At 41.0% G+C, this 72,089-nt stretch overlaps 1 protein-coding gene across 2 annotated transcripts; it reads right to left on the bottom strand.

Annotated features, from left to right (window-relative positions):
* Positions 1 to 11,791: 11,791 nt before the first annotated feature.
* Positions 11,792 to 46,553, bottom strand: RASGEF1B (RasGEF domain family member 1B). Of its 2 annotated transcripts, XM_082653496.1 has the most exons (15): positions 46,444 to 46,553; positions 45,747 to 45,795; positions 34,063 to 34,245; positions 32,250 to 32,372; positions 31,753 to 31,890; positions 26,104 to 26,316; positions 25,538 to 25,612; positions 24,031 to 24,126; positions 23,814 to 23,916; positions 22,048 to 22,127; positions 21,807 to 21,902; positions 16,649 to 16,744; positions 16,156 to 16,279; positions 14,926 to 14,998; positions 11,792 to 13,337 (listed from the first exon to the last, which is right to left on the bottom strand). In XM_082653496.1, the coding sequence occupies exons 3-15, from the start codon at positions 34,237 to 34,239 to the stop codon at positions 13,313 to 13,315; spliced, it is 1,419 nt and encodes a 472-aa protein (XP_082509622.1). In that variant the 5' UTR covers positions 34,240 to 34,245; positions 45,747 to 45,795; positions 46,444 to 46,553; the 3' UTR covers positions 11,792 to 13,312. The 2 variants fall into 2 exon arrangements, with proteins under 2 accessions (XP_082509622.1, XP_082509621.1); XM_082653495.1 differs by lacking the exon at positions 45,747 to 45,795 and having other exon boundaries at positions 46,444 to 46,550.
* Between the last annotated feature and the right edge of the window lie 25,536 nt (positions 46,554 to 72,089).

The following is a 72,089-nucleotide window of genomic DNA, read 5'->3' as shown; positions in this document are numbered from 1 at the left end:
GTGACATTAAACAAGTTTCTAACATCTATATGCCACAGCTTCTCTACCCCTTCAGTAAGAATAAGAATGGTTTCTACTGCATAGGATAGTTGTAACTAAATGAGTTGATCTCTGTCAAGAGTTTAACAGAGAACCTAACATACAGCAGGAAGTTCAATACACGTTATTACAAACTAATGGGCACATTGGGGAGGGGCTTGATGCTTTAGGGGAAGCAATTCTGGTCCCCAATTCAGCGTGTGGAGGGGTTTTCCCCACTCTTACCAAGCAATTCTGCAACACCAACTGGGGCTCCGACAATTCAGCTGAATTCTGAGTCGGATCCCACAGGCTAAGGGCACAGTCCTACAAGGCTGCCTGCCTCCCCCTCTTCAGATGCCAATCGCAAGTCGGGACTGTCACCTGTATTTCTGACCTGTTGGCTATATTTTGAAAATTCCCACAACCTTCTCCTTGGGTTTGATTAATTTGCTAGAGTGGCTCACAGAACTCAGAGGCATATTTACTTACTAGACCACCAGTTTGTTATAAAAGGATATAACTCGGGAACAGCCAGATGGAAGAGATGCAAAGGGCAAGGTACAGGGAAAGGGCAGGGAGCTTCCATGCCCTCTTTGAGCACTCCACTCTTCCCGAATCTCCACGTGTTCACCAGCTCAGAAGTTCTCTGAAGACCCTCTTTTGGGTTTTTATGGAGGATTTATTTCATAGGCATGATTGATCAAATCATTGGCCATTGGTGATTGAATCAACTTCTAGGCCCTCTCCCCTTCCCTGGGGTCAAGGGATGGGGGTGGGACTAAAAGATCCAAACCTTTTGTCCCATGATTGGTTCATGGTTGATTCTCCGGGCAACCAGCACCCATCCTTAAGTTTGATCCAAAAGTCACCTCATTAATACAACAAAAGATGCCTTTATCACTCTCGTCACTTAGGAAATCCTAAGAGTTTAGGAGCTGTGTGCCAGAAACAGGGACGAAGACCAAATATGTAGTTCTTACTCTAAAGCACAGTATCACCGGGGAGGATCAGTCAGAAGGCCTCACTGAGAAGGAGACATCCGAGCCAAGCTGATGAAGAAGAGGGACTGAGCCATGGGGCTGTCTGGGGAAGACTGCTCCAGGCCAAGGGGATGGTTAGGACAAGTCTTAGTGTGTGTGAGGACTAACAAGGTGAGCGTGACTTGATCTGAATGAACAAGGGGGAAGATGGTGGGGGAGAGGCAGGGTTATGTCTTTCTTACAGGACCTCGGATTTCACTTTGAGTGAAATGTGAAAGCACTTTAGGAATGTGAATGATGGGATGGGTGGCATAAGGGGACCTGTGCTCTAAACCACCACCCTAGCTGGTATGTGGCATAGGGACCATAGGAAAGCAAGGGTTTGGGACTGTTGCAATAATCCAGTAAAACATGATAACAATCCAGTAAAACATGATAGCATCTTGACTGGGGAAATGTTGGAGGTGGAGAGAAGTATTCAGTCTCTAGATGTATTTGACGGTGCCGTCTACAGAACTATTGACATACAGTGAAAGAGAGAGGGGTCCAGGGTGAGGCCAAGTGATTCGTTCTGAGCTACCCAGAAGATTGAATGGTATTTATTGAGTGGAACAATGAGAAGAGGCACAGATTGGGGAAGTGTATCCATCAGGTTATGCTGTGGTAACAAACAGACCCCCAAGTTTCACTCGATTAACCCACAAAATTCTCTCTGTCACTCATAGTGCATGTCTACTGCCATGGCAGGGAGCTCTTCTCTGATTATTAATCTGGGGACCCAGGGGGACTGAGGCCCTAGGGAACCTAGTGAATTGTACTCTGGCTTCTCAAGCTCCTGCTGGGAAGTGAAGTCACCTCCCCTCACATTTAATCAGAAAAAGCCACCACAGAGCTCTGCCTAACTTCAAAGAAGATGATGGGAAATGCAACCCTACCACATGTCTGGGAATCCGAGAGGTGGAAATATTTGGTGACTAGTACCAATGACTACCGCTGAAGAGAAAATCAGGAGGTTTTTTGTTTTTGGCTTTTGGACACAGCCATCCAAGTGGAGGTGTAGTGCACAAGTTTGAGGCCCAGGGGACAGTAAGGGGTGGACCCTAGCTTGTGGAACCAAGAGTTATATAATTCTAGGGGAAGTTTTTCTAAGTTAAAGAATTCAAGGGGGAGGGATAAATTAGGAGCTGGGAATTAATATATATACTACCAAATGTAAAGTGGATGGCTAGTGGGAAGCTGCTTCATAGCACAGGGAGATCAGCTCGATGCTTTGTGACCACCTAGAGGAGTGGGATAGGGAGGGTGGGAGGGAGATGCAATAGGGAGGGGATATGGGGATATATGTATGCGTATAGCTGATTCACTTTGTTGTACAAGAGAAACTAACACAACATTGTAAAGGAATTATACTCCAATAAAGATATAAAAAAACAGTATGTGTCTCTCCCCCCCCCAAAAAAAACCCAGATACACAATACTATGTATAAAATAGATTAACAACAAGGCCCTACCATATAGCACAGGGAACTATATTCAATATCTTATAATAATGTATAATGGAAAAGAATACGTATATGTGTATAACTGAATTACTTTACTGTATACCTGAAACTAACACAACACTGTAAATCAACTGTACTTCAATTTAAAAAAAAGACAAAGAATTCAAGACTCAATTCAAAATTAGGTACAGCATCTTAGAAGGGGTGTACAAGTGAGAGGCCCTAAAGGTTAAGCTATGCAAGCTTCGAAGTGAATCCATCTCTGAGAAGAAGGCCTAGCACTGCAGATGGGGAGTCACCCAGTAACAGTCACCGGGTGACAGAGGGTTTTAAAGCAATGAGACTGAATGAAGTATGTAGTGATGATAAATAAAGGAGTCCCTGATCCCTGGGGTAATCCAGTGTTTTGAGATTAAGAAGCAATCAGCAAAGGAAACTGAGCAGTAGCCAATGAGATAGATTTGATAACAAAAAAATTTTTTCTTTTTACATGAACTTTGTGCTTGCTCCCTTATACTCTGCTATTTATTTTTTATTACATCTCTTTTCTTGAACTACTGCAAAATGGAGAGTCCTGGATAATTTGACTTTTCACACCTGCGTTCAAAAACCTGGGGTGGCCTCAGACCAATTCAGTTCAAAGAGAAATTCAGCACTGAACCAGCAGTATAAGGAGAAAGAATAGACTACAGGTCAAGAGAGGAAATCTTAACTTCTAGCCCTGTCACCAATTTATTAATTCACTAGCTCCGGCTCACATAAATCCTCTGGACCTTAGTATATGCATCTATAAAATGAGGGCTATATTATTTTCTCCAGAGTCCTTTATGACTCTGCCATTTCACCCACATATTCTATGTCACCATGGGTTGGAACTCAGGACTGGATCACATCAATTTTCGTGATATGTATTTAATAGAATTCACTGATTTGTGTAAACATTTCAAGTTCCCTATTCATTTTACATTGATTAAGATTGATGCACTTGAAGGTAATAAATAAAGTATGGAACCTTAAAAGGATGTTTGGCAGTAAAATGGAATGATTGTAGTTGCAGAGTTCAAGGTAAACTGTATTTACCTAATACCTTTATAAACCTCCTCTTTATTAGAGGGATTTAATTAACGGCAGACTCCAACTAACACATAATTTAATCATAAAAGAGACAGTTTTCTAGGGCTGCTGTAGCAAAGTACCACAAACTGAGTGGCTTAAACAGAAATGTATTATCTCTGGGCTCTAGAGGCCAGAAGTCTGAGATACAGGTGTCAGCAGGGCTATGATCCCTCTGAAGACACAAGGGAAGGCCTCTCTCCTACCTTCTGGTGGTCCCTTGGCTAGTGGCAGTGTAACCCCATCTCTACATGACGTTCTCCCTGTGTATGTCTGTCTTCACATTTCCCCCTTTTTAAGGATACCAGTTGTATTGTTTTAGGGCCCACGCTAATAACCTCACTTTAACTTGATTACCTCTGAGAAGACCCTGTCGCCAAATACGGTCACGTTCTGAAGTACTGAGACTAGGAGTTGCACGTAGGTACCAATTCTAGGTGCCAGGATTCCAACACATCTTTTTAGGGGGGACACAATTTGGCCCATAACACAAACAACTGCTGCCCCCAGCCTCAGTTCCTCTTCATTCTCAAGGACACCCACACTGTGAGTCGTCTTCTCCCAGGGCTTTTATCTCTGCCTTCTTAACATTTTATGAATCTATTTCCTCCTCTCTATCTTCCCTGTTTCGGCTCAGACCCTCCTAACTTATTGCTTGGTCTAAGACAAGGATTTCCTATCCAGTTCCTCTACGTTATTCTTTTTTATCTTTTTTTTTTCTTGTGGTACGCGGGCCTCTCACTGCTGTGGCCTCTCCCGTTGCGGAGCACAGGCTCCAGACGCGCAGGCTCAGCGGCCATGGCTCACGGGCCCAGCCGCTCCGCGGCATGGGGGGTCTTCCCGGACCGGGGCACGAACCCGTGTCCCCTGCATCAGCAGGCAGACCCCCAACCACTGCGCCACCAGGGAAGCCCCTCTATGTTATTCTTATGATCACCCCTACCGCAGCCCCAATTCTCCATCCTCCCCACTCCCTCCCCTCAGCACCAATTCATCCTCTGCTGAGCAGCCAGTGTTTTCTTGCTAAAATGCACCTCTGACCTTGTCACCTCACTGCTAAAATCCCTCAGTGGTTTCATATAGACCTTTGGATATAGTGCAATTTCTCAGCACAGATCTCCAACCTCTCCTCTAGATCCTGACTATGTCTCAAGCCTCAGCTTGAACCCTAACTCAGCCGTAACAAACACGAGGTGGTTCTTTGAATAGTGCATTTTGTTTGTGCCCTATAGGAAGGCTGCTCCCTGCATATCAAGAGTCTCTGTGTCGGGCTTCCCTGGTGGCGCAGTGGTTGAGAGTCCGCCTGCCAATGCAGGGGACACGGGTTTGTGCCCCGGTCCGGGAGGATCCCACATGCCTCGGAGTGGCTGGGCCCGTGAGCCATGGCCGCTGAGCCTGCGCGTCCGGAGCCTGTGCTCCGCAACGGGAGAGGCCACAACAGTGAGAGGCCCGCGTACCGCAAAAAAAAAAAAAAAAAAAAAAAAAAAAAGAGTCTCTGTGTCAAGTGGGAAAAGGTACCCTATTGGGGAGGATGAATTACAATAAAGTCCCCCTTCCTCCTGTTGGAGGCGGCCTCCGTATATGTTCATACGCAGCTTGGGGCTGGATTTCAGTGCCCACTCCTCCTCTACTCCAGTACAGAACTAAATAATATAACCATGTATGGCTTCCCGGCCCTGTACACACATGCAGTAGGAATTCCCCAGGCAAACATTCATAAGATCTCAGGTTTGCATCTGCCAGGAAAAGCTCTCTGATCTCCCAAGCCGATTAGCTAAAGAATAGAGGATTCTGTGGGAACATCAAGGCAGGACCGACTCCCAACACCTGTTGCGCTGCAAGGTGGTTTCCTCAGCGGAAGGTGAGCTCCTTCAACATAGGTGCTGGGTCTTAGTCACACCCCACTATGTCAGTACTCAGCATAGTGTGTAGCATACTCGGTACATCTCAAGTGAGATTTTTCCATTTTTTTCTTGACAAGTAGAGAACCTGTGAATTCAAAAGTGCTGGAATAGCTGAAAACACCACAAGTTGCTGATGGTGTGAACCTGGGCAAAGTCCCACGCAGGCTGGCCTGCTCTGGAGGGAAGCTGCTTAGTGCCAGGGAGCCGTCCTAGATGGTGGTTCTGGTCCCAAGCCATTCACCAAGCAGCTTGATGGCTAGAGGAATCAATCCCTTGGTAAAACCTTTAAAGCGCTTCTATTTTGTGGTTTTATAAGGTTCTCTTGTCCACATTTCTCCCCTCGCTGCCTAAATTTAAAAATTTTTCTCTACTATATGCCCTAAAACTCTACCAGCTAGAAAGTGAACATGAAATAATGCTCAATCACACAATCATATGAGTTAGATTGATAAATTTAAACCTTCAAATTGCTAGTTAAAATCAACAGTCCTGGAAGAAATGTACATCTTGATTTGGAGAGAGGAGTGAGGGGAATCTCCAGGGCACAGACCATGTGAAGGTAGAAGGATGGGAGCTGGGACTGTGCCAGCCTTACTGGGAATAGTGTTGTCTGTTACTGACAAGGCTGAGTTTCCTCCATTCATCCCCTATCATCTAGGGCACATGACTGCTGACCTCCTGGGGCCCAGGCCCATTCCAAGCAAGGATAATTGATAGGACTCTTTGTTAAGGCAAAGAAAAGAGACCCTATAGATACTACAGCACCTGGGAATTGTGCTGAAAGAGGTGGCCAATCCCGGGGGTAATAAAACACTCTTCCTTCATGCCTTCCATGAGGGCAGAGTAAAACTCCCTTCAGGTTCTTTCCAGATTGACAGAGGACTGGCTGAAAAATTAACACGAGAAAAACCAAGCACTGTTTGTATCATACTCTGAACTCTCTGAATAGAGGAAGTTCTATTTGTAAGATTATCTTGGTAATAGGCCTGCACCCCCATCTCCTTATAAAATTTAAGGGCAGAGCTAAGGGATCCCATCGCAGCAGGGCTGGATTTATCTGTAAACCAAGAGAATACTCTGAAGGAAAAAAAAGCATTTTACAAATCCTGAGCCTCTGTGGGGACACATAAGAATCCTGTGGGTTAGCCTTATTTCTCATCTAAGTTTAAACTGGCTGAGAAAGCAAGCCCCCCGCTAGCTCTTCTCTGCCCTGCCCAAAGGCCTTGATCATTTTTGAATACGTGGAGAAGGGCTGGTGATGCCTATTATTTTCCAGAATTTTATGAACTTTATTTTATGGAGTCGGTTCAGGAAAGTACTGTAATTAAAAATAATCCTCTGGGACTTCGCTGGTGGCGCAGTGGTTAAGAATCCGCCTGCCAATGCCGGGGACACGGGTTTGAGCCCTGGTCCGGGAAGATCCCACATTGCCGCGGAGCAACTAAACCCGTGCGCCACAACTACTGAGCCTGCGCACCACAACTACTGAAGCCTGTGGCCCCAGAGCCCATGCTCCGCAACAAGAGAAGCCAATGAGAAGCCTGCACTCCACAATGAATAGTAGCCACCACTCGCTGCAACTAGAGAAAGCCTGTGCGCAGCAACAAAGACCCGACACAGCCAAAAATAAATAAATTAATTAAAAAAAAATCCTCCTAGTTATCTAGTTCTATCCATTTACCTAATACCTATTTTAACAGCTAATAGTTTGTAGTTTCCCAAGAGAACAGAATTTCTTACTTCATTGTTTTCTTATTAGATCTTAAACGTTGAGTATTACAGAAGCTTCCAGCACTGCTAATGTCACACCTCTTCTTAAACTCCCACTTGCCAAAGATTTTTTATTTACATATCCCTCTACAGTTTTCTCCCTCTCCTGAGTTGTTTGTCTTTTTCTTCTCTGATCTTTTCTCTTTTGCGGAGGTCTTCCTGGATTAGGATTCATGGAGTATTTGTAGCCCAAGGAAAGAAGGTATCCATCCTCACAAGACTGGTCCATGCCTTTGCTGGTTTCCCTCCATGTAGGACTTCCTGTAAAAGGTATGTCAAATTCAGGAGTTTACCACTGTCTGGACAGTCTTCAGAGAAGGTCCCCAATCATTTTCAAAAAAGGAAATTTGACAAAATGCAGAAGGGGACTCTGATCATCACGTGTCTGGGTCTTGATATTTTAAGCCAAATAGTGATTCATTTGTGAATGACTAGGTGTGAACAGGCACTTTATATATGATTTTATCTACATAAACCAGCATAATTACAAGAGCTGCCATGGCAAGGATGTGTTCTACACAACAAAGTGTTTTTGTAGTCTTTGGAAGCTGTGCTTTCTTCATCTAGCACCTTTGAAATCATACAACTGGTTTTGCACAGAGGGTATTTTCTGGTTTCTGGTCTGGGTAGCAATCTCTCTTTACTATAAAGAACTCTATCCAGTGTGTGGCACGGGATTGGAGGGGGTAGCTGAGCCTTTTTCGCTTCTTTGTCTCCAATCAAACAGCAATTAGCCTCTTATCCCTTCCCTCTTCAAACACAACAAACAAAACACAAAATTGCCTGGCAGGAGGAAGGGAAGTTTGAAGCACAAATGCAGGATGCTGTTATTTACTTGCTAATTCACCTTTCTGTCCAGCAAGCTGAGAAAGTGCTTTCCCAAACCACAGACTCTCAGATCCGGACCGGCCAGTCCTCGTCAATTAGTCCAGACCCATTACTTCCTGATGAGGACACTGAGGTCTAAAAGGTGGGGAGACTTCCCCCAAAGCCCCAGAAATCTAGGGAGGGTGAGGTTTAGCCCACAGCCCACATTCTTCATCTAATACCCTTACAGAGTGTATTTCAGATTTATCCCATGACCTTAAACAGTCAGTCCCAGTTTTTCTTTTAATGATGGATTTATATATGTATATATATATATATATATATATATATATATATATATATATATTTTTTTTTTTTTTTTCCCTTGCGGCATGCGGGCCTCCCACCGCCGTGCCCCACCCCCACCGCCGCGGAGCACAGGCTCCGGACGCGCAGGCTCAGTGGCCATGGTTCACGCGTCCAGCCGCTCCGCGGCACGCGGGATCCCCCCCGGACCGCAGGGCACAAACCCGCATCCCCCGCATCGGCAGGAGGACTCTCAACCACTGCGCCACCAGGGAAGCCCCCAGTTTTTCTTTTAATGATGGATTTTTATATTGTTTTTAAAGATGGAGTTCTTGTCATGATTATTAGCTGTATACTAATAAACACAGAGGTGTGTTAATGTAATTACTAATCATAATAAAAACAAAGCCCTCAGTGCTTTGGATTTCCTTTGCTGATCTCTGAGGATAGTACCACCCATGGGAATGGATCAGAATCACTTGAATTTACGCTCATTTCCAAAGTCCAGGTATTGTAGGGGGACGAGATTTATTCAACTCCAATAAAGCAAAAACCTGTGAAGCTCCAAGACCGATAACCGGCTTGCTCATGGGTTCAGCATATATGTACTGAACACACATGAACTCCCCACATGGCTCACCTGCACTTACGAGGATCCATAATCACATTGCAAAACAATGAACGATGCCTATGGTCCTCCAGCTGCTGTGTCTCAACCAAGTTAACAACACACTCTGTTGAACTGACTTTCCCACAGTGATTCATCCAGAGAAAGATGATTTCATGCTAACTTTCATTTTCTCCAAGCAGCGTAGGTGGAAAGAGGGAAAGAAAGCAAACTTGGTTTCATGGTAGAAAACCCAATGGTTTGGCACTCTTCAAGGAACACCTAATTTTCTTGCTTATTCTGAGAAATATTAGTTCCCTTCTTTAATTCTCTAAATTGTGTTCCATAAACCATTACCTAAAAGTCCTAAAATGTTGGATGTTGTGCACGTTTAAACTTAAGTACACTAACAACTAACTATTCTAAGACAGCTGCCTCATGCTGCCTAGAATGTGAGTACACATTGGGATGTTTCATTTCTTATTAGATCGAATCTCAGAGAAATGAAGCAGGGTTTTAGCCTTGTGGAGTGGGGTTTAAACCTGTTGAAGGCTGCTAGCACTAAAGAGGGAATTGGCTACCTGGGAATTTCCTCATTGCATTAAGTAAAGAAAAAAAAAATGCATCCTTTAAGACGAGTTGATTCTTAAGTACAGAATTAAGGCATATTTTGAATTAGGGTCTATTTTGCACGGAGCTGGCCTTATTTGCTAGTTTTGAATGACAGGTCCTTAATCTTCAAGGTTTGGATACATACACCTCAAACCACAACGTCTCTTCTGTTAGCCTTGTGTAGAGTCAAGTGATCTTGATTACATGAAGCAGAGAACTGAGCAACTATCTAACCATTCAAACCCAGAAAATAATTTTGGCTTGACTTATCCAGGAAGTGCCCCAATTTTCTATTAAAACTCTGGAATCCCAGGTCTGACAAAAGTCTTTCCTTTTAAAATGTCTTAAGGGTAAAGTTAATAGAGTCACCATCAGAATCTCTGAGTTTGATATGTTTAGTTAGTTTCTGGGTCACTAAGCACATTTTTCTCCAGGAAGCAAATTCAGGAATTCCTTTGTACCCTTAGCTCCAAAAATATTTAGCCTAACACTCTTTTCTATCCTTGGTTGTGTGCTCTCCATCAGCATATCAAGACACGTTTGGAATAGAGGCAGAGGCTTTTGTTGAGACGGGCTACAGGGTAAACAGAATGCACCGAAGTGGAAGGCAGAGCATGTCAATCATCTACAGTTGAACATTCCTGTATAGTTTAGCAACTCACCTTCCAGTGCTGGGCTGTGCTTTCTTGGGATTCTAAGTGCAGGAGGCAGATGGGCAGCAGTTGGAAAAAGAAAGTACAGAGAGAAGCAAAAGTGTGATAAAGGTACAGGACGGGTGAGGAAATGGCAGGGGTGTCAGAGCCGGGCCCAGTGGAGAGGGAAAGCTGACAACCTTCAAAGACAGAGGCAAGTCAACCCTTTTCCCAATGATTTTCTTTGTTAGATGAAAGGTGGGCCACAGCTGGGGAACTCGGGCCTGTGTCCCCAGAAACAAGGGACATTTCAAATTGTGAAAGGAGCTTTCTGCCTTCCCCACCCAACCCAGCTTGTTGTGAGGCTCCCTCTGGCCTCAGCTCAGAGCCTGCTGCTTAGGAATTCAGGGCGTACCTGGACAGAACTCTTCCTGAATCCACATCTAGGGGCTGACATCACACGATGCTGCTTATGCTTGTGTTTACCCAGGCTTCCACCGGGCCACAGAAATGATCTACGCACCTAGATCCAAACCCCCAGACGGTGCACAGAGGAGAATGGTGACTGATTTCCACAGATAGGTTAGTACCTGGTTTAAACCACTGGCTTATCTGGACATGAAAACAAGAGACAGGTATGAGAATGGTAACTCTTTCTGTGAAGACTTTTTGTTTAAATAGCCTTAGAATCTCTAAGAATCCCTAATTTGTTAAGCCTAACACCATTTTAGGAAGAAATTTCTCAGTAGCCACATTTATGTATCTAATGCCTTAATAGAGACTTTAGAGCATTTTTACAAACTCATTGTAATGCTCAGAACAACCACTTAGAGAGTAGAGGTCAGCAAACTTTCTTTCTGTAAAGGGCAGAGAGTAAATATCTGAGGCTTTGTGGGCCATCCAGTCTCTGCTGCAACTACAAGACTCTGATTTGTAGCAGAAAGCAGCCATGAGAAAGTGTGTAAGCAAATGAATGTGTCTGTGTTCCAAACACTTCATTTATGGATGTGGAAATTTGCATTTCATGTAATTTTCATGTATCATGAAATACTCTTCTTTCCATTTTTTTTCAACAACTGTCACCTTGTGGCTCAAACAAAAGGGGTAGACTTGGCCAGCAGCCCATCATTTGAAGACCCCCAGACACAGAAGGCTGAAAGGTGGACATTGTTGCTGTCATGGCAACACACGCAAGGTGCAGAGTTCAGGGAAAGGCAAGGCGGCAGTGCTGCTCCGAGGGTTCCAGGACCAGCAGCATCAGTATTGCCTGGGTCCCACCCCAGACCTAGAGAATCCACATCTGCAGGTCAGCGAGATCCCCAGGTTCCTTGCAAGCTTGAAGGTTATACTGAAGTCTCAGAAGGCTTGGCAGTGTGATCTCAAGGCTGGGCTCTGGAATTAAAGGTCTAGTTCAAATCTTTGTGTCTCTCATTAGTTATACGGCCGCGGACAAATTATTATTATTATTAATATGCCTGTTTCCACGCCTAAAAAGCGAAGATGATGATCCATGGCAACACTTAGAAGTGCCTGGCAAGTGATGCTTATTGTTTATTATGATTGAGTTTCAAAATATCAAAGGCCCACGCACATACTCCTAAAGGCCACTTCCCCAAGGGCAGACACATTTTCAGCCGGTCACTTGAGTTGAACAGCTGAGACTGCAGCTCCCCCAATACCCCCCACCAATCCCATCCATTAAAGAAAACAAAGACACCACAACTCCTGGCCGCAGAGTGTCAAATATATTGATGGTTGTAAAGGGACAGCTTGGAGACATTTTAGGTCTGCTGAGATGGCGTGCAGCATACAGACATGCTCTGTTTTTCTGAAACCATGTCATTAAGTTTGCAAATACATCTCTGTTTTGAACATGATGTCTTTTTTTTTTTCATTAGCACAGTTTACTACTACAGTTTCTCCTACAGTAAATAAATATAATGGCTATTTGCAGAGCCACTACAGATTTATTTAGATGTTTAACAAGGTGAACTATTTCACAATTAGTTCGACCTCTGAGTCAACAGCAAGATGTTTTTCATTTGTTTTGTTCACTGCTCTCGTGGGCGGGGGTTATCTTTTCCAATCTGTTCTCTGTTCACATGTTTAGTCGCTAACAGACTATGAAAGGTAGTGAAAAATAAGTCTGTTTAAAAAATTAAACTGTAATTAGGCCATGGTTTTTTTCCCAAGACCCTTAAAGTCAGATAATTTAAATTTACAAGAGGAAAAAAAAATAGGCATCATGGAAAACTAAGTAACAGAAACACTACTGAGAAACACATCTGTAGAACACAGTGGTCAGCTGTAAACAGCTCAGAAGGGTAAAGAAAACAGAAGGTCCTTCTAGAATGTTACACAGTCCAATGACAAACTCTGCTTTTTTTTCTAGTGGCTATTTTCCTACCACAGTGTTAGCTTCATTATTATATTAAATAACTTATATGGGTAAAAAGGAGTTTGCTAACCAGCAGCCAACTCAAAACCTTGTAGGAAGAGGGAGGAGGGGAATTCACAACACAGCCCAAGCTCAGGGAAACAAAGTCTGCAGTTGGCATCCAGCCAGCCTGACCCCTCCCGGCAATACCACTGAGCTGCAGTTTGGGATCTAAATGGAGGGCTTGCTTCCCCTCCCTCTTCTCCCTTTTTCTTTTAAGTTAACAAAGAAACATGGGCTTCCTAAGAGCCAGCACTCAGCTGGGCAAGTCCCATTAGCAGCAAATGTTGAACCAAATTAAAAAACACACAGACACACACAAAAGAAAGCTCCAGCCAGATGCAGAGCTGTGATTCACATGGAAATTCCAGGAGATGAATCATTGCAGAGCTGGGATCTTTAGAGGATTCTTCCTCAAGTGTCCTCAGTGAACATTACAGTCTCACAAAATCTGAGTCAGTCTGTCAGCTGTGGGGAATAAGGTCCCCGTCTGCTCTTGAGGGAGCGTGCTTGCAGGGACTTCATGATTTTTTGTGGCACTAGATGCCCGAAAACAAAGGCCAGCCCCTCGATGATCTGCTTGAACGCAGCAGCGGCTAGCAGCAGCCAGCATCCCGTGTGTTAAACTCTGCCCAGGAGGCTGGACCTGAGTAATAAAGAAGATAAGATAAGAAGGAAGGTAGCAAATGATCTGAATGAGGATGAAAATCCTCACCTAATACTAGTTTCATCTTTCCCATGTTTGAAGTTTGATTTTACATAGTTTAAAGTAAGTCAGACACAGACAAACATCATATGGTATCACTTGTATGTGGAATCTAAAAAAATGATACAAATGGACTGATTTACAAAACAGAAACAGACTCACAGACGTAGAAAACAAACTTATGGTTACCAAAGAGGAAAGGTGGGGGGAAGGATAAATTAGGATTTTTGGAATAACATATACACACTACTATATATAAAGTAGATAAACAACAAAGAACTATACTCAATATTTTGTAATAACCTATAAGGGAAAAGAATCTGAAAAAGAATATATATATATATATATATATATATAACTGAATCACTTTGCTGTACACCTGAAATTAAAACACTGTAAATCAACTATACTTTAATAAAAAATAAATTAATTTAAAAAATTTTTTAAAGAAGGACAGAAAAATATTAAGCATTGAAGTCCTTCAGGTTTTCTGGGAGAACTGCTAGTCACTTAAAATAAATATATATTAGTGGAGATGGCCAAAAACCTAGCCCAAGATCAAGTTAATGAAGGCTCCCAAGTGACTATGGGAAGAAAAGAAAATGGGTTTGTCAACCTGGTACAAAAAGGCACATGGGACTTCCCTGGTGGCACAGTGGATAAGACTCCACGCCCCCAATGCGGGGGGCCTGGGTTCAATCCCTGGTCAGGGAACTAGATCCCACATGCATGCTGCAACTAAGAGCTCACATGCTACAACTAAGGAGACAGTGAGCCACAATTAAGGAGCACTCCTGCCACAACTAAGACCCAGTGCAACCAAATAAATAAATAAATATTAAAGAAAAAAAAAAGAGGCACATGTTCCCAGAGTCTCTTAGTAGAAATACACATACAGCAATTTTGGTTATAGTAATACTATATCCTGGGCTACTTTTGCCCATTAAAGCATCTCAGATGGTTAAAATACAAACTTACCTATCCTAGTTTTGTTTGAAAACACTACAGATTAACAACATTTTTAAATTTGGAGAGATTCTGTATTACATTTAAAGTCCCAGCTCTCTCCCAAACCAAAGAGGGGACCAAGATCTAGTGAATAAGTGACACACTCCAATTTACTGAACCAGCTGGTACTTGGGTCTCTTTGATCTCAGGTGAAATAAGATTTTACTGTTAGAGCTATTCAGAAATACAGTCTGAACTTATCTTTTAGATGAAGAAAATGTGTCAGTGCCCTTTTTAACATACCCCAGGGTAATTTCAGTTCCTCATTCCATAAAATAATGGGAGAAGGAAGAACAGGGTCACTATATATCTGCCAGTACTAAAAAAAAAAAAAAGACAATAAAACTGAAGGATGGCAATGAGGATTCCAAGCCACAAAGATTCAGTTAACAGGAGATAAGCTACAGAGAGGACTTGGAACTCGCAGGCGGGGACTCCCTATGACAAGCATGCAGCTTTCTTCACTTAAGGGCAACGTCTTTATTAGATCTGTACAGCAATGAGAAGCAATGAGACCCACCTTAAGGACTTCCATCTGTCTTTCTCTATATGGTTTTCAGGTCCTTCACTCTCATAGGAAGCCAAGTAGAGAGCTACAATCAACCAAAAGTACGAATGCATTAACGCTGAAGCCTTTTCCTGATACATTACCCACCTCCATCCATCCCCCATTCAACCTGAACCAAACCCTACAGCAAAACACACTCCTTAAAATATCAAATTACAACCGGGGAGCTTTAAGAACACAGAATACCACACTTTGCCCCTGACTGACAATCTCAACACAACCCCAAGGACCTCTTAGGCCAAGAAGGCACTTGGTTAACTAAGACAATTTATGAGGCAAAAAAAGCTTAAAAAGGCAAGCCACAGGATGTGATCATACACTCACATTTATGTTCTTTACAAAGAAGGGGGATGTGAAGGGGAGCCTTTCCTGTTAGCTTTTTAAAAGACATTTTAGCAGGTAAAAAGTCAGGTTTTCTAGGCCAATTTTTCACTCTTCTAATGTTTTTCTCTTTAATATTAAGTCAAAAAGAATTCCAAAGATTTAAAAGCTTGTTATTAATCCTGTTTGTAGATGCTAATAATAATCAAGTCCCCTCTGGAATGGGTCATATTAATTCAAAATGTTCTTCAGTCATTATCACAAACACTACCAATCTACTATGAGAAATAGTTAATAATGCTATTGATTTCTATAATATTAGGTTATAACAGATTAATATAATCAATCCCCAAGTCTTTTACAAACTTGAAGTTTCTGGTCAATTTTTTTTGTACACAATCACTGTTTCTGCCTCAAATTCCCTAATGTTTTAACAGGTTAAGACTTTCCACTGTTTGTTTTGACAAACAGCAGGGGCTAGCAATTGTTTTGTTCTTCAAATTACCTTGAATGTCAACATATCATGAAACACCTTTTTTCTCCATTAAAGCAAGCCTAAACAAGGGCAAATAATCCTTCAATAACTTTCCATTTGTGCCCAAAGCTCTGCAGATCTAATATTATAAAGAATGTTTAAACACAGAAACGTACTGCTTATCGGTGAATAGTGAGTGCCTGACTCAAATATTTTAGGGATAAATCATACGGTTTTCTGTGCAACAGAAAATTCTTAAGATGGAATAAGTCAGAAAACAGGCCTCATACTACATGAGGAACCTGGCACCAAGCATTTATATGCTGACTTCCTGATCGTAGGGTCTGTGGATGCTGGTGGCGGCCCCGGCTGGACAGGCTACCCACCATCTTCACTAAAGACTGGTACTGTGAGCAAGTACTGTAAGATCTTCCGGTCCCTCTCAAATGGACACTCCACTTGCTTCCATGTCATGAATTCACTCACTTGTTTGGCCAGTTCCCAAAATTTCTAGAAAAGAATAAAATGAAAGTTGAAGTTAAAGGCAGTTATCAAAAATCATGGGCTTGGATGAGACCACTCCATTTAATGTTCTCCTCTGGCTTCTAATCTTCTGAACTCCATAATTTTCTTAATTTAATAAAAATTAGCAATAGATATTTGCTAGGTAGAGGTCCAAATTTACTCAAGTACCTCTGGATAATAATTTATAATAATGGTGCAGCTAATTTATTCTAGTCAGCATTGTTATCTTCTTACAAATTAGTAGGGAAAGAGAAAACTTGGCTCGAGAACGTCAGAAGCAGCTTAGATGGCCTGGGCTCTCTACAGTTGCTGGAGAAGCTAGCCCTTCTCTGGGCTCAGATCTTGCAGCCTTACCTCAAAGTTGACATGGCCGTTGGGAAGGCGGTTGGCACACCCCTCATTGAGGAAATAAATATCTTTGATTAAAAGACTGAAGAATGGTATCACAATCTAGAGAAAACAAAAAGCTCTGGTTTGTTTTGGGCAAATAAACATTTAGACTCTCATCAAACAATATAAGAAGTTAATGAACAGCATTGACTCTGGATTACAGAGTAGGCTATAATTAATTAAGACAGGTACAGTGTTTCCTTTGTCTCCCATGAGAGCAGTTTCCTTCTTTATATAGTTTTGCATAACATGAAAATGCTGTTAGTAACCAAAATGCAGCAAAGATGGGTGGCAGTGGGAGGCAGATTGGCTTCACATTGTTGCTAGTTTCCCCCATTTTTCTCAGGGCAATAGCATATAATCAAATCTGAGAGTTCTAGCTATAATCAAAGAAAAAACATCTAAAAGAACTCTTACTTTTCATTTAGTTAGAGCAAAATATTAATAGAATACCTGCCACTGCAGATACTAAGAGCTTAAGATGTGTGACCCATCTCTCTGTGAGAATCTGTACTGTTTTTATCATTTAGACATCTACATTTTAGATGAACTTTTTCTTAGAGGAACATTTTCTTTTCCCTTGAAGATACTGCTCAAGATAACATGAGAGCACAGGGTTTTTGGTAATAGTTGCTACAAACTTCCTGTTGAGTAAACCTGGCCTTCTTGTGACACAGCAGGTAAGCACCTGTTCTCATGGGAAATCACCGAAGTGGTACCTTGCACAATATGTTGTGAGGCAGGCCCAGGTGAAGGAGGAATATAAATGTGCAAATTAAAATTAATGGCTGTTTAAAAAACAATGAGCCTTCTTTAGTAAGATTTTCCTGCCTCACATCTTTGGTTTGATATGGTGGTATTTAATTAATTAATCAAAAATAATAATCTCTAAGAGAGTACTCAAAATTCTACGAAGCCCAGAATGAACAAAGAACAAAGCTCTTTGTTCTTCCACTTTGTAACTTCCACTTTCTCTCAAACGCCAACATGCTTTTGAAGATTCTAAGTGTGCTACAATGTAAATAATGCTGCAGACACAAATCGTGGACCTATGTTGTTTACCCAAGAGCAGGTTTTTGAAGGTTCCCTAAGCTTATGACTCATGTGGTACACCTATACTAGATGAATGACAGGTCTGGAAAACAAACATTTTGGCTCGTACTTAAAAACATTAAGTATCAATTTTCACTTCTAGGGGGCAATTCAGATTTTTCCCCTAAAGTCATTTAAAAAAAGATAGGCTTTGATTTTTTTTTGTTTCATTGATCTCTGAAAATAGCCAAAATGAATCTTCAATTTTGACAGCCCTTTTGAATATACTTTTAATCATTTGCTATTGTCTGGAAGTCTCTAAACTGAATTCGTAAAGATTCCCTCATTACCTTCTCCTTCAAATATTACTGACTATATCTCTTATTATTTTAGAACTAAACAGCCATGGTAACAAGGATAAAACACACCCGAACTTCACCTCTTTGCAAGACCACTTGTCACTGGGGGGTGCTGGGCTTTGGCTCTGCTAGACCTCAGTTTAAAATGTGGCTCCACAACTGACTGGACGTACAAGCCAGGAGTCCGCCACCTGTGGCCCGAGGGCCAGACCACCTCACCACCTGTTTTGGAATGGCCTAGAAGCCACACATTTTACATTTTTAAATGGCTGGGAAAATATCAAAAGAATAATATTTCATGAGCATGAAATTAAATGAAGTTAAAATTCCAGTGTCCAGACAGCTTTACTGGAAAACAGGCACACTCATCCGCTCACCTGCGTACCGTCTATGTCTGCTCTTGTGCCACCACATCTGAGCTGAGTAGTTGCAACAGAAACCGTATGGTTTACAATGCCTAAAATATTTAGGATCTGGCCCCTAAGAGAAAGAGTTGGCCAACCCCTGGTATACGCCTAAGAAAGCCTAGTTTCCTCACCTTAAAATGGGAACAGTACCTCACTGACTTGTGGTGAGGATTAAATTCAACAACACAGGTTTGACCTCAATTAAGCATTCCCCCCAAACCAGTGGGCCCCATACAAGGGGACAAGTATTACTGATATATCATCATAAGGAAAATGAGGACTGAATTATTATCAGGATGCAGTATCTGCCTAGTGTAACAGCTTTTAAGCAAGAACTTTACTTCTGGCCCTGTTCTGTAGTGCTGGGCCGTGAGATTCACGTGGTGTTGATCACATGAATCATTTTATATACATATATATATATAATGGAATAAAGAAACTGTAGTATATATGCTTGTATGTATATATATTATATATATGTGTATATATGTGTGTATATATAAATATACAGACACACACACACACACTACAATTTCTTCATCCATTCATCCATCAATGGACATTTAGGTTGTTTCTATCTTTGGCTTTGTAAATAACGCTGCAATGAACAAGGGGGTACATGTATCTTTTCTAAACATATAGTGTTTTTGTTTTCCTCGCATAAATACCCAGAAGTGGGATGGCTGGATTGATCCACTATTAATTGTCTGAACCACTCTTCCAAGAACACAGCAATAGAAACAATCTCCCTTATGATCATTCCTGTGCTGTTCCTTATGCCCATATGCCAGACAGAAGTCTCACAGGCTTCTTCAACGTGTCATTTCCTCATGGATGGTTCCCTTCAGACGTGCAGCCCCCACATAAATCTACCACTGTAAAAATCGGGAGACTATAAGGGCTTCGGATTTCCAGAGTGAAGGTGGATGTACAGGCTACTACAGGAGCAAAAGTTTGCTTTCTGAGAGGTCTTTCAATGAAGGCTTTAGTGGGAGAACGTCTCAAGTAGTAATGTTCTCTAATTCCCTTTCACAATATTCTTGGCAACTACACCCTAAAGGCATTATCAGTTCCACAACTAGAAATGAATACTGATGATCAGAAATGGAATGGTGAAAGGACTGAAAACCATGCACTTGTACGAGAAGTGGTTAAAAACCAGGAGACACAAGGACTCACAGAAAAAAACAGCAATTTAAAGATCATTTAATGGCCCTGATGTGAAAGATAGATTTTTTTCTATATGGTACCTAGAGATGTGCCACATTGGCCACCTAAACATAATTCAGAGAATATCAAAGATTATATTACTTTATTCACACTGCCAGGAAGACTTTAAAATAGGAACTGACTTAGGAATAAAGAGAGTCTACCCTCACTTCAAAAAAGAAAACAGAATCCCAATTCTCTTGAATAAAAGGTGAATTTTTATCCCCAAATGTTTTCATTTATAGCCTTTGAGACCACTTGTGAAAAAGAAATGGCGTATTGCTTTAAATTGGTGGTGGGATCATTTGTTTTACGAACTACAGAACACAATCCATACACTCACACAAAACTGGTTAAAAAACAACAAAACTAAAGCAGACAGAGTTTAGTAAATGATGGAAAGGGTAAATACTGGAAAAAGCTATGAGAGTTCCACGAGTACAACGTTCAGTGAGACCTTTGTGGGAGGGCTGGACTTCAGAATTCCTTTGGCCAGTACTGCAGCTCCTGACCAAGAGAGATGATTCTACAGCCTCTTCCTCGCTAAGGCAGAGGCCCTCTAACTCACGGAGGTCCTGCAGAGAAAGCCTTGCTTCCAACACGGAGAGGTGAAGAAAAGGCTGCAGACAGCCTCCCACAGGTCTTCACACTTCAGGGTACTGGGATCCTCCCATGCATGTGATCATTTCCCAAAGGTTGAAAAACTTCTGATTCGATTTTTCTCAAAGTAGTCACAGGAGCACTGGGATGTGGGCAAATAAACTTTATATTTTTCTTTTTCATTCTCCTCATCCTTGTTCTTTCTCAAAGAGCTTTAACCTTCTTTTTAAATTTTATTTATATTTTGGCTGCACTGGGTCTTAGTTGTGGCACACGGGATCTTCTTTGCAGCATGCGGGATTTTTTAGCTGCAGCATGAGAACTCTTAGCTGCGGCCTGCATGCGGGATCTAGTTCCCCAACCAGGGATTGAACCTGGGCCCCCTGCATTGGGACCTCAGAGTCTTACTCTTACCCACTGGACCACCAGGGAAGTCCCGGGCAGGTAAACTTTAAAAGCTGGTAAACTCCCTCAGGCTAAATCGAGATAGTTATCTCTGCTTCATCCCTTCTCTGACCTTGTTTCTTTATCAAAATAATAATAATAATAATAATGTATTTACAATATCTCGCAAACATTATCAGAACTGATATTTTGGATTTTGTTGAGAAGCACTTTAGCATGTTTAAAAGGTGGGGTTTCTTTTTGTGTTTGTTTTTATTTTAGATCATGGTGGCTGAAGCTTTTTGGGGGAAGTGACTGAGAGGCCCTGAAATTTTTTACCCTCATTTTCGTTTATTTGTTGAAGACATAGTTTAAGTTAGAAGATGGATAGAATCTAAGCAGAAAATAGCTTTCATCAAGCAACCTTCATCAGCCCATTTACTGCAACCAGGTATTTACTTTTCAAATAACATGATCTCCAAATGTCAAAATGACTTATCCTTCCCATGTATGAAATGTGCCAATGAAGGACCCTCTGAGTCAGAAGTACAGTTGATCCAAGATAATGTGAACTTGTTTAAGGGCAGGGCAGATAGAGTGAGGATCATTCATCTCTCAGACATCATCTCTGTACCTTTTCTGCCACCCACATATCCAATTAGTAACAGCAGGCCTAATGCTACAGCAACTAACCTACTTTCTGAACATAAATGACTTAACCATGGGAGGTAAGCTAATTCTTTAAGAGAAAAGGTTGCATTAAGTCAGCCACCTTGTGCAGTGTGTAAATGTCTGTTTTCCATTTAATCAAATTACTCTCCAATGCTATTAGTCATCTTAACATAGGACTTAATACTTACTGCTTGAAACGCAACTATGACACATTACAAAATAGTCATTTAAATAATGCAATAATAACATTTGCAAATTTCTCCACCAAGTTCCCTTTCCCTCTCCTCCTTCCACCCTTCCTTTAGCACTCCCCTTCCCTCTGTGGCAAGTGATAAAAATGTCTACAGCACGCAGCCTTGCTTTCTTAGATCTAAACTAAAAGAAGCTCGGTACAGTAGTTCACATTTCAGTGCAACACATGGCAACTCTACTATGAATAAAACTCCTTTAAACCCATACCTTCTCTCTGCTGCTATGAGCAGTTAAAGACCTTTGTGCCGCCCCACGAAGAGCTGTTCGATAATTGTAGAAATTGCTTGAAGGGTCCATCTGATGCTGAAGACAAAAGAGAGGAGAGTATTAACTACACACTTCTCACCTGCAGAAAGTTTACGAGACCTCACTTTTAACGCCACATAAAAAATTCCAAATAATTCAGGCGCAAAATGTTACGTAACAGCAAAACAGCAGCTCCACGTACCTCAAGAACGTCAAACTTCGCTGTCTTCACTTTGGCCCAAGTTTTTTTCAGTCGAGAGACTGGGCTCATATTCATGCCAGCTTCCAATTTAAAATGGAGGGGGAGAAAAAGAAGGTGGAAATAGAGAAATAAGAGAGGTCATTCTAACCTATGTTCTGAAAAAGTGTTCATTACTAAGTGGAAGGAAGTTAACTTTATACAAAAAACCTGCCAAATGATTTTCCAGAGTAGTGGTCCCATCTCATACCACCACCCATGTCTGAGAATTCTACTTGGTCCACATCCTCACAATATTTGGTTCAACTAGTCTTCTTAATTTCAGTCACTCCCATGTGTGAAATGCTATTTCACTGTGATTTTCATTTTAATTTGTATTTCTCTGATGACTAATGATGTAGAGCATCTTTTCATATACTTACGAGCCATCAGTATATCTTCTTTTGTGAAGTGTCCAAGTATTTTTCCTTTTTTTTTTTTTTGGCAGTACGCGGGCCTCTCACTGTTGTGGCCTCTCCCGTTGTGGAGCACAGGCTCCGGACACGCAGGCTCAGCAGCCATGGCTCACGGGCCCAGCCGCTCCGCGGCGTGTGGGATCTTCCCAGACCGGGGCACGAACCCGCGTCCCCTGCATCGGCAGGCGGACTCTCAACCATTGCGCCACCAGGGAAGCCCCTTTGCCCTTTTTTCATTGGGTTATTTGTCTACTTAGTATCGCTTTGTAGGGTCCTTTATAGATTCTGAGTACAAGTTCTTTTTTAGCTAGATGTATTACAAATACTTTCTCCCGTGAAATGGATTGCCTTGATATTTTCTTAACAGTACAAGAAGGGAATTAAATAATCTTCTATTACCTAGACTGTGGATCTTTCAGGTCTTTGATGTAGATGAACATGTGTTCACTATTCTCATGGAGTAAGCCAGATAGAGACCTGAAGCTTGGCCAGTATTTTTATGGGGGAGATAAAGGGGAAAAAGAATCTTTTTAATGGAAAAAAGAATTGGCGAGAGGGATTTATTAGAATCAAAATTATTGAATTACATCTGGTAGATTCTCTGGCTTCAAACTGACCCTGACTCTGAAGAGTCAGGCAAATATTCAAATATTTACTGAGTACCTAAAACGTGTAGCATAGCCATATCATTTATCATATAAATTAGAATATTTTTAACGGAAGAGTCATTAACCATAATTGTGGCAAGAAAACAGGTATAAATTGGGAAAACCAAGACAGTGTTACCCCCTGCCCTATGTTTATAGAATGAACAGTCACTGGCATTAAAATCCCCATGATACAGAGGAGGAGCAAAGTTTATAGGCTGGGCTAATAAGGTCGGAGGAGGATAAGTACTAGTGACTTGGGTAGTCAGAAATGTTCCAGCTTCTCAGGCTGCCCTCTTGTCTTGCTGATGGAATCATTTGATTTAGTCCCAGATCATATATTTCTATAATGCTTGATACACAAGCTACTCAAACACTTTCTAAAATCCTTAATATAGGCACATATCTCATGTGTAAGCCTTTATACATAAATATTCAGATGAGGATAAAGTGACTAAATGTATTCCATGAATTCTTATATACTTAAAAAAAATTACACATACTTGTACCAATTTGGATATTTAAAGCATTCTGGACGTTCTGAAACAAGTCTAGATTAAACAATACAGTTTTCATTAACAAAACTGTACTATCTGCAAATTTTCAGTGGATACATTTCACAGGATCTATAAAAATAAAGGACTCATATCTCTCAGAAAACACTCACAGATTATTGCCATCAAGGAATTAAAGTTGCCAATGTTAAAACACTCCCGAGCTACGTCAATGAAATACTCAATCATCCTTGCTCGGTGCTTCTTCTTTACAGGCTGTATAGAAAGAGAAAAAAGAGGGCAGTTATCCAATATGTAGACCCAACAGATGTAAAAAGTATGAAAAGATAATATAGAGGGCTAGAAGAAAGAGAAAATTCATTTTCTCACCATGCAGATTTCTGTAGCAACCAAGTAGCTGAGACGATTAAACCATTCCACGTAAGCTTCTAAGTTTCGTGTTTTCTTCCGTTCACTGTAGCAACTCTATAGAGAAAGGAAAGTGAGCAGAGGAGTTGGAGAAAAAAAGAGTGTATTAAGCTCTCCTTTTTTTCAGATGTGGGCCTTTATTCTCAGTGTGTGAATTAGGAAGGCTTTCTAGGATAAGAGTGGGGGTTGGGAGGGGAAAGAGAGAGAGAGGGAAGCACTAACATTCTTGACTCTCCTTACAGGAATATCAAATCTCTTAGTATAGTCCAGTGAAAACCCGAAGGTCTAGAAATCTATTCTGCTGCATGCATGACAATCTATTCTGATGAATTCATGATTTGTGCCTTCTCTCCCAGGAAGCTAAGTTACTCTTGGGGGGAACTGTCCTCAGAAGCACAATTCAGAAACAAAAAAAGGGTCTTGGCTGCATTCTAAAACAATCTTGACTAATTAATGGGGTATGAATACCAATTGCTGTCCGCACAGCACGGAGAAGCTGAAAGCGCAGAAGACTAGAAAATTTTCTCTTAAAATTAAGTCTAGGAGACAATTTTGGAACTTTGTGTAGCAAGAAACTAAATATCTTCCAAGGTAGATAAACAGAAGCCTACATCATCCTGGTCTTTAATAGGGTGAGTGACATATTGTTCAAAAACAAAAAGAAGTTAAGCTCATCTCAGAGTTCAAGGCCAAACTTGAACAGGTTAATTACACCCCTCTTTCCTTCCTTCCAAATGAAACAAACAAATTTCAGAAAAGTCCACTAGCCTCCTATTGCAAAACCTAATCTTGACTTCCTGTACTGAGCAAAACTATTCTAAGGGCGGAAAACAGCTGCTGCCCCTTCTCCCAAAGGAGGGCTTTCATTAGTGGGTGATGCAGTCTTTGCTTAACAATTTGAAATACTTCCTGGAGGTCACTGGGGGAAAAATTTCTTATGTGTGTGTATACCGGTTTCACAGCCCATGCCTAGTGTCAGTTTCTTTCCATATGGGCTGCATCAGGCAACAAACCTGTCATGAGGGATTCACCTTAAAACAAGAAGCAAGGCAGTAAAGACCCAGCCTCAGCACACTGGATGTGCATCCTGTCTTTATAGCTTCTGCTATTGTTGAATCATGAGCAGAGCATCCTTTCGTATTTTCCTTCTGACTTAATCTGCTAAAACCATTACCCTTTTATCTCCTACCTTCACCACCACAAATGCCCGCACCTACTTGCTTATTAAATTTCCCAATAAGGAGGAAGAGAGGTTAAAAGTTGGTGGTAGGGTAAGAATATCGTCAAGGCACTTAGAGACCAGGCTCAAGAAAAAATGTAATGAATCAGGTATGGCTAATGCAAAACAAAAAAAAAGTTTTTAAAACCTAAAACAAAATTGTTCCAATTTCTGTCTCTCGTACCCACTATCGTAGACTAAAGAATTCCATTGCCAATTTCAGGGCTGACCTCTGGGTAGACCAATTACCTTGTCATTGTCCAAAGGGTCCTTCTGCACAAATGCCTGAACAAATTCTTCTGGGCCAATATAATTGAGCCTCTCCTGAAACACAAACCCAGCAGGTCAACAGTATTAAACAAAAGGAGAAGAAATGGTCTTTCCGTTCTGTCTACTGACTTTTAACACTACCCTCATTTTTTAATGTAGCTTGTGAAATAAGCCTTTACCCCTTAAAATTGTCATCATCTTCAAGGTCTGAGCAGAGGCAGTTTTCTGCTTGGGTCAGTGCTACACTAGAGAGTAAAAGGCTGAGCGAGTTATGGAAAAATTAACTAGAGGGGGAACATGAGGAAGGTCAATAAACTCTTTGCTCTTCAGTCTTGCTTAGTATTTATTTTAAAGTGAACTCCCAAAATATCAGAAATAGTCATATTCAAATGTCTAAACAAAACACGTTCCAGCTATTTCATAGATTATTTCCCATTTGGATTATTCTAACCCCTCCCTTGACATTACCGCTGACGAACACACTGTCTGGTTGTCAAAGCAAATCAAGTGTGGGTTATAAAAGACAAGGATGACAATGGCCTTACTAGCTCTATGTGAGTCAGCTGCTGGGCCAACGTGTAAGGGTCACTGCAGACAGTAATAATGTCCCTTTGTATGGACTGTGGCTTGGTCTTGAGAAGTGTGAGCCGATCTGTTGACGTGGAGCTGATTTTTGCCAGGACTTCCTCATACTGGCTGAGCGCGGCAAGTTTGCGGATTAGACATTGGATCATCTGCTGGACATTCTTCCTGTATGTCTGCCAGGAAACAAGCAAAGGATTACCTCCTTGCTCTGCTTGTCTGTTTTCACCACTACGCAAACTCAGAGACTCTGTACTTCAACGCTTTTACCTTCACGTTGGACAGCCACCTTGGTTGAGGGCAGTTAGAGGATTCAGCTTCGCTCTAACAGTTTAAAAGAGACACATACACATAAGGTGTCTTTTCAGATTTGTAAGACTTAGTTCTTTTCTCAGGCTGCTCTTGAGAGTACCATTCAAGTTGGGCCATGAAAACACAAGGATGATTTAGATGAGCTACTGAGGGAATCCAGTATAATAAGAACCACATATAACTAATGTTCTCTGGGCTGGCATAGGAATGTACCGGTTTTCTTTTAGTAGGTTAAAATGTGTTGATCTCAAGTCAGAGCATCCTTTTCCTAATTCTTTTTCTTTAGAGTCCCCGTCTAGATTTTTCTCCTTCTAGCATTCCCAATCTCATTAGTCTAAGGGTACAGACAGCTACTTAACAGAAATACACCATCACTTCCTACTCAGCCCCCAACCACCTTCCTGACTTCCACATAGAACATGAGTTACCACCAAAAAAAAGCAATGGATATTCCTTTTTGGTATCTGACTTCCAGTTGGTTCATGTCCATTTCTTTTGCATTCATGAGTCAGTGCTAATGTTCACCACCAAACTCTTCCACATGGCAATTCTACTCATAATGCTACTACCAGGTGACACCTTGTTTGTTACTACATCATGCTACCGCCACAATACTTAAGAGAAATTGGTTTTAAAGCAATGCGTGTATTATAGATAAATGTCAACCTCTTGACTTTTAAAATAGTTGTTAAGTCCAAGAAAGAGCTCCACAATCAACCAATTCCTAAGGTAGAGTTACATGTGTAAGTTAGGGTATTCTTTTATTCTTCCTTTTTCAGGCAAAAATTGCCAAACTAACACTTATCCTTCTGGGTAAACTGTGACACCTGTTATCAGAAGTTATCAGAGGCACACAGGCTGCTTCGATGCTAACGTGGTCCTTAGGTTAACAGCTCCAAAGGAGGACAGTCCTAGTGAATTTACAGATGAAAGCCCTATGTCCATGCTTTACTAACTAATCAGCTCCTTTTAAAAAGGTACCACAATATCATTTTCTGAGATTAATTATCTGAAAATTAAATGGCATCTTACCTACAAGTCTAAGAACCATCTTTTTTTACGGAAGTAATTTGGTTTACCAGAGCATATTATAAAACTTTAAATGAATAGATATTTGCATACTTAAGCCAAGGAAAATTAAAAATAGAAGGAAATGATCAATTCTCATATAGTCAAGGCAAAAAGGCACACACAACCTTCTTTCTTTTCTTTTTCTCTACTTGTCTGATGTATATTACTGAGTTCTTTAAACTGGTCCATTAGATGACCTTTTTCCCCTCTACATTCACAGACCACCCTGAAGTCACTAATGAAATACCTAAGTGTTTAAAAAATTGAGCCTTCAAGGAACCTATCTTCCACACAGCATTAAGGTTATCAGTTAAGAAGATGGTATCTATTTGGTAATATGGTTGTCACTCAAAGAAAATGCCTCTTTCTTTGGAATTCGAAGCAGTTAAGGCCAAATTGAGGGCTATTTTAAATCCCTCGCTGGGGGTGAGGAAAATGGGTGAGGAGGGTCAAAAGGTAGAAACTTGCAGGTATAAAATAAGTCAGTCATGGAGATGTAATGTACAAGATGGTGACTACAGTTAATAACATTGTATTGAATATTTGAAAGTTGCTGAGAGAGTAGATCTTAAAAGTTCTCATCACAAGAAAAAACTTTTGTTAATTATGTAAGGTGACATGTTAACCAGACTTACTGTGGTGATCATTTTGCAATACACACAAATACTGAATCATTATGTTGTATACCTAAAACTAACAGAATGTTACATGTCAATTGTACCTCAATAAAAATAAATTAATAAAAATAAAATAAAACCTGCATCCCTTGCTTCTTCTACATTCATAATCTTGAGTTACATAAAAATCGATGAACTTAAAATGGTTTCTTCAGTCTTCTGTCCCAAATGTCATAATAAATGCTCCCTGGGTGATTCTGACATGCAGCAAAGCCTGTCTGGTGAAAGACTCTTATTCTACACTTTAAAAAATGCTTTTTAGGGAAAGAGGTAGAGTAATGGATAGTGGAGGATTCAGCTAGTGAGCAAAACGCAGCAAAATATGAGAACATGTATGCAATAGGGTATAGGGGAAAAGCTATTCGAATAACAAAGAACGTGAGTGCGTGTGTGTGTGTGTGAGACAGAGAGAGGATATGTGTGTGACCTCTTTAAAAAGTTTGCTGCTGCCATTTGATTCCATTCGAGAAACCAAAGCTTCGTGTTGTTAAGCATGCTTTCTTACGGAATCATGGATTGCCAAGTATGTACTTATTCTTTTTTATAACTTCAAATGCCAGTGACAGTAATTACCTGGCAAATAAAGACAGAATAAAGACAGGCCCCGTAAGGAAGAGAAAATTGCACTGTACCCACTATAGTCATTTGTCATGTAATTGAATCATCAGTTTCATTTCGGGTTTCTTGCTGTCAAGTCCTAATAAACCTCTTCATTTTGGGCAAATCCTTAGGGGAGGGGGGTAACATATTAAGCCATACTATGTGGAACTGTCCGAGCAGATTCAGAAGAGCTCAACTAAATTATATAGAGGACACACCTGGATCCACTGACTGCCAAAGAAAATCCCTAAAGTCCCAGGCAAGAAGCAGCAAGTCCCAACCCAAGTGCACACTCCTTCCCATGGAGGGAGATAACTTTTCAGCAGAGGGAAATATTTTTTTCCTATTCCAGTAACCGATTCGTTTGTTCATTCATTCGTTCATTCATTCAAACACTCCTGAGTGCCTATTAACTACCAGATACTGGGCTAGGAGTTAAGGATGCTATCTGAACAAAAGGAGCACAGCATGGAGTCTAGTGAGGAAAAACAAGTCATAAAGAAAGTAATTACTAATCACAGAGTGCTCTGAAGGGAAAGGGTGGTGAAAGCCAAGAATGGGGGATGACCATGGCTGGGGAGGCCAGGGAAGGTGTCTGCAAGGAAAGACACTTAAGCACATGGCAGATAAGTGGCCTCCCAAGTACAGAACTGAGGAAAAGAGCATCCACCACAAAATTTTAGGGCTGAAAGGGACATTACTACAGGGAGGTTACCTCTATGATTTAGAAATGAAGAAGGAGCAGAGACTTCAGGGGACTTGCCAAAGCATTCAAATCAACCACTGCCAAACGTGGACCCGATTCTGAACACTGTCTAGAAGTGACTAAAGGAATACAATCTCACTGGAAAACCCAACCTGATCATGGCAGGTGACATCTCTCCACTCAAGCCCTAGGCTTATCTTCTCATATCTTTTCACACTCAAAACCTTCTGAAGATCTCAGGTTTATCAAGGATTTGTTATTAACACAGGATGGCTGATAGGAAGCCCAGGCACAAGGCTATCTGGTCCCCATGCTTGGTTCCATCCAATTCTTGAGTGGCTTGATCCTGTTAAAAAGAGATCGGAACCAATCTGGCCAACACAGATAGAAGTGACCCCCCTCATGGACTCCCATGACAAGAAGAACAAAAAGCCATCCATTTGGCATTGTATCTGAAAAAGATTTTTAAGGTGTTCCTTTTGGGAAAAACAAGTCGTCATTTCTACCTTTTAAAAAGGCAACAGAAGGAAGGGAAGCTGACTGCCACATCAAGTTAAGTACTGACACAGAACTTAACTGAAGTGAAGCACTGCCTGACTCGGAGCTCAGCCTCCACACAAGAAAAAGCCCTTATGATGCCACTAATCTTTTGAGCAGCTTGCCATAAACTTAGGTCACGGAGCCAGCATTGACCCTGTCAAGCAACACAATAGCTTCCCCTCTAAGAAAAGATTTACTACAAAACTGTGATGCTTAACTTTTGCCTTTGTGAGTGACGGACCTACCAATTCCTACCTTGCTAGAACCTGTTACACGCAAACTAGCAAAATGATTAGAATAGTCATAATTTGCAGAAGGACTCAGGGAACCACTCATTCAGGCTTGCAGAAATAATGGCTCTCTTGAGCACCAGTGTTCAATATAATGTCATGGGGAAGTGTAAAAGGGTTAATTCCATTTTCATGAAAACATAATGTGGGAAGCAAGTGAGTATTTTTCAAGTGCTAATCTTATATAATTTGTCTGATTTTTTTTAAAGTTAGGGGAAACAGTATTAAAATGTTTTTGCCAGAAGTAGACAGACTAGATAGGTATCTTGTTGCATGATCTTGACAGCACAGCCCTGAAAGAATGATTTCTCCAGGTAGGTTATTCATAATGGGAAAATGCATCTTAAGATGGATGAAACAAGACATCACAGCCTTTGCCAAATGCTTCATCTGCCTTTTTCTAACACTGTATCTGTGCCTAAGTACAGAAACTACAAAGATATCCTTGCCCAACAAGCCTCAAAACAGAGTAACAGCCTTCCAGGCCTGCTTCAAAGAGGATAACCTTGAATTTGTCACAGCTAGGTAGCTCAATTGAGGGAAGTGATATTTATGAAAGATTATCTAACAGACTAACTTTCCATCTCCATCTAAGTCTAGGTGCTAAGCCTTGAATCAACTTCCAAGCACAAGACTTGGATCCCTTTTTCTTTGTCTTCTCCACTCCTAAAGAATTACCTTTGCTAATTTATATATTAATCTTTTGGCCTCAGTTTTTTATCAAGGAGCATTTGTTATAAACACTATACAGAGCAGTTTCCATGATCTCATTCACAAAGTCCTTGCAGGAAATTTTTTTAATTTTTCATTGAATTTAATGCTTTGAAGGATTACTATGCTTTTTCTTTTCTGACAGTGAAAATTACATAACCAACTGTATTTCCCTTTTACCTGGAGCTTACAGTTAAAATACAGCAATCTTGTCCTACTCTACTGATTCTCAGTATTAGCACATTTGTTTTCTCCCTTCCATGATACAAACTCTCTATTTCTGATTTATTAATATATTACTTATTACCTGTTAATATATAAATATGTTATTTTACATGTATTAGTGTTTATATCTCCTAATGTGATATTTATAATCTAACTTGCTAGGTCAAATCTTTTTGGAAGGAAGAAAGTTATAAATAAAATAAAATGAAAACACACTTGCATCATGAAACCTGTGCTTGAGTTGACATGAACATACCCCCAAATTACTCACATAAAACTCTAGATCACATCCCTTTGAAGTGGGATTGTATAATCATCCCCCTTTGACACACCAAACAGACCAGTATGCTATGGAGAGGACCTGCCCAAAGGCAACAACAGAAAAGAAGCAGTAGAGACGCCAATGCATAATTTAGCACCACTTCTCACCAAGACCCTGCCTGGAAATTCGAGTAATTGTACTAAATTCAGGTTACCAACCTCCTCACCACTGGCTATTCGGTGAGCCAGATCTTTTAAGTTTCTCATCATTCTTTCATCCCGAAAATCATACGGAAATGTTTCTGTCCATTCTGTCAGGAGTTGAAGAATTTTGGGTGCAATTTTTCTTATCTGATTCTAGGGAGAAAAAGCAAATCAAATTCAGTGATATCTATCAAATAAATAATTACAAACAGGGTTAATGGTAAACTTCTAGTGCAAAGTCTTTGGGGTTAAAGAAGACTCTTGTCCCCCTTTCCCAAGTCAATGTCAAGTGCTACCAACTTAAGGCAGGACGGAGGGATCTTCCATGGCACTAGATTTATATTTGTTCTTTATACCTTTCCAATTCCCTCTGCGTAGCCATGATACCATTTATGGACCTCAGCCTGGGGAGAAGCTATGGTTACTTAAGGAAACCAACTTCACAAAATCTAAGCCATAAAGCTACCAAACTTAATGGAAAAAAACGTTAAGTTCAAATAAGGTATCATTACCTTATCACCACTAGGATCACTTAGTCTCTGGTGCTCAACACATAAGTGGCAAACTTTGGCCATTAGCTCATACGGATGCATAAATAACCGAGAACTCAGTAGGAAGGTAAATATGTACGTTCTCTGTGGCAAGAGAAAAAAAAGTCATCATGGTTATATTCTCTCTGAAACTAGTATCTTTCCTATATATTATACATCATATAGCACTAAGTTCTCTTTAGCAAAGTTAAAATGCTACAGTTTCAAAAGTGATGCTTACTAGTAGTAAAACAACCTAAGATGGATTTCTCCTTTACTTTGTGATATATATTTTCCCTTAAACCATACTAAAAATAACAGAAGTACAGGGTAAGTTTAGCTACTAAATTATTCACAGTACAGTTTTACATCCATCCTCTGGGAGCCAGGATACCAGGACATATAACTCAGTCTAGTAAAGAAGAATGAAATTCAGCCCAGGGAGATCAATCTAACTTAAATATACCACCCGTACAGATTCTTGTTCTGTGTCCAAATATTATGGTAACTCAATGAAAACCAAAAAACTCACCCAACCCACATCAGCTCAAGAAATCTCCAGTGGGTCCAGTATGACACACTGGAGCATTTGTGTGCTTGTGTCAGAACATTCAAAGACAGACTTTCAAGTAATCTATTTACTTGCTCAAAGGCTAAGCAATTTGATAAAACATAATATCACACGATATACTTTTCTTTAACCACAATGTCTCCCCAGAAGCCAGTAATGAAGTAAAGCTTATTTGTTATAATACTTTCATACTCCCAATAAGAAGAAAAATTCCATGGGTTCTTCTCCCCCTTCAGTGCCTTTTGTAGCTCATAAACACTTACAGGGCTGAACAAGGGATGCCTTTTACTTTTGATTAGAAGTTTTCCCTGTGTGGCAACATATTTGAAAATGCTACGTAACAAACCTCACACACACAGAGATAACTCAGTAAGAAACATTATGGTGAACTACAGTGGCAAGCACAAACTATGGTGAACTACAGTGGCAAGCACACCAAGGTCATTATTACATTTATAAAAACATTCGAATCTAGCGCCTGGATATTTCCATGAAATCTTTATCAACAAGCAGCTGTTGCATAACAGGGGCAGCCGTAGCACAAGGGAAGGGGGAAGAAACATCACGTGCCCCAGAAATAGAAAACCTGGGTTTGAATGTTGATGCTGGGAGTGAGACCATGTGCAAATTCCTCAACATTCTGAATTTCCATTTCTTCCTCTCTAACCTCTTGGAATTGCTGTAAAGACTGAGAAAATGTAAACGAATTCCTTAAATTAGAAAGGATTATCCATACAAATGTCAGTTATCAAAGTAAAACATAAACAAGTGAGTCTGTCATCTGATGTCGAATCTATAAAGAATTGCATCTTGAATGTAACTCTTGTTCTCTTTTCTGTGAAGTTTCCCTGTGTAACTTCACTTTTCTCAGCATAGTTTTGGAAAACAAAAAGGCGCTAACCATTCTAGGAGCATCTAATGTTCTCTGGCATTTCTATTTAAGGACCAGGGTATGTGCATGAGTCAAACCTTACAGGTATTTCATTTAGATGGTCTCTGACTGACTACAATGTGATACCAACCCTGAAAGGAAAACTGATACACAGACATATCATAACCAGGTTCAATCTGATCTCAAAGCCCTCAATAATCAATATGCAATTTCTTATTAGAAAAATTCTTAGTAACCCAGATAGAATTCTGCAGCATCTAGGGTCCCTGTCTATTCTATTGTAAATTCTGCTGGATACCAAGGACGTGTTGCAGGGGCACATGGATACCTACATCCGGATAGTAATCCACATTAGGTACTAAGTGCTGGATGAGTGCTTCCAGAGATCCGGAGAGGAGGTTGTTGTCATGGTAATACAACCCTCCACAGCTGTCCTCCGCAGACTGATAGAGGTTTCGGTTGTAACCGCTGCTGTCAAACATTGCTGAAAAGGGAGGAGTTTGAGGCATGCTTTCCTAAAATGAATAAAAAAGGAAAAAAGTGTCAGTAATATGCAAAAGAAAAGTAAACTTTAATAGGCATTAGGCTTTCATAATAACGAGGAAACAGGCAATTTTTAAAATAGGTTAGGTTCTGATACAATCTGAGAACCCATCAAGAAGCAAATTGCTCTTTGGATAACACATGCATGTATATTTTTGAGTACCGATGTCATCCAATAAAATACCATAAAACACTTGGATCAAAGGCTCCAATCTGGACTTAAATTCAAGTCTCTGGCTGCCGTGTTTAGATATCATTCCTTCACATTCGGTTATGAAGTCAGGGAGGGGAAGTGAGCTTTAAATTGCTTTAATCCCCTGAATCAAGTATTATCCTAAGGTGGAGATGTGTAGGCCTTGAAAGTTGGATGGGAAGAATTACATAACACTTAAGAAATAAATACCAGACTAGCATTGGGCATATGAGGAGATAACCAAAACAGAAGTTGAAAAAATGAAATTGTAAAAGAGGCCTAGAAGTAAAGTATATGTGTGTGTGTGTGTGTGTGTGTGTGTGTGTGTGTGTGTGTATTTATAGACGCACGCGTATATCAAGAGATTTAATGCTGACTCCCCAGTTTTCACTGGAAGATCGGATGCTATTGATTTTCACCTCCTTTGTGTCAAATTCTTTTGGGGTGCAGAGCTCTATAAAGCCTCAGTTCTCAGTAAACACACAGCCTGAGCAAACACCTGATTTGGGGAGCACTGCCTTCATCCGTGTGCTCTGCAACTCACAAAGCCCTTGTCAGAGGATGCCTGGTAGAGGCCAAAGGCTATTAAGTTATTACTTGGATTCCTAGGGACAGAGTTCCCAGCCCCAAAAACAGACTCCAGTTCTGGCAGCATGTCTGGACAATGGAGGCAATTCAGGAGCTGCAGAGAGTGAGGGCTTCAGAGGCAAACGATGAGGGGAAGCCAAACTCCAGGGCTTGGACTGACAGGGACAGGGTGTGCAGAGGCTGCAGGAGGACACAACCTGGGCTAATCCCTCTTTTCAAGATGCTGAAAGATATCTGTATCCGAAAGGGGGAGGGGCGTGGGGCCTGTCTGAGGAGGCACATCCATTACTCCAAGTGCATCTGTTCTGGTTCCCACTAATGGGGGCCACAGCATCACAATGTGTGCGCATGCCTGGGCAGGGGGTGGCCAGGGGTGGGGTGCTGGGAAAAAACGTCCATTATAAGGTGACTTGGCAGGTGAAAGTGGCATTTAGGGAAAGAAGCATCAGGAAAGAGAAATAGAAAAAAAAAAAAAGCTTCAGTATTTTGTGCTCTGTCCCATCCACAAACCAATGCTGAGGGAGAACATAAAAGGATCCAGCACAGAGAAGGAAAGACAAACATCATATGATATCACTTATATGTGGAATCTTAAAAAAATTATACAAATGAGTTTATTTACAAAACAGAAACAGACTCACAGACATAGAAAACAAAGCTTCGGGTTTACCAACAGGGAAAGCAGCAGCGGAGGCGGGGGCGATAAATTAGGAATTTGGGGTTAACAGATACACACTACTATATATAAAATAGATAAATAACAAGGACCTGCTCTATAGCACAGGGAATTATATACAATATTTTCTAATAACCTATAATGGAAAAGAATCCAAAGAAGAATACATATATGTATAACTGAAACATTTTGCTGTACACCTGAAACTAACACAATATTGTAAACCAACTATACTTCAAAAAATAGCTACAAGTGGGAAGAAAGTGAGGACTGAGAATCACTCTGTCTGGGGAGACTTGTCACTACCAGAGTCGTCATTGCCATCCCTCTCGCTTGGGCAGGACATGGTCATAATGGCCAAAGGAGCAGGAACTGAGGATGTAAATGTTAACACAAATGCTCCCCACTTAGTTGGTAAGACCTCACACATAGGAATCACGGTTAGATGAAGAACTCAATGTTAACATTTTATAAGGCAACGGACAAAGTATGTTTCTGTCCTCTTCAAATTGCCAGTTTTCTATGAGTATGTTTCATGTGCAATATCATCTTTGCAAATGGGTTGTCCCTGGTGGGAAGAAAAACAAGAGCCTGTCTACCTTTGCCCTGAGAAACTCAAAATGTCCTTAAACTGGGACACCAGGACCTGAGATGAGAAACATCTGAAAGTTACTTCTTCCAGCCTGGAAGGAACCTTCCCTCTCTGGATGTGGCTTTCCTGCCTCTGGCTTAAAAAAAGCTTTAGATGGTTAAAACCACACAATATCCTTGGTATCCAGGATGACAAGTGGAACTCACTCTATCCATGCCCTTGAAGTTGTTTTTCTTTTTTTTTTTCTGCCAAGAACCATGAATTTTCCTTGATTTCTCCACTTACTCAGTACTACCGAAACCGTCCTAATATTAAGTGCTTTGGGGAGAAGGTTGGCCAGGATTTGGGAATTTCAGAAAAATCAGAAAATGTTAAAAGTTCAAAAGGACCATAGAAATCAAATGGTCCAAGATGGAAAATAGATTTCATTTCACTTCCTAACGGCAATCAATCCAAAGTGGTTGCCGAAAGGCCGGATGAAGAGTGAGGATTCAAAGCCTGTAACTGGGTGGGGAATGTGTGCTAAGGGATTAGCAATGACCACAAAACAGTCACAGAAGCCAAGGCCCAAGCGTCATGACAATCAGGTCCACTCTCCTCTGTCCATCAGTTTGCAAACTGAGACCTTGGGCGGTGAGGTGAAGTGGCCAGGCTAGGACCACACAGCCACGTGGCTACAGCACCACGTGAGCCCCACGGCACTCCTCTGAATCTTGCACCCCTGCTGCCTTTGGTAGATTGACAGGAAGCACCAGCCACAAAATAGTCACAAGTCGGGCTTCCCTGGTGGCGCAGTGGTTGAGAGTCCGCCTGCCAATGCAGGGGACGTGGGATCGTGCCCCGGTCCGGGAAGATCCCACGTGCCGCGGAGCGGCTGGGCCCGTGAGCCATGGCTGCTGAGCCTGCGCGTCCGGAGCCTGTGCTCCGCAATGGGAGAGGCCACAACAGTGAGAGGCCCGCGAACCGCAAAAAAAAATAGTCACAAGTCACTCAGAGTTCCCTTTCAAAGGATCGGCACCAAAAGCCACCAAATATTTGTACTTGTAATTATTTACTCCCATAAAGTGGACAAGGACCCAGATTTAATGAAGCCCTAATCTAGGGCTTAAGAGCTGTGAAAACTTTGGAAAGTCACTTACTCAGCCCCTGCCCCTAGGTATGTTTTTCATCTGGAAAATTATTTCCAATTTTGCTCACTCCTTCCGAAATTCTAGATGATAACAAAACTACCAATTTTCTTTATAGCGAAGTTAGAGCATTTTTAGAGCAATGGCAAAAGGTCTTTGTATTGTTCCTTGGAAATGTGTCACAGGATTTCTTCGAGGAGGCACAAAATATCAACAACGACAAAAAACCCCCCCAACCAGGCACCAAAAGAAAATACTACAAATAGCAATGGACACCAAACCGAGATAAGTTAATTGAGGTTATAGTTTATTATACTTAAAAATCAAATTTAAGAAGAGAATCTATCATAGGTTGTTTTCTGCCTTCTAATTAGCGCAAAGTCTGTTGCCAATCAGCTGATTGACCACAAACGAACTTGACTGTTGAATTTGCGTAGAGCAACAACCAATGGCTGAGATTTAAGTCACTCCAAGAGACCCAGCCCCTTAGTTACATGCACAATGGTCCTATTTTCCCACCTTGCCATATACTGTCAACTCCTTAGGCCTCCACCTTCCTCAGTGTGCATCCTTATACTATGGGATCCTGTGTGCTGGAAAAGGTCTCCACAGTCCACAGCCCTTTACTTCTCTGATTCCTGCTCAAGGCCGCTCCCCTGAGAAATGCCTAGATGCACGGCGGGCAAGGCTCTGAGAATGTCAGCAGCTCCCGTCTGTGTAAGGTTTACTGCCCACAAATGCCTTTTTGGATATTATATCTACCTTGTTTGGCAGGGATCCTTACTCTGTTTGACTGCATAAGCACGGGTTCAGAAAAACTTCATTACTCAGCTGGGGTTACACATCGGATAAGGGACAAACAGGCAGGGTTTCAAACCTAGTCTTCAGATTCCAGGTTCAAAATTTATTACACTACATCATGTTATACTGCAAATGGTCTTCTTTGAACTTTTAATGTTTAACCATAAAATGAAAAGCCTGTCAGTCTGTCCCAAATTGCACGCTATTAGAAAAATTCACATGTTTTACACGTTCTGCATAAATCCTTGCCCCAAAGATGTACAAACGTCATTAATTACTCTTATTAAAAAGCAACACTATCAAAAAAAGTATTTAAGCTACTGACCTTTGCAATCAAAGCATAGTGCTATCTAGACAGACTTCAGAAATTCTAATATACACTTCTTCATATTTTATTTTCTTTGAAATTGGGATGCACATAAATAGTTAAGTGATAAGAAAACCTGTTTAACTGTCTTTTTTTAGCAATATATAAAATAAAAGAGCATCTTACAATGGATGACATTTTAGATTCAACGAAATACAGTAATACTTGCTTGTACGTACTTTACAGATTTCCAGTAAAAAAGATCTGATGAGACAAATGACCAAAAGAGAGATCATGGATCACGGTACATGTAACTAATTTCTGGACAATCCCTAGCAAGTGGTCAGTCTAACCATTTTCCAGAAAGATCAACTGCCTTGTGTAATAGACGCATTTGATAAACGAGGGGAAAGGTCAGCAGAATGGCACAGAGAGTACTGCTTGTGAAGTGGATTTTTAAGTGCCTAAGAAGATAAACATAGTAGATTTTTTTTCCTCTCAAGTACCTTTCTTCTTATTACCCACATCAAGAACCACTGTTTGTTCAGCATGACTCAAATTTGACATCCAAGACTTTAGTTCTACCTGCTTCAGTTCTGGAATGAAAGAAAGTGAAGTTCAGAATATTAAATATTGGCTTGGTTCTTGTTTAAGAAAACATATTCATAGAATATCCAAGTACTGCACATGAGAATCCAGAGAAGCATTTAGCCCCGGATGCTATTAACTCCAGGAACCATTTGCTAAAGCCTCCCTGGTGGAAGAAGGGCTAAGTGTAAGGCGGTTCCTACCCCACAGCTTCCATTTATTTTCTTTAATCTCAATGTAGCTCTGACTTCTTATCTGCAGCAAATCTTCTCTTTACAGCTCACAATTACTATTTTCTGTCTGTTGGGTTCTGTAAACTCTCAATTTACTCTTCTCTACCCTTTCCAACATAATCTCAACACCAACTTCTCCACTGTCTGCCATCCTTCTTTAGCACAAATTTTGCCCAACCCAATATACCTGCTATGGGGACCTGCTAATCAAAACTCTGGTTTAGGAAAAACTGACTATTTCCAAAATGAGAATATGTGACAGCATTAAGCACTGGCCTTAATTTGCTGTTAAGTCAAACTTCAAAGTAGCTAACTCCTTTGGAAAAAGTGAGATTTATATGAGACGCTTGAAAAAGCTGCTAACTCTATTCAAATCACTACCAGTAAGATAAGACAGAGGACAGGTTAATCTCACAAGCAATTCTCACCTTGCAAAATTTCATTTGTAAGCCAGTTGCTGGAAACTCAGAATATATTGTTTGGCCAGTAGCTCTTAACTTTTTAGGAAAAGATCACAACTTCTCCACACACTGCCCCCAGAGAAATCGACCAACAGGTTTGTATATACTTTCAGGGAGTTCAGACTCCAGATTAGGAAGCACATGTGCTGGCCTGTACAGAACCTGCATCGTATTTATCTACTTCCTCAAAGAAAGAGAACATAGTGGTTCTGAAGGGAACCTTGTTTTAACACATTGAAGACTGGCTCCTTAGAAATCAACCAATACATGTAAATATTTTCTAGTAGTACTGATCCAATGGCGTTAAAGAGAATGAAAAAGACACTTCTTTCGGTTTGCATAGAGATATTTAAATAGCTCCCCCACACACACATTGAGGGAGCACTTTGGGATAAGGGGGAGGCAATGAGACAATGGGAAACAGATTTTGGTTTTAAAAACAATGACCCAGGGCTTCCCTGGTGGCGCAGTGGTTGAGAGTCCACCTGCTGATGCAGGGGACACGGGTTCGTGCTCCAGTCCAGGAAGATCCCACATGCAGCGGAGCGGCTGGGCCCGTGAGCCATGACTGCTGAGCCTGCGCGTCGGGAGCCTGTGCTCCGCAGCAGGAGAGGCCACAACAGTGAGAGGCCCGCGTACTGTTAAAAAAAAACCCCAAAAACAAACAAACAAAAAAACAATGACCCAGGCTAAAAGAAAGCTCTGAGCTGCCAAAATTAGCATACAGATTACAGGTTCTTCTGGAAAACTTCCCAAGAGGAAGTAAAAGATATCCAACCCACATATACAAGATGAATGTTCTTTCTTATATTTAACTTGGGAAGCTGAAAAGTTGGTTGACAGACAAGATATCTTACCGGGGCAGCTAATTCAGTCACAAAGATATATCATGTCCTTCCAAGGACCCTGCAAAAGTTCAGCATGACATTGATCCAGCAGCAAGGAAGCAAGCTCTAGGTGATTTAAGGGATGAATGGATTTGAAAGGCATGCCTAATGGTTTCAAACCAACTAAAGCACCAGATGAAAAGCTGCCTTTTTTGAAACAACAGACTGTGTTTGAATTAGTGACTGCTTTAGCACAAGGTTATTTACGAGGAGGCAGGTGCATCAGTCTAAGGTGGTTTCAGGTGACAATTCCAATTGGAAGAGGGCCAGGAAAAGATGGGTGTGGGAACTAAATCAAAAGCCATCCTTCAACAACTGCTTTAGGTGTTTGGTAAATCTCTGCCAGGATGTCAAGTCAGCATTTCCTTTACACTCAGGAGAATGAGATAGCAAAGGTAGGAGTCCAAGATAAAAAAGGTTTATTTCAGCCCCTATTTCATCACAGAGCACCTCAGTGAAATATTTAATAAATCCAATGCCTTTATATTGATTGCTATCCTTTCGCTTCTGTTCAAATGCTGGGCATGTGTCCAAACGAGGTAGAGGAAGCCCTCCCTATCACAGTTGAACTTTGAAAGCATATTTGTTTAGGGAGGAGAGGCTTAATTTAAGATCCGGCAATGACTGGTTCCCAAATTCCCATCTAAATTCCAAAGGAACTTTGCACTTTGGTGAGATGCAGCCTCTTCCTTTTTTCATTTAAGGCTCCAGAGATCGGAATGAGAAAGAGTTCACATATTTCAACTTTACTCCAGCTGGGATCTCAAGTACTTTTAGCCTCCTTTTGGCACGGCTGGATCTCAGAATACAAGTGCTGACTGTACGCTCAGAGAGTGTTTCTCTAACTATGGATTCAAGTTAGGGGAAAGTAAAAGTCAAGTCTCCCACACTGTATAAAACATGCTTATTTTGAGCTTGAAAAAAGTCTCAAAGATTATCTTCTCATTTCTTTCTAGCAGCATCTCTGGACACTAGAAATGCTACACCTCTGCTAACCTCCTTGAAAAAAGAGGTATTGTGTTGAGATTACAAACAAAACAGAGTAGACGACTCAGAATCAACTCACTTCTTTGGCATGTGAACAAAAAGTAAGTAACTCCCAGATAAGTACATTCTTTGGAACTGAGCCTCAAATGCTTTGTAGATTTCATGGTCAAGGGGAAATAATCAGTATTTTTGAGGAAAGAAGGTCCTATTTCTCTCTACAATGATGGAATGGTGGTATTTCCTGATTTATTATAGGATTCCACATTAAAAAATGAATGTGCATTTTGCTTGATTTGTCCTAGATGCTACTTAAATTTTTCTTCATTAATTCCTAATTAATGGAGGAAAGGGATTCTGACTCAAATAATTACCATCTTTGGTTTCCCTGAAAGAAAAACAAGGTTAAAATTTGTCATCTTTTGTCTTGGGTATATCTTGTCAGCAGTTTATTAAGACACAAAACAACAATTCAGTACGTGGCAACTACAAGTGGGCCTGGAGAATCATTTAAAACTTTTCTATGAGATAAATCTTTACTAATTTTTTTTTGTAGGAACTGATCACAGCGCATGTTGACATTCTTCCTGCAATGTTTTTAATCTACAACTGCCATGCAGTTCCTGAGCTTAACAGTAGATGGCTCCACGTGCCTTGTCTTTGAAAGGATTAGTGCTTTCTAGCAGTAACAGTAGGTGCTGGTTTAAAAAATTCAAAGGATAATTAGAGTTCTGGGGGAAAAATTTGAGAAATTGGTGTTTGGGATCGTGGAATATTATTGAACTTTGGAAAGTGGCATTGCTCATGATATACAGTTGAAAACATATAAAGCCAGTCTATGTCTGGGTGCCTGTCTTGGGTGCCTGTCTATGATGAGAATTAATTGTCATTTTCCCAGAGGAATAAAAGTGATCTTCTGGAAAATCAGAATCATCGTTATCTAATTAAGTGTTGTCAAAAAAGAACCTTCTGGAATATTGGAAATGTTCCTCTTCTGTCCAATACAGCAGCCATTCACCACACGTAGCTATTATCGAACACTTAAATGGGGCTACGGCAATTTTTGTTTGTTTAATTTAGTTAAACTTAAGTTCATATATCCCCAGGTGGCTATTTACTGAACAGCACGGGCCATTACCTTGAACAGCACAGATATAAGTAATTGAATCATTTATACACGATAGATCTCAAGCTAAATTATAGAATATCAAATGGGGAGCATCCTTTACTAAAAGGGTTTATGTTTCTAAACCCCGTTCACCTCAGCATACTTAGTGAGGACATTCAGTAAACAAGTAGAATTTTCTATTTACAATTTATTGTGGAACATGGTTACCGGGATAGTTTTATTTTTTTGGCTGCAAGTTCTTGAAAAATTACCCTTATCCCACACCCCCCTCCATTCTTCCCTTTTAGATAAATAGAAGGATACTAGCATTCTATAAAGTGCTTTCCTTTCTTACAAGACTAATTTGTACTTTCCCTGTGTTAAACTCATTTTCATACCAGGGCTTCCTAATAAAATTTGAATCAATTGAATGACTTCCAGATATAAATGTACCTTGACATGAAATAATAAACACACAAACCTAAGAAAAAATGATTGGTCAAAAGACTGGTTTTAAAATGACAAAATAGTAACACTGACTTAAAAAGTCCAAAAAATTTTCCTGACTCAACCTTCTTGAAAATAGCATTTTTAAATACACTTGTAGGAGAAAAACAAGAGCAAAAAACAGCTTAAGCAGATAATAAATCTCTACATAATTTTCACCAATAAGAAGAAATTTCACTCTCCTCTCTTCATTTCCACACACCAAGTAGCTGAACATCTAACTGCAGACCATTCTTCAGCCTTCATTGTTCCACAGCTAATAAAGGGTGCAAATGAACGAGGTGATAGTACAGCAAGATAAATCAGTTAACACAGAGCTAAAAGAGACTCACAAATCATCTAGTTCAACACCTTGTCAATTTCACAGATCCTGCAGGTATAGGGAGAAAGTAAGTGACTTGTTAGGGCCCCAGATTGATTAGAACCCTAGGCTCTATTCCCAAGGCAGAAATCTGCCCACAGCGCTAGGCTACATCTGTCATCCTAGGATAATCAAGGGTTGCACAAATCTAATTTTTATAGATTTAACTGGAAAACCAAAAAGGACAACTAAAGGGGGGGTAACACCTGTATTCAACCACTAAAGACAAAATTCCCATCAATCTTAAGCAGTATTTTCAACAGTACAATTTGTCTCTTTAAGACCTTACAAGATGTTATAATGGTTGTTCCATTTATTATTTGTGGCACCAGAATCAAGATTCTAAGTCCCTGCTTCAGGGATTCCAGATTCTTCTCCCAAGTAAGGGAGGATACCCTAATTTTCTCATCTCCTGTCCAAGCAGGTACTCTCTTTGGGGTCATCCAAATGCTCCTCCGAAGTCTAATTCTTCCAGGCCACCTCTGGAGATTGATCCCACCACTTCCGGTGCCATATTAGGTAACTTACCAACATAAACAGTCACCTAGTTTTGCCCCTTCAATTTTCTTACTTTTTCCTAGATAGGTGTTATTCAATTGATTTTTTTTTTTTTTGGTCTATTGTAGTTTATTGGCCAGTAGTTAGACTGTAAGAATGTAATGTTAGTAATAATATAAGAAATGTGAATGATTATGATAAATAATAAAAATTTAAAATATTTAACAATATATGCCTAAGAATAACTTAAATTAAAAAAACAATAAATATAAATAGTTTATGGTGATTTTCGGTTCCAAAAGACAGAACGATCTCAGGAATCAGATTAAATGTCTAATGGAGCATATAAAATGGAGCAAGACTGAAAATGCACCAGGGGAGAAATCAATTCGAAGAATTTAACACTCCATTAGACCACTGAAAAGTACTACACTTAGTAGCCAGAAATATTGCCACCTCTAGGAAGACAAAGGATTGACCCACATGTCGTGGAAGAATGCCAACAAGACACTTGCTAATCAGTAGCCGATCTTCTCCACTTCTCCAGAAAACCTGCTTGAAAGGCGTAACAGAGCAGCGCTTGTGAACCCTGACTTCTGTCAAGTGCCCTAGGTCCTCCTTGGCCCAACAATTGCCCCCCCCCATAAACTAACCATTAATGATAGGACCTAACAAGCTGCCACACTTTTTAATCTGCTATGAAAATCTTGACAGCCAAGAATTTTTCTTTCATTTTAGAAGTCAATTCTACATTTGCTCTAAACCTCACCTGACTAGTTGTTTTCCTTCCAAATCTCCAATCAGGCATATACTCTGGTTAACTGTAACCTCCTTGTTTCTTAGCACAGGCTTATCACCATGGTCCATGTTTTAAACTAAGACACAGCTATCACATGCCAAGCTCTAGCTACTGTTTTCGGGAGGAAAGAAAAATTATTCACCCCATCTGAGTCTGACTGTACCAGGCATTATTCAAGAGTGCAAAACCCTGATCCCTGAACTCTTCCCTTTATGCACTCAGTTCAGAGACCCTCCCTCGGCCATTAGAGATCATCCAGGGCTAAATATAGATCTACGCACACCAGCGGTCCCTGGCCACCGTCACATGGTGCTGCTGACGAACTCCTTGGAGACGCCTTCTGCCCAAACATACATACACAAATTTCTGTGCATATTCATCCATACACACTATACCCACCGAATTCGTCGGCGAAGACGGACACATCTACATTCAGAAGAGAAAGTGGCTCCCTAGAGCTCCCCTCCTGCGGTTTACTACACTTGTGCCGCCCTCCGCACTGTCAGAGGACCTAGCTACGCTGCTTTCGCCTGAGCTGCGCGGATCAGGTTGGGGTAAGGTGGGAATCAATACTCCAGTGGATCCCAGACAGACACACACACTTACACTCCAGCCCCCCTGTTCCGCCCTGTTCAGCTTGTACAGCACTGAAGTTGTTTCCACGGTTCCCCTAGAGAGAGGAGCCTCCCCCCGCTAGCGGAGGCTCCCAGGTACCCACAGTTCACGTTATTATCGCCCGGCCAGGTGACCCGAGACAACTCACCTGAGCTCAGGGCAACAGCAAGGCGACACGTTGTGTCCCAAGTTACCAGCTGAACGGAGAAAGGAAAGAATATCACCTCGTCAGTGGCGAGCACGTGACCTCTGTTCCCTTGTCTCTTCCTAAGAGTCAGACCTTAGATTATAAGGCTCCGTCACCAAAAATAAGCAGGACCCCCAACTGCCCACCCCCCACACACACACTCACGAAAACTAGCCAAGAAGTAGAAGGAAACAACCTAGCTGTGCACAGGAAGGGAAGAAAGGTTGAAGAAAGGATGAAAGCGACCAGAACTCAGACAAATCCTCAAAAACTGTACCAAGATCTCGAGACAGAAGGCCTGGCTGCGGGATCGGGGCGAGAAAAGCAAAGCAAAACCCAAGCCTGTCCCCGCCCGGGCCCCAGCACCTGCTGGCACCGTGTCCGCTCCCGGGGCGGCCCCAGACGCCCTCGGCGGCCTGGCGGGAGGACTCCCCACTTCCCCCGCTTTTGCGGGACGCTCTGCACCAGCAAGCGCTCGCTGACCAGAATCTCCCGCCGCCTCCAGGGGCACTGGCAGCCGGGGCGCAGTCAGAGATCAGACTGCTCCGCGCGCAGCTCCCGGGCCGCCAGGGAGAGCGCAGCGCGCAGCAGGGTGGCGCGTTCCCGCTGCCGGGCTCCGGTTTCTCCCGTGAGAACTGCTGACCAGGGAACAACCCACCGGCAGATGGACCCGGGGTCCTCGGCTTCCCAGCTGTTTTCCGCGTGCCCACCAACGCAACCAAAGTGGAGGAAGCAAAAGAGCGCAAAAAATTCCGCCCAACCAGTCGGGTGCCTTGTTTATACTGAAACTACTGCCACCGCCGCCGCCGCCGCCGCCACCGCCGCGCACACCCCCTTCTCTTCGAGTGCCCGCCCCCGCCGCCAGCCCCGCCCCCCGCCGGCCCCCGCAGACCAATCACGGCGCAGCTCACCGCCCACTCTGCCACCGCCCCCGGCGCCCGCGGCCAGCCCACGCTTCCCCGGGGGCCCGGGACTCCAGTGGCGCGGCTACCGGTTGTCCTCCCACGCTGCGGAGGCCGGCGGAGCCCGGCGCAGGCGTGTTTAACTACGCTGGTTCGGCTCGCTCGGACTGCGTGCGTTCCCTCCTGAGGGCACCTGCCGGGGGCTGTTTGTGCAGTCATGTGTATGCCTGTGTGTGTTCGTTTACCTGTGTGCTACCTGTAAATACCGGCCCGACCTGTTATACAGTATCTATTAACATAATTATGAGCTAGAGGTTACTGTCCCTCTAATTTTCAGAAGAGAGCTGAGGGAAACCACAAGAACATTCGCTCAGCAAATATTTACAGAAAGCCTGAGTGCTAGGCTTTGTGCCAAACGCTGGGGGCACACTCCAGGCTGGTCCCTGCCATTAGGAAGCCTTACAGTTAAGTGATGGACAAACGTTAAGCAAATGGTCACCCAAACAAAATGTAAAATTGTGGCTGTTACAAGTTCCACAAAGAAAGGAAAACTGCTGTGAAATATGTTTCTGGAGGCAAAGAGGGGAGGTCTGACCTCAGTAAAGGCTGTGCTGTCATGGTAACCGCATGCTCTATCATTGGATACTTGATAACTATTTCAGGAAAAACGGTAAAACTATTTTTCTAATAAAAATTTGTACGAATAAGAAGAGGCTGGGGACTTCCCTGGTGGCGCAGTGGTTGAAAGCCCTCCTGCCGATGCAGGGGACACGGGTTCGTGCCCCGGTCCGGGAAGATCCCACATGCCGCGGAGCGGCTGGGCCCTGAGCCATGACCGCTGAGCCTGCGCGTCTGGAGCCTGTGCTCCGCAACGGGAGAGGCCACAGCAGTGAGAGGCCCTCATACCGCAAAAAAAAAAAAAAAAAAAGAGGCTGGAGGGAAGAAACGATGAAAACAAATAAGGGAAGGAAGAGACGCAAGGAAAGAACAAAATCTTAAATCATCAGGAGCCTCTCTTGCCTGCCATGTGACCTTGAGTAAGTAAAGTAGCTTTTCTGAGCTTCAGTTTTCCCATGTGTAAAACAACACTCTTCATACCTATCCTATAGGGCTATAATTAGGATTACTGAGATAGAGGAACTCTTTTTGTCCCTGCTCCAGCTTCCCTCCCGCCTCCTCCTTGCTGGGTTGGAAACAGCATGAAGTTCACCTTGCCTATTAGCTGATTCCTCCCCTTATTTCCTTCATCTGTACCTCCTCTCACTTCTCTTTGCCTAATTATACTCCCTCCTTCTCTTCTGTAAATGAGTCTCCTGTGACTCCGTTGTCTACTCTCACCTATCTGAGCTTCTCTGCAGTTTGAAGAAGGAGCCCTAAGACCAAGAAGGCTTGGCGGGTCCAGCTGTTCAGAGTAAAGCACCAAGGCTTGGGTGGCCCAGCCCAGCCCAGCTGTTGTGGTTGTGCTGGTTGGCTAGTCTTTCAAGCTCAGTTTTCCACCCTGGTTCTGCAACAAACAAGCCGTATGAGGTTGGGCAAGTCATTGACAATCTTGAGGTTCCTGGTCCTGTAGCAATAAATTAAGACTTGGACTAAATCATGATTTCTTAATGGAAATATTTGACATATCCTTTGTAACCTCCGGTTACACACCAGCCCAGATTTTGCCCAGTTTTACATTCTGAAGTTATTTTTCCCACCAAAACAAAAGATGTTTATTTATTTCTCAAAAATATAAAATGGATACCATGAGACTGTTCATTCAATGCTTTACCAAACCACATTCCTGCTCCGCATTCTGGCCGATCCCCCAGGACCCCTTCCATCTCCCTATATGAGAGATAATATATACGGAGACAGCTCCAGAGTTAGGTGGCTCAAACCCTAACTCTGTCTCTATAACTTAGCCAGCGATCAAACCTTAGAAAACACATGGACAGATTCTGGGCCCCCATTTACTCATCTGAGAAACAGCAGTTGTGGTTTAGAAAAGCAAATTCTTCACAGAAGAAGATTAAAAGAGATAATACACAAAATGAGTTTGGAACAGTGTCCCTTAGAGAAGCCTTCCCTGACCTTCCTACTTAACAACTGCAATCTCATCATCCCCACTCCATCTCGTCATTCCCTTCCCTGCTGTGTTGTTTCCTCCATAGGCCTTATACCACCATTTAACATACTCTCTATTTTACTGATCATTCCCTCCCTCTCCTCACTGGAATATAAGCTCCAGAAGAGCCGGGTCTGTTGTTGTCATTGTAGTTGTTGTCTTCCTGCTGTATTTTCAACGTCTAGAACGGTGTCTTACACACAATAAACATTCAATATAAGTACGTGTTAGTTGGATTACTTAATTAATTAATGCCTAGCACATGGTAAGCACTCAGTAAATAATAGCTGTTATGACTATGTATTAAGTATTCTCTATCATGAAAATATATTCTGTCCATTCTTTACTTGTCATAGTTTCTTTCTGGTCTTTTGACTCCATTGGCTCAACGCTTGTCTCTGTAAATCTTGGTAAGCTCAGTAATACTGGTCAAATTGATGCAAATAAACCCCTGCTGAGTAAGACCTCACTCCAGTAACAAAAATAGCCACTTGTATTGAGCTTCTGCTATGTGGCCGGCTTTGTGCTGAACATTATTTTTCTTCTCCTTTCCTCTTGGACCTGAGGTTCACAAAATTAGAACAATTGTCATGACTGATCCATGTTCTTCCTTTTATTTCACTTTCTTTCATTTCCCATCTAAGATCCTTTTCACCACCCCAAAGGCACTTACTCCTTCACACTATTTAGTGTGAGTTTTTCGATCCACCTTTCATGAACAATGGCGTATTGTTTTATGTGAGCACAAGAGTATACTTATCTAAATGTTATTGTGCAATCTGTCTCATTCTGTTTCTCACTGTTTTCTCTCCAACTTTTGATTTTGATCATCCACCCATGTTGACATATATTGATGTTGTTCTCTCCGTTTACTCACTGTTGAGTATTTCACCATATTTGTGTTACGGTTTTTGCTTACATGTTCTTTCATCCTCACTAAAACTCTGAGATATAGGTACTGTTTTCTCCATTTCTGAGATAAGGGAATAAGGCTTAGGAAGGTAAATAACTGCCAAGGCCATTCAGCTGGAGAAGCCATGAATTAAACCCATATCTCTCTGATTCCAATGTTCCCATCTTCTCACTCTACAAAATGGATTTAATTACTGTAAGATTTTTGAAATAATGTCTGAAAAATATCCTCTACCTCTTGGTCATTTTATATGTCCAAGATATTGCTGTTAAAACTAGTAGATATGTGTATTTAAATTAAACCAGAGTTGGACTTCCCTGGTGGCGCAGTGGTTGAGAGTCCGCCTGCCGATGCAGGGGACATGGGTTCGTGCTCCGGTCCGGGAGGATCCCACATGCCATGGAGCGGCTGGGCCCGTGAGCCATGGCCGCTGAGCCTGCGCGTCCGGAGCCTGTGCTCCGCAACGGGAGAGGCCACAACAGTGAGAGGCCCACATACCGCAAAAAAAATAAATAAATAAAAATAAAAATTAAACCAGAGTCTTTTCATTGCTGTTAAAACTAGTAGATATATGTATTTAAACCAGAGATCAGTTCTTGTCATTGCAAAGCAGCATTTATTATGTCTCAGATGCAAGTTTAACATTATTTGTGATTTATGATCTTAAGACACAAGAACTTTATTTTTTTTTTTAAGAGATTGTTGTAGACTTTTTTTTAAAGGTCAGTGTGAACTTTTTAATTGAATTTATTTATTTATTTATTTATTGGCTGCATTGGGTCTTCATTGCTGCTCATGGGCTTTTTTCTCTAGTTGCTGCAAGCGGGGGCTACTCTTCGCTGCGGTGGGCGGGCTTCTCATTGCGGTGGCTTCTCCTGCTGGGAGTTTGGGCTCCAGGGTGCATGGGCTTAGTAGTTGTGGAGTGCCAGCTCAGCAGTTGAAGACACAAGAACTTTAAATGGAAATCTCACAAAGCATAATGGCCTTCAAAGTTTTAAAAATTGTCCTATCAAAGAGGAATGAGGCTCCAGAACACCAGATAGGACTAAAGAGGGAAAAGTATAAGGGAATGGATCAAGGCTTCAGGGTAAGAAAAACATTAACGATGCTCCAAGTTGAATAGCAGCTTTTTCTCGTATTGAATTCCTTCTCTCTGGATCATAAAGGGCCTTGTGAAATGGCCAAGTAACTCTCCAAAACACTTCCATGTATTCTCTTTCATTTAGTTTCTAGTGTCACTCTGAAATATGAAGATGAAGAGTCCAAGGATACTGAATCTTAGCCCCAGTTTATAAATGGCAGGAAATGAAGGCATTGGTCACACTAGTTACCAACAGCCAATCTAGACCGCAGCCTCAAACTTCTCACTTTCTAAGCCAAGGAAGACAAACCCATTTTTTATAAGTATGATGTATACTGCCTCTTGTGTATGTCAATAAAAGATTACAAGAATTTCATAAAGCAAAAACGTGAAGAATGATCAGATGCAATTTTGAGAAAATCATTGAACAATTCCTAAGCAAGGTATTTGAATATAACTTTGTAGCTGGTTAACTTGCCCTTTAGCATCTCTGAACTAATCACAGCTTCTCTGGAACACACAAACCCAATTATTTTTTTTAAACAGGTAAGAAATAAACCCTATAATATCTAAGTACTGCACAGATACCAAATTATTTATTTTATGTAAAAGAAAGAAAAAAGCAATTGCTTTTGCACAGAGAATAGATTTAAAGGAAGAGGAAGAAAAAAAAAACCATAATTCTCCCCCCAGCCCCACCTCTTTCACAGAGGAGGAGGAAATACTGTAGTGGTGTGGCTAGGTAGAGACAAAGATATTTTGGAGCCAGAGGTCTCATTTCTTGGGATCTGGGTTCCATTTCTTGGGATCCTCTCTCTTTGGACTCTCTCTCCCACATGGCTGCAATGGTATGATGGGGTGTTAGGTCAGTTAGACCAGCCTGGCTCTAGACCTTAGAGAAAACCCCTTATATTACCTGGCTTTTTAGCATGCTTTGGTTTCATACCCTCTTCCTCATTCTAGCCTGAGTAAAAGGGATTCTGCCCATGGGCCAACCTAGCTTATGAGGAGGCCATGTTGGAATTTCATAGTAATAAAGCATGTACGTGTTTGACATTGGCCTCTATTCATACCTTTCCCTGGAACTTGAAAGAAGGATGATGAACGACAGAGGTGAAAATTTAGATATTCAAGATTCCGAGTCCCGGGCCCTTCATAAATACAAAATGAACCCTGCCACTTAGAGGAATTTTTGTGATGAAACACATGATTGGATCAGCCTTGGAATGGTCTCCTCAATAATAATTCCTAACAATTGTTATCATTTACAGTGTTCTTTCACATCATTGTCTCATTTAGGGAGAATATTGGGTCTGTGAGGGTCAATCAGTTCTAATGGTAGTCATTACAGAGGCATATATTTTCCTTTCTTGGGATCACTAAAAATACTACAGAGAGCCATTCATTTAGATTTGCTATGAAGATACCACTAAATAGAAGGGAATTGACTAGAAAAGGTAACTTCAGGGAAGTTTCTTCCACACATCTAGGTGATCCTCTTTCACTGTCACTTCTGTCTACCAGATCTTAAAGATGTACAAAAGAATGTAACAACTGCATGGGAAATTCCACAACAGATATAGTAGGTTTTCAGCGTCTCCTAAGAAGATGTACAAAGTTACCATATGTTCATTTATACTAGACTAGAACTGTTGAACAGCAAATTTATTATTTTTCCTTTATAAGCATCGTTGTTTTGCTCATTTGCCAATTTTTACTTATTCTTATAAAGTAATTAGTTGTAATAAACTCAGGAGGGATATTGATATTGCGAAATAATAGTACTTGGCCTGATCATAAGCTTATGAGACAGTCTTATCATCATTGATTATATAATTCATAGTGATTTATTTTTTCTACATGGACAAAGAAATATTTCATAACCTTAAACACATTATTTTGATACAATGTATCATTCTTTTGAGTGGAAATTCAATTATAAACATGAGTTTCTTTGGATAAATATTCTTTATCCTGTAAAATCTTTACAGTGAATAGTAAATACACATATATTTCTCTAGTTCTCATTTCTCTTTCTAGAGGTTTTTGTCTGGTTTCTTGTGAGTGAGTTGATCTTATAATGAATTAAGAAAAGGTTTTTCTGTTTCAAATTCTTATAGCCTTCAATGTTAAGTCTGATTACTTTGCTAGAAGGTCCCCTCAGTTTTGACTAATTACCAATCTATGTCCTAGAACACTGAGTGGGAGGGAGAAAATGAATAATAGAATAATAAAATTTTAGAGCTGGGAGAAATATTGATGATCATCTCTTTTCATCTTTCCCCACCCCAATGCCACCAACCAAGGCATTTTTGAGCTGAGGAAATTGAATCCTAGAGAGATTAAATGATCTAAGGCCATCCAACAAGATAACAACAAAGTTACACAAGTCAAAGAGTCTGGACGATAAGCCCAAAACTTCAAAAACTATGATTTTGCTTCCTAATTATTCCTGCAGGGCTGAAATTTATGGAGCTACTTTGACGTTATAGAAGTACAATTTGTTTTCAAATATTTATGACAAATATTCTCTACTAAATACTTCTTGATGAAATGGTAAAGGAGAATTCTTTAGGTGTCGCTAATAGCTTTTATTAGAATTCTCTAAATATTGCTAATATCATTTATTTTATTTAATAGTCAAGATAGTAAAATAGTAAACTCTTGGTTGCTTTATCATTAAAGTAACCATCGTCTAGATTATTAATCAGACTTCATAAACTATATTCAATAAATTATGTTGGGCTTCCCTGGTGGCGCAGTGGTTGAGAGTCCGCCTGCCGATGCAGGGGACACGGGTTCGTGCCCCGGTCCGGGAAGATCCCACATGCCGCGGAGCGGCTAGGCCCATGAGCCACAACTACTGAGCCTGCGCTCTAGAGCCCGCGAGCCACAACTACTGAGTCTGCGTGCCACAACTACTGAAGCCCGCGCACCTAGAGCCCGTGCTCGGCAACAAGAGGAGCCACCGCAATGAGAAGCCCACACACCGCAACTAAGAGTAGCCCCTGCTCGCCACAACTAGAGAAAGCCTGTGCACAGCAACGAAGACCCAACGCAGCCAAAAATAAAAACAAATAAATTAATTAAAAAAAAAGAACTGAAGGAAAATGGAGGTTGAATATATGGAAATATATCCCTATTAGTGGAATAGTCCATTTACTTCAGGTCTGTTGAGAGAGTCAGGGTGTATGCTTATGAGATGTGTCTGGATGAGTAAATGAGGTGGAAAGACATGTCTGTTGCCTGTAGAGGTGAAGTTTGAAAAGAACTGGAAGAAATAGGAATTTTCTGGCCCAGACTGTGTTGCTCTGTGACTTTAAAGAGATTATCTCTGAAGGAAAAGCATGTAAGGAAATAAGCCTAAGAAAGGCCAAGGCCTTCTCTGTAGAGGTATGAATTTAACACCTCTCACAGCAAGAAATTCATAACGGAAGCTCAAATAAAATGTCTTAGTCTGGATAAAGTTCCCCAGATAAATAAAACAATTGTCTTCAGTAAGAACTCATACAAACTCTCTTTGAAATGCCCTGCCTTCCTAAGTTAAAAGTCAAACACCAGCTGTTACGAAAAGCAGTTGTGAGCCCAAACTTTCTAACTTCCAAGATACTAACAAGCTGTACTTTTCCACCCAAAATAGTTGAACTAGGACATACTGTTTGTTTGTTTTTTTTGCGGTATGTGGGCCTCTTACTGCTGTGGCCTCTCCCGTTGCGGAGCACAGGCTCCGGACTCGCAGGCTCAGCGGCCATGGCTCACAGGGCCCAGCCGCTCCGCGGCATGTGGGATCTTCTCGGACCAGGGCACGAACCTGTGTCCCCTGCATCGGCAGGCGGACTCTCAACCACTGTGTCACCAGGGAAGCCCAGAACATACTGTTTTGAAAATACTACTAAATAGATGCGATTTTGGTTAGCCCTGCCCCTGCTCTTGCATTAAGGCTAATGGTAGACAATTGTCATTTTTTCATTCAGAACATACAACAAAATAAAAATGAATGTGAATTTTGGACTGTGCCTTTCCATTGGTGAGCAAAAAACCCATATATATTGCCAGAACCAAGACTTTAAAATATGTCACAGTGACATAAAATCCAGGAACATCTAGCCTGATGAGGTGCCTATATTAGGCTTCACAAATTTATATTGGAGTTTTTAGACTTTCTTTCCTTTTATTTTCTCTTCTTTTCTTTTTCTTTATTTCCCTCCCCCTGCTCCTTCCTTCCTTCCTCCTTCCTCCCCATCCCTCCCTCCCTCTCTCTCTCTCTCTTTCTTTCTTTCTCTGCAGTTTACATAGTGGCGAATTTTTTTACTCTAAACCTCGGAGTAACCAACTCATGATTCAACAAAGAGGTAATGTTTGAACCTGTTAGACAGATATTTTAGGGACAACCAACCAGTATATTGAAATAAGTCATTTGCAAAAAGGCTAGCACAACTTGCTCCAGAGCACACAAAATGAGGAAGAAAATGCAAAACAGAACAGCCTGTTGAGAGCAAGCAATGGAAGGGACTCATTTTCTCACCTGTAGAGTGAAAGCAGTGACCATTCTTTCAAAGGGACCCTAGTCAGTGTAGGAACAAATAACAAGGATCCTATAGAACTTGGCTCTCTGTTGGTGAAGTTAACATCTTAGATTCTTAGTTTCCTCAACTGTAAAATGAGGGGATTGGAGATATGATTTCAGAGGTGTTTTCTAGCTGGCAAATGCTACTTCATATTAAGACTGTTTTTAATTGTCAGCTTTTAGACTCGTTCCATCTGGATACCTCAGCAGCCAGCCAAGAGGCTTGAGATGGCCCAGAAGTGATGGACTTGACCCAACTCCACTGACTTGGTTATGGTTATGGTCATGGTTATGGGCTATCTTTCCCTGGAGTTTAATGTCTGTCTTATTATAGTGATTATGATGCTTGAAAGAGTCCCTAGGGATCTGCTTTCACTTCCCCCTAAGGCTCGGCCTACATTAGAGGCAATAACTGCAACTAAACATCCCATGGCATAGTGATACCACTGCTCTGGGTCTGGTTTAATAAGACTTGACATTCAGCTTCAGTGATGGAAGGTCTGTGATGAATTTTGGGGACTAATTTCTTATCCAATGGTTATGCATTCCATATAGGGTGACCAACCATATCAATTTGCCCGGGACTAACCTGGTTTTAGCCCAGAAAACCCTATGTCTTGGGCAAACCCTCAGCTCCTGGAAAACTGGCATGGTTGCTCACCCTAATTCCACAGATATTTACTGAGGACCTTCTATCGGCCAGGCCCTGGAAAAAGGAAACCCAAAGAAAACGAAATAGACAAGATTCCTATCACCATGAGGCTACCATCCATGTGGGCAAGACAGACATTAAACAAGGGAATAAATAATAACCAATCACTACAGATGATGATCAGTCCTGGGATGGAGAAGAGCTGTGGGGCTCTGCTTAGAGGGGTCAGGGAAGATTCCTCTTAAGTAAGCCCTGAAGGATTCGGAGTCAGTCATGAGTATTGGCAGGACAGGTAAGTTCTAGGTCATTTCTAAGAATGAAGAGGCACTTCAAGAGAACCTTAGGGGAATATTATCACTCTCTAAAATTATCTTATCTATCCATTTATGTGCTTACTATTAGAATTAGTTTTAGAATACAAATGCTAATAGAATAATTAGACTAAAAAATGCACTCCAGCAAAGACCCAATCTATAATGCCAACAGTACTCACAATACTTGGTATTTAGTAGGTGTTCAATGTCTATTGAATAAATAACAGAGTGAAATATTTCAATCTACAATGTAGCTCCCTGAAACTTACTTTCCCCCAATTATATCCTTTTTCTCAACCAGACTGTCCATAAAGCAGATGGAGATATAGATCCTATGGAAACACCCATAAGCTTCAGGCTAGGGCTATTCTAAGCCAGTCTGTGCCTACTGGCTCCAAGAGAGACTTTTCACGCCCTTTCCTTTGCTCTGTGCCGAGGTATCAGCGCATAGGATGTTAGGTGTTTTGCTGCCTAAGTTAAGGAGAGATAGGTCTCATCTCAAGTTTTAAGGCTTCAGCTTTATGATGACCTGCTTCTATTGGTGGGTTGTGGTGGTACAAATTAAAAGAAAGCAGAGGTCTAGCAAACTCACCTTTTCCATTAGGACATTTCTCACATCCCTTGAAACAGCTCACCATTATGACTCTCTCACTTCTGATCATGGTACCTTTATTTTCCCAGTTACTCAGGCTTGAGACCTCAAGGCCAGCTTGGCCTCTTTATCCAGGCTTGTTGCCTATATCCAGTCAGCGGCTATATCCTATTGTTTTTGTACCCCCCCAAATTTCCCTAGTTTTCCCTTGCCATTTACAGTCCCATTGCATTCAGAGATTAGAGAAATGACCACCTACTTGACTGCCACCCCTGCATCTGCCCAAAAAGACACATACAGATACACATACAGTATACTTCTAGATTAGACTAGCCCTGATATGTGGTATCTCAGGAACTTGAGTTGTTCACTTGCTCCAAAACTGATGGTGGTTTGCTATATTTTGAAGCATGAAGGCTTTCAACCAAACTTTCCAATCTTACCTCTTTTTAAATTTTATTTTATTTATTTTTTTATATAGCAGGTTCTTATTAGTTATCTATTTTATACATATTAGTGTATATATGTCAATCCAATCTCCCAACAATCTTACCTCTTAGTTATGCTTTTATATACATAGGAATCAAATTGAGTTCACTGCCTATCTCTGGAAAAAAATGTTTCTTTTTCCCATTTCTATGATTTTTCTCATACTGTTCCATTTACCTGAAAGTTCCATTCGAACTTTAATAGTCCCAAAATATATTACAAATAACTGTTTCTGCCTGAATTTTAGAAACCCATTGAAAATATCTTAATCTTAAGTTCCTAGAGGGAAATTTTAATACCTGACACAATCTAATAAAGTCACAATGGCTATCATACTGATAATTTAATACTAACAAACACATTTTGTTCAACACTAGTTGAGTCTGTTGTAGGTTTTAGGGATTCAAAGCCATGGTCCCTGATGCCAAGTTGATAGGTAACAGATACAATTGCAGGGTCCAGCATTGGCAATCATGGAGCATCAGGGGTTACTCTGTATAAGCAAAAGTCCTTTGTGGCCATCTAAATTAAATTTTTTAAAAGGTGAGGAGAGGGGAGTCATTTACTGAGCATTTACTACATACCAGGACTGTGCTAAGTGCTTTCTCTAGATATTTATTTAATCTGCATAACAATCCTATAAGGCACTTAATATTATGTCCATATTCATAGAAGAGGAAACCAAAACTGAGAGAAATTTTTAAAAATTGCCTAAGAACAAACATCTAATAAATGACAGAGCCAAGATTTGGATCCAGGTGGATCTGACTCCAAAGATCATGGTCTTTGTATGACAAGGAGGACAGAGTCTATAGAGTAGACACATAAGCATTAGGTGGGTTTGCTTGCATTGTAGTAAGTGTTGTAATGGAAGTAAATACAAAGCGCGTGCACTCTCCTTTACCACATAAGTGGTTATGGTGCAGTTTGGGGGCAGAGCAATGCTGCGTAAAGATCAAGATCACCCACAGTGGAAACAGGAAGAGCTTGGTTCCAAATTTGGCTCAGTGTGAACTTGAACAAGTTGTTTATTCACCCTTCAGTTTTCTCATTTGTGAAATTAAAAAAATAATGCTTGCTTTAAAAATGAAATAATACCATATGTATAAAGTCATTAGTACAGTATCTAGAACAGAGAAGTCAATAAAAAGTAGTTAATTAAATATAATTATCATCACTATTCAGAAGCCTCTTTCATCTGTAATACCTCTTAAAAAGATATGACTATATTTTTTTATCTGTATGTATGATTCCATTTTGGGTTGTTGAAGAACCATTTGAAAGTTGCTGACACTCTTAAATACTTCAGTATGCATCTCTTAAATATAAGGACATTCTTGGCATAAATATTGATATATCCAAACTCCTAAGAAAAATCAGCAATATTAATTAATATCATCTAATTTCTAGTATATAATTTAAATTGTCCCTCAACATTATCCCCAAGAATTCTTTGAACCAGGATATAATCAAAGTGTTGTATTTGGTTGCTGTTTCTTTATTCTCTTTTAATCTGTACCAGTCCCCACCCCACTCCCAGCCCTTTTCTGCTTTTCTTGACCTTGCCTTTTGTGAAGAAACCAATCAATTTGTCTTGGGGAAAGAACCACTTTCTGGAATTGTCTGATATTTTTCCTCAAGGTCCCATTTAACTTGTCCTTCTATCCTCTAAGTTATCCATAAATTGGAAAGCGGGTCTTAAAGCTTTGTTTTTAAGTTAAACATGGCAAGAATGCTTCAAAGTCGATGCTACGTAGTTCATATTACATCACAGCAAAATTCCCATGACCACTTCCTCTTCAAAATATTTTGTGGTTTCGTAGCTACCTCTGGGGATATGGTTAGACCAGTGGTTTTCAACTCCGGCTTCACTTAGAATCATCTGGGGAATTTTAAGAAATATTTGTTCCTGAGTTGCATCCCTAGCATTTCTTGTCTCAGGCCCAGGCATTGGTATTGTTGTAAAGCTGTTCCAGATGATTCTCATTTTAATTAGGGTAAACAGAGACGGGTTTAGGACACCAGCTCTGAGAAGGCAAGGGGCATACCTTCCTTATTTACATATTGGCAGTGTTCAGTGGAAGGCCTGGTGGCTCTTAATTACTGCTCAATGATACATGCTCAATCAATCAATCAATCAATCAGTGAATATTCAGCACATAGGCCACCTCATCCTCCTCTCTTACTCCAGCTTTTCTTTGTTTTCTATGTGGTGTACTAGGAAGCCAATAGGTTAATTTTACAGCATGTTTAGAGAAATCAGAACACGCCATTATTTTTCCAAGTTTCTAAAAACTGTATATCGATTGAAAAAAAATTGGTTTTCAAACTTCTAAGGAGAAAAAAAAGAGCAAGCAATCATTTAGTGATAGTGTTAGATTCATTCTGTTGTAGACAGTTCCGTGTTTGGTTTTTTTCTTTTCACATTATGGGTTCTTCCAGTTCTTATTGTAAGAATGGGTGAAATGATTTTAAAATGACTTACAGAGGAAGAAAGACTGGGAGTTTGTCTTAGTTGAAATTGTTGTTTCTTTCAAATATATTGAGCAGATTTCAACCACGTGGAGGAGTGCAATAGAAAGAGAAGGACTTTGGGGATAATTATGCTTCTATTTGTTCAAATTCAACTTTGGCCAAATCTTAAAAACAGAAAGAAAAGATGCAGGGTTCGTTAGGGCTTGCTGAAACTAACCACCTATAGCTTCAAATACAAAGGAGGTAAGAATGGCCACCTTCTCCTAACAAAGATGCTTATCCCATAGCAAAGTTAGGAAATAGTGAATATACACTTATTTAATTGTACTTGTTCTGAATGAAAATCATCATCAGTCCAAGAGAAAACCAGCAAAGGATATGAACACACAGTTTGTATCTGAAAAGGCTTTTGCACAAATGAAAAATGCTCAGTTTGACTCATACTGACAAAATTAAAACTATACTGAGCTATCTTTTTCTTTCACTCCTCAAATTAGCAAAAATCCACTGTCATGGAGGATTACAAGCTCACACATCTTTTGATCCACCCATATGAGCTAAGGAAAATCATCCTGTAGATACACTCCACTCAGTATGTGAAGTAACACATGAACAAAGTAATTCATTTCCTCAGGTAAAATATTAGAAGCAACTAACTGTCCATCATTAGAGAACTGGATAAATACGTTTTGATACATTCACAGAATTAAGCACTTAGCTAGTATAATAAACAATAATAAGGAAACTATGTACTGATATGAAATGTTCATATACTGTTTAGTGGAAAAAGGTACAGATTATTATGTAGTATGTGCTATAATGTATATAAAAGAAGGAAACAAGAAGGAATATATATTTGTATTGTATTATTTTTTACATAGAAAAATCTTTGGGCAGATAAACAAGGAACTGATAGTGGTTAGCTATTTGAGGGAAGAGATGGGACCTACATAAGTGGAAGGCAGTGAGAGGGAGAGACAGGAAGGAAACTTCTCAAGACACCTTTTCATGCTTCACCATGTTTGAATTGTGGGAATACACGATACATTCAAAAGTTTAAATATTCCTTAAAAGTGCTACCAAAAGTCCTAAGAAAATGTAATTTTTTTAATAGAAAAAATTTAATAGAAAAAAATATCCCAGACATTCTTTTAGTGTTTATTCTTGTTGTGGAGTTTCAAAGTCAATCTATTGCTTCTCAATTTCACTAAAAATGAAACTGAAACTCTGCATACTTTTCATTGAATCAGACCTAAAACATGGGCTCAAGAAAAAACTCACAAGAAAATTATCAAGATAATTTCCAATGTTGATTTTTGTTGTGCTACAGAATTTCAAATTATGTATCAAAACATACACTATTTAAAGTCCAAATAGACCATTGTTGAAAGATACCCATCCCAAGGCCTAGTGCTTTCATAAAATTGAAGTAATAATATAAAGTAAAATTAATCTTTCTCCCATGGAGCTCTTCATGGAATCCGCAAGAGATAGGGCTATGTCACACAACAATAGGGGAATTCCACCTAAGGAACAGAAGGGATTCTTTCTTCACAGGCTAATCAATAAGATGAAAAGGAATTGTGGTTTACTCATTTGGCTCTTAACATCTATTACTTTCGGATATCAGTTATCTTTGTGTGTGTATTCTATTACAAAAACGTATGGGACTGTTGTTTTATTGCTAGCGCTTGGCCCAGCGCAATGCATACCATGTACCATAGAAGTCTGACAGACCACAGTCAAATACATCTGTGTTCTAGGGTCTCTGTGACCTTGCCAAGTCATATATCCTCTCCCTGTCTTAGCTTACTTTCCTTATCTGGAAATGGAGTGATAGTGTCCAACTGGAAAACCTCAGAATTTCGATATGGTGACCAAATAATATGAAAGATTCTGGAAAGTGTAAATTGAAAACAGTACTACTGTTACTGCTGTTATGACACAGATCTAAACAGATAGGGCAGAGGAAGGAAAAAGCAATTCCAGGATATGCTTCATGGAGAATTAGTCTCGTTTTCACAGATGGGCAACAGGAAACCTAGAAAAGTTAAATAACTTGCTCAAACCCAAGTAGCCAGTCAGAGCAGACCTGAAGACAAATTCCCGTTCAGGCGTTTTCATTGAATGTCTCATTTTTCTTTTCACTAATGTACTTCTGTCACTTTGAGCCTTGAGAGCACATGGAAAATATGAAGAAGGGCCACCTGATGACTGTTGTCCTAGGAAGACTGGAGAAACATTAACAAGTGAGTAGAGAAGGCACAAAAGGATAGCAGGGTATTGGTCCAGGTCCTAGTTGGGATGTTTATTGGAAAATAAGAAGGGAGTAACAGATACACATTACTATATATTGGGTTGGCCAAAAAGTTTGTTTGGGTTTTTCTGTAAAATCCTATGGAAAAACCCAAATGAACTTTTTGGCCAACCCAGTGTAAAATAGATAACCAACAAGGACCTACTGTATAGCACAGGGAACTATAATCAATATTTTATAATAACCTATAAGGAAAAAGAATCTGAAGAAGAATATATATAGTATATGTAAAATATATTTTATATATATATATATATATATATATATATATATATATAAAATGGAATCACTTTGCTATACACCTGAAACTAACACAACATTGTAAGTCAACTATACTTCAATAAAAAATTTAAAAAAAAAAAGAAAAGAAAACTTTTACTAAGCATTTCTGACTTACCAGGGCCTGTAGAACTGTATCTCATATAACCCTCACAACCATCTAGTAAATAACATCTCCACTTTCTAGTTGAGGAAACATGACAAGAAGCAGTTACCAGACTTACACAGGACCAGACCGCTAATCGGTGGCAGGGCTGTGATGAAATTTGGGACTGTGGGACTCTGGGTCAGGCCCCTGATCACTCTGCCTCATTCTATGATCATTGATAAAAGATTGTAGAGGATTTGGGCCCAGTTGGGAGAGCATTAGATATTTTTAAAGGGATATTTATAATACATGCTCAAAATTTTTAAATAATTTCACTAAGTATTTTCGTTCTGAACTTAAAAGGTGAAAGATTAGTAAAAATCTCAAGATGAACTCATGTTGGGTATTTTCTGTTTGAGATGAAAAGCCTGGGGCCACATCTTTAAGATGAATACCTTTAGGATCCTCCTCTAAGAAGGACCAAAACAGGGGGTTTGAGCCAATGAATAAACACTATCACATGGAGTCTTTGAGTGAAATTGGCCTGGGGCATTTTATTTTTCTGTACTAAGTAAGTTCCTGAATAATGATAATATCTAATGTATACACAGAACGTTCTAAGCACCATGCACTGTTCTGCACCGTTCTATGAGCACAAGGCACACATTCATTTAATCCTCATAACTGTATGAGGTGGGTTTTATTACTATGTGCATTTTGCAAATGAGGAAATAGACACAGAGAAGTTAAGTAACTTGTCCAAGATCAAACAGCTAAAAAGTGGTGGAGCTGGGATTCACACCCAGGCCATTGAGCTAGTACTTCTCAATGTGGCATATTATATAGCACTTTGCATATTCTGTCACCAAGGACTTCATTTAAAAAGCAATTTTGCTTAAAAAAAAAAAAAAAAAAAAGCAATTTTGCTGCCTAATCTAAAACTCTCAAATTCTGGGGTTAGATAAAGACTCATTTATTCACTAATTAAGTCATTTCATTATTTATTCATTCAGTATGTATTATAATCCTACTATGTACCAGGCTCAGTAATAGCAAAAATAGACATGGCTTCTGCTATCCTAGAATCAGAGTGTAGTGGGGAGAAATACTTTAATCAAATAATTATACAAATAAATGTAAAATTACAAACTCTCATAAGAAGTATGAAGGAAAGGTACAAGATATTATATGATTATAAGAACATTTAAAGAGGTATATGTCCTAATTGAGGGTGGTTCCCATGGAAATGACCTTGAGCTGGGATTACAAAACCTGAGACCTTGAGCTGTTTAACATTTCTAAGCTTCAATCCTCACCTGTAACATAGGGGTAGTGGATTGTCCTAAAATCTTAGTGAGACAATGTGAAGAGATTAACCCAGTACTTAGTAAGTACTTAATTAATGACACAATTAGTTGGCCTCGTTATTTTCATGTTTCTCATTACTCCCTGACCAGTATCCAGTTAGAGAACAGGATAAAAGGAACAAAGATTTATAATAATAGGAATCATAAAAGTAGAAAGACGGGAGAAAAAGAAAATATTTTGAAAATGCTATGGATTTTAAGTTTTTAAAAATCGAGTGTTTCAGTAAAATGAGCAGTATATTGTAAGTAACCAAATGGGAAAATAAATGCATACAGGGAAACCTAGTGCTTTGATAATGTTTTACTGACACCTCCAGAATTTTGTCCTAATATTGCTTAGGTCGGCTGATAGCATGTTTTCCTGTATTTTTAGGTATTTCTTTCAGCTTTAGTCCTGGGTTGATTGATTGATTGACTGATTGATATGCTCTTTTACCCAGAGCTTAATATTGCAGCATATAGGAGATGGGGTTAGACTGACTTTACTTGGGTGTGTAAAGGTGGAGGGGGTGAGGATAAAGAACCTGTAGAACTAAAGAGGAAAGACGTTTCAAAGCTGATATACGGATCACAGAGCTTCCATCCTGATGCTCTCTGCTTCAACTTAGCAAGGAAAAGAAGGAAAGCTGTTGTAAATTCAGCTGATAGAAACTATTACTCTTTCCTGAAATGTGAGGTGTCCCTGGAAGAATGCCTCGGCGGATGGGTTAAGTAATGCCACATTTTTCAGAGAGAAATTTGCCGATGCCCCCCTGGGGAGAGCACTTCAAAGGTTCAGAGGACACTTCCAAAGGCCAGGGGCCTCACCCACCACTAGGGCATGAAAGTATGTGGTATGTGCCCTGGAAATCCACGAGTACACAGCTGGAGTGGCAGGGGTCGGGGTGCTCCTGAGGGGCTATGATGATGTGGACTGAGTACATTCTTGTCCAGAATCCAAACCCCACACCGAGTCATCTGAACAGTTGGGACAGGAGGGGAGGCATGAAGGGGCCCATGGGAGCCATTGGGCCACTTCTCTGTCCAGGCTAAGTCTAGACTTCAGCTTTCGCCCCATTACACCCAGCCCGTTTCGCCCCCATCGAGTCCAGTCCTTGCATCAGCATCTTTCAGGAGCTTAGTTGACTCAGGTACTGTGGGAGGAAGTTCCCTGTCCTTGATTCCTGTATTCTTGGGCACCTTTAACCTTGGAGTATCCATCAATAAAATACTTGCTTTTCTTTAAGTAGTCCAAAGACAACTAACACACGTGATTTCCTTACTCTCTTCTATTCCTCTGGGAGAGTTTCTATTGATAAGATATTAAAGGGAGCTAGGTTACAATAGCAGATATGGGAAGTTAAGCCTAGAAAGCCCTTAAAAAGCCACCATTAACTACGAATGGAATTGCCATATGCCCTTTAAATGCAATGGTGGTTTTCTCGTTATCGGGGATAAACATCAGAGGGGTATCACGTTTCCAGGGTATTTCTGAGGGACCCATCCTTTCACTTACAAAAGGTAAGTTTTATAACCAATGTGCATTTCCCCCCTTGTCATTAGACTGTTGTATTGGCCAAGGACATCTGTATTTTTGCTTCCTCCTCTTCCAAGCACACACATATACATACACAGAGGGATGGGGTCTTTACTGATCTTTATAAAGACCAGTAAGACAGGAACAGAGCTTTACAGGCACAAGGAGGCAATAAATAGAATCAGCATAGCAAATCCGGAACTAAGAGAAGCTTTTAAAGGCAAAATGGCCTTTAAGCCTCTTTCTCCAAAGCTCTATTCCCCAAGTCTCCCCACACAGGCAAGAAGACAGGCAGGCGCTGTCAAAGGTACATGGGTGGGATTCTACTTGATTCAAATTCTTAATCTGAAAACCACACAACAAAGAGGAAGGCTTTGCCTCCCCAGCATTTCAAGAATGTGTTTTTAGATACATTTCTGTGTACATGGAGTTGTTGGGTTACCTACCACGCCTGGCACATAGCAGGTAGTGAGTAAGTCGTTGCCTAATGAAACATAGAACGTATGGAAAACCATATGTGTTTCCTGATGACCAGGGAACTGACTCTTGCGGCCTTCTGAGGCAAGAACTTGAATTATTTGTCGTGTGTCAAAAACAAAAGCCCCCAGCCATGCAGCGCTTATCCTTAAGGTCTTCAGAAATAGGAAACAACTGCTTGTTTATTTCTTGACCTATGACTGCTGTATCTGGTGTTTAGCTCTAGAAATAAAAGGCAAATAAAATATCTTGAAACAATTTATATTAAAAAAAAAAGGACCCTCCCCCAATAGTGTTTGCTGCCACCTTCTTTTTTTCTCTGCTTCCTCGTTTTCAGCTTGACATCCTCCCAAACGCTACCTGACAGACTGCGGCAATCACCCTGTGAATGTAAGTAATTTCCTTATTGACAGCCTCCCATTCTCCCTGACATCTGCCAGCACTCCCTGACACTTGAATAAGCATTAAGACATTAACAGTCTGGCACAGGCTTAAGGGCTGGAATAGTAATGCTTGGCAGCCCTGCTGAACAAAGCCACATTCTAGAGACCCCACTCATTCAACTCTGCCGTCCTTCTGGCTAGAAAATGTGGCAGAGCCCGGCCTAAATGCCGATTATTCGCTCGACTGCTCTGGCATTTTGGTGTTTTCTTTGACAGGCCAGATCGTACATTTAAGGAAAAGGAAAGAAAAACAAGAAAATGCCTGCTCGTGAGACAGTGTAAGTGAGGAGTGGATGTTCGTGAAAAGGCAGGTCTCTGCTCTCTGCGACGAGTTAATATTTTTAAGAGATTGACTTAGAATGAGAAACAAAGTCATGCTTCCCTGACTTATACAGAGAACAATTTGCCTCATGCTTTCTTCTGATCATATCAAATTCTTCCCAAATACTAGCTGACAGATGCCACCTTTGTGCCATGGATTTTGGAAGCCAATTTGTCAGATCCTCACACAGAAAATTATTAGAAAAGAACACCACAGTAGACTTTGTTGCCAGAATCTGTTCACTGAGAAATGGCAAAGCTTGATATTAAACTGTTAAGTCGGTCAGAGAGCTGCCTCCATTCTATCCTAAGTAGGGCTTGTTTTGGATCAGAAACCTGTAATCTGCACAGGTAATGCTAAAATTAACATCAAAATAGAAGGGGCAGAACTGTGAATGTGACACTTTTTCTTGAGTGAAAAATGACTCAATACAGCTGCACTTGGGAAACAAAAGAAGAGTTGAAATAGATTGTACACAAGTTCAAGGCGTCTAATTAAAGGGTCAGGCGAGATGTTTCCCTTGGGAGTATTCTGTGGCTCAAGACTGACAAAATCTTCTGGGGGCTAAGAGCCTAGATTGTCCCTATGCCTCCAGTTGGCCACCAGTAGGACAGAAACGTCACGGGGAACAGCCACTATTTACTTTGTGATTCCTTCTGCAAACCACCTTATTTTTCTCTGTTTTTTGATCTGAGCCTGGGGTCATTATCTGATTTGCAAATGAGGGAGAGAGACAGGCTCAAAAAGGATAAGGGTCTTTCCCCAAATCACACAGGTAGTAAATAGTGAAGGCCCAGATTGAACCTGGGTCTTGACTTCTTGGGCTAGTATAGTATATTTTCACTGCATTGGCTCCCAGCCCCAAGGAGCTTGGTCAAAATTACTAGAGAAAGATATAGGGCCTTTCCAGAGCCAAAAGAGCTGTCAGTGATTGTAAGTATCTGAGTGGAACCACAAAATCTGCTCCAATCCACAAAAGGTGCTGTTCAGATGGGCAGGGTGGTTCCCTTCATAAGTACAGCAGGAGGGACTTCCCTGGTGGCGCAGTGGTTAGGAGTCCGCCTGCCAATGCAGGGGACACGGGTTCGATTCCTGGTCCGGGAAGATCCCACATGCCGCGGAGCAACTAAGCCTGTGCGCCACAACTACCGAGCCTGCGCTCTAGAGCCCGCGAGCCACAACTACTGAGCCTGCATGCTGCAACTACTGAAGCCTGCGTGCTTAGAGCCCATGTTCCACAACAAGAGAAGCCACCGCAATGAGAAGCCCGCGCACCATAATGAAGAGTAGCCCCCGCTCGCCGCAACTAGAGAAAGCCTGCGTGCAGCAACAAAGACCAAACACAGCCAAAAATAATAATTAAAAAAAAAAAAAGCACAGCAGGAGAATCAGGGCCAGCCTTGTGGATGGGCAGGGGAGTTAACTGTTCTTAAACTAAATGAAGTGCCACCTCTGGATTTGCCAGTCCAAACTTTGAATGTTTAAGTCAAGGGGACCCAGATTCAAGTTCTGCCTCTCATCAGCTGTGTAGACTGGGCTAAGTTTAGAAACACAATCTGTTTCTTCATTTTAAAATAGTGGTGACAGAAAAAAAACAACAACCATAAAATAGTGGTGACAACCATGTCTTCCTTATAGGCTTGTTGGGAAACTCATTGAGTTAAAGGTTGTTAAGTGTTTAGCACAATAAATGCTCACAAAATAGACATGAATGTACTGCCATTATTAATTTAGGGGCTTGTGTAAGGCCTCCCATCTTTCTGATTGTCCACTCAATATCTCTCTTTGGATGTCCTGCAATTATTTCAAATGCATACCCCAAGCCAGTTCATCTCCCATGTAACCATAACAATCACAACAAAAAGTGATTAAGAGCTCAGTCTGTGTTCTGTGCATTATATTTACCATCTTATTTAATCCTGCAAGTTAGGGGTTATATTTTTGCTTTTCCAGATGGGGTCATTAAAGCTCAGAGAGGTTAAACAATCTCCCCAAAACTTCACAGCTGTTAAGAGTCAGGCCATGGGCTTCCCTGGTGGCACAGTGGTTGAGAGTCCGCCTGACGATGTAGGGGACACGGGGGACACGGGTTCGTGCCCCGGTCCAGGAAGATCCCACATGCTGCAGAGCGGCTGGGACTGTGAGCCATGGCCACTGAGCCTGCGCGACCAGAGCCTGTGCTCCACAGTGGGAGAGGCCACGACAGTGAGAAGCCCGCGTACCAAAAAAAAAACAATAAAGAGTCAGGCCAGACTTCAAAGCTAGGGTCATCTGGTGCCAAAGCCCATTCTATATACTTCTGGCCTAAACCACCTTGCTCCTACCAGAGACTAGGCTGTGTACCTCTCTCTTCCTTGTGGAAGACTTTCGATGACACCCCACAGTCTTCAGAAGAAAAACGAGACAAGTCAGCTTGACAATCAAGGTTCAGTTCCTCCGTAAATGTGCATCTAGTTTTTTGGTTTTCACTAATCTTTGTTTATTCAGCAGACTGCAGACTCCATGGGGGCAGAAATTTGTGCCTCTTTTTCACCGATTCATCCCCAATACCTAGAATCAAGGCTTGTTTATAGTAAGTGTTCATTAAATATTTGTTGGTTGAATGAATGAAAACAATTTTCCCAGCCAAAATTATATAACTTTCTTTCCACCAGGCTTTTTACTGTAGAGCCTGTTGGGCACTGAAAGATATAAAATCTGCTTTCATTTTTTGAGGCTGTTGGTGTATTTTTTTAAAATGAACAAAAACACGATTTTTAAATGTTTGATTAATTTTAGAAGGTAATGTTTATCAAATTCATGCTTTTCAGGCTTCCCTGGTGGCGCAGTGGTTGAGAGTCCGCCTGCCGATGCAGGGGACACGGGTTCGCGCCCCGGTCCGGGAAGAGCCCACATGCCGTGGAGCGGCTGGGCCCGTGAGCCATGGCCGCTGAGCCTGCGCATCCGGAGCCTGTGCTCCGCAACGGGAGAGGCCACAACAGTGAGAGGGCCGCGTACCACAAAAAAAAAAAAAAAAATTAATGCTTTTCATGTTTATTAAACACAATGGAATATAATTGTGCCATTCAAAGATAATCACAGGAGTTATAAAAATATTCCTTCTGGGTCACTATAGGCAGTGTGACCCAGTATTGGAACAAGTTTAAAATAGGGTAACAAGGTCTTCCGTACTTTTGCCAGGGTATGCATTGCTGAGACGGGGCACAGAGTCTTCTGAGGCCCCAGCTGAATGTGTGCCTTGAACTAATGGCTCTGCTGCCCACTGCACCCCCCAGGCTCTATCTTCCTGCATCCCATTCCTTCCCCTCCATCTACATCTTCATACCCAACCCCTCCTTCAAAGGCCAAAGTAAATGCCCCTCTCCCATCCTTTTCTAGGCCTCCCTCCTCAGAAGAAATCTCTTGTAACGTCCCCACAGCAATTAGCAGTAGGTTCATACGTGTTGATGATTTCTTACTGTATTCCATGCATTTTAATTATATATATCCTGAGTAGGTTTCTGAGAACAGGGCCCATCATCTATTTCTGATTTATCTTTGTAACCACTCTCTGCCTACTGTTTTGTATCATGTCACGTTCACAGATGCTCCATATCTATTTTTTGAATAAATAAGTGAATGTGGCAATGCAGGTAAAAATAACAGATGGCTGAAGTCTCAGCGTGGGGCATTAGGCAGACTCTACTAGTTGGTAGAGGGAGAGGGGGAGAGGGGATCCGTGTCAGAAGGTTATCGAATTAAAGGCATCTTAGTATGAAAAGTGGCCTAGCCTATTGATTAAGTGTGGGCTCCTGAGCCAGACTGTTGGATTCCAATATCAGCTTTGTCTCTTAAGTGTTGTATAAACTTTGAATATCAAATGATATTTTTACCTACCTCACAGGTTTTTTATAAAGATTAAAGGAGATAATAAATGTGAAGTGGTGATTCCATTGTGGTAGACTGCAATATTGTTTCAAATATTTTGCTGCCTTTCATGTTAAAGAAGTACACACACACACACATTGTCACATGACTTGCTGTGTTCCTTTCATTGGCATCAGGCTTGGCCTTATGACTTGCTTTGACATGTGGAATTTGAATGACATATGCCATGACTGAGCAGAGGCTTTCAGGGGGTCATTGTACCCTTTTTCTTCTGCCACAAGGTTGATCTATCTCAAATAGGGTCATCTCATTCATGCTGGATCCTGAATGAAGAAGCCATGTAGAGCAGAACCTCAACCATGACAACCAACATACAACACACAAGAAATAAGCCACTGTGTTATAAGGTCACTGAGATTTGGGGTTGTTATTGGAACATAACCTGGTTAGTTGACTCACTGCCCAGTGACAGAAGTTCTCCAACCATGTAAAGCACCTAGAACAGTGCCTGGAACATAAGAAGGACTCAACAGTGATTCTCACTGCTAGTGTGCTCTGACTTTTGACACGACTTCCTAATTTGCCCTTGCTTGTCTTCAGTTAAAACCCTCATCTTTGGATCCTTCCAAGTATTTTGTTGTAGACAATCATCTGGCTAAAAGTCAGCAAGTGTGGGTTCCAGTCCTAACTTGCTTCTCCTGGGGCTGTTTTCTCATAGATAATTGTCAAGGTTCCTCACAGCTCCAAGAAGTTTCAGAGTCTACAGACAAGCACTGTGGAATTTTACAGACCAGTAAATGAGGCTTGGCACTACTAGTTACAAAGCCGGGTGATTTGGGGACCTCCTTTTCCCTTCACAGGGTTTATGTTAGGCTATTGCCCTTGTCAGTTTTCAAGGCAATGGCATTTGCACAGGCGGCTGCATCACAGCACTGTTTTTTTTTTTTCTTTTTTTTTGGTTTGGTTTGGTTTGCTTTGCTTTTCCTGAGATTAAGTTACATTGCAAAACTCTTAGCCAGAGAAAAAAGTGATTTCCTAGAAAAGGTGTTATGAAAAATCTTTGGCTAACCAAGTATGTATTTAACTTAAAGAACTTAAAATAAAAAGCAGGGTGCAATTGGAGAAGAAAGCTAGGTTGCTGTGATGGGCAGAGCTCAGGCCTAAAATCTAAAGCTTTGGGTTCCAGCCTTCTTTCTGACAGCCGTCAGCCCAGTGACCTTGGGCAATCATTTATTTTTCTGGGTTTCAATTTCCCTATATGTAACAATCAAGGATCTCCAATTTCCTGGCTAGCACTAATGTTTTATCACTATGATTCCATCAGAATTAATTGACAAGGTAGTTTCTGACAAGCTTTAACTGGCAGTTCTCTTAATGTGTAGAGGTGGGGAAAAACACTAAAGAAGGAAAATGTTTATGGGGAGCCCAGCCCACACAAATCTTTTGAACTGCTAATAAATTCTGATCCTAAAGGAGAAACAAAAGAAAGAACCTGATTTTTAATCATTTAACAAAACAAGCACTATTTGGTTTGTG

Source organism: Grampus griseus, assembly GCF_964374135.1.
Source record: "Grampus griseus genome assembly, chromosome: 4".
In the NCBI taxonomy this organism is placed as follows: Eukaryota; Metazoa; Chordata; class Mammalia; order Artiodactyla; family Delphinidae; genus Grampus; species Grampus griseus.
The sequence above is the reverse complement of the archived record's forward strand: the minus strand, read 5'-3'. Positions and strand labels throughout refer to the sequence as shown.

What these genes read in the sequence shown, in the direction of transcription:
- RASGEF1B (XM_082653496.1), bottom strand. Translation starts at nt 34,239, where the DNA reads ATGCCTCAAACTCCTCCCTTTTCAGCAATGTTTGACAGCAGCGGTTAC. An exon ending in ACCCTTTGGACAATGACAAG is followed by an intron (nt 24,127 to 25,537) that starts GTAATTGGTCTA and finishes CTTTCTCTATAG; the next exon opens with AGTTGCTACAGTGAACGGAA. An exon ending in TTGCTACAGAAATCTGCATG is followed by an intron (nt 23,917 to 24,030) that starts GTGAGAAAATGA and finishes CTTTCTATACAG; the next exon opens with CCTGTAAAGAAGAAGCACCG.